Below are 71,855 nucleotides of genomic sequence, written 5' to 3'. Positions count from 1 at the left end.
CCAGCAAGGCCCAACCTTGGTTTTACCATTTGCCACCTAAGCCTTTTTCCCCCGGGTTTTCGCGAGCCCGAGGGTCATCTTTATTTAAACCCCCGGGCCAGTGTTCCTCTGAGTGCTGGTCCAAACTAGAGCCACTTGCAGCGCCACCTTGGGGAAACTCGAGGATTGGTTTTAGTTGTACGTAGTGTTCATCCGGTGTGCCCTGAGAACGAGATATGTGCAACTCCTATTGGGATTTGTCGGCACATTCGGGCGGCTTTGCTGGTCTTGTTTTACCATTGTCGAAATGTCTTGTAAACCGGGATTCCGAGACTGATCGGGTCTTCCTGGGAGAAGGTTTATCCTTCGTTGACCGTGAGAGCTTATAATGGGCTAAGTTGGGACACCCCTGCAGGGTGTTATCTTTCGAAAGCCGTGCCCGCGGTTATGAGGCAGATGCGAATTTGTTAATGTCCGGTTGTAGAGAACTTGTCACTTGACTTAATTAAAATACATCAACCGTGTGTGTAGCGTGATGGTCTCTTCTCGGCGGAGTCCGGGAAGTGAACACGGTTTGGGTTATGCATGAACGTAAGTAGTTTCAGGATCACTTCTTGATCATTTCTAGCTTCGCGACAGTTGCGTTGCTTCTCTTCTCGCTCTCTTTTGCGTATGTTAGCCACCATATATGCTTAGTGCCTGCTGCAGCTCCACCTCATTACACCATCCTTTCCTATAAGCTTAAATAGTCTTGATCTCGCGGGTGTGATATTGCTGAGTCCTCGTGACTCACAGATTCTACCAAAACAGTTGCAGGTGCCGACGATGCCAGTGCAGATGACGCAACCGAGCTCAAGTGGGAGTCCGACGAGGAACGTGGTCGTTACTATGTGTCTTTTCCTGATGATCAGTAGTGGAGCCCAGTTGGGACGATCGGGGATCTAGCATTTGGGGTTATCTTATTTTTCATTTGGATTTGACCATTGTCGGTCTATGTGTGGATTCTGGATGATGTATGAATATTATTTATGTATTGTGTGAAGTGGCGATTGTAAGCCAACTCTCGTTATCCCATTCTTGTTCATTACATGGGATTGTGTGAAGATAACCCTTCTTGTGACAATACCACAATGCGGTTATGCCTCTAAGTCGTGCCTCGACACGTGGGAGATATAGCCGCATCGTGGGCGTGGCAAGTTGGTAATCAGAGCCATCCCCGACTTAGGAGCCCCCTGCTTGATCGAATCGCTGGCGTTGTTGAGTCTAGAAAAAAAATGTTTTGAGTCTTAGGATTATATATATCGGAGAGTAGGATTCTTTTTACTCCTCAGTCCCTTCGTCGCTCTGGTGAGGTCTCCTGACGTAGAAGTTTTGACTCTTCTCTCCTCAAATTTCACTAAAAAAAATTTATGATCACGCGGGTATCTTGGAATCGTTCCGATGGTTTTGTGACGAGAACATTGTTCTTGGTGCCTCCTGACATTTAGGGGTTGTGGCAGTGTCCCGGGGAGTTGAGCTCCGAGGTGTTGTCGTCACAATTTTATCGTTGCAGTTCTGGAATACCTGAGTTTCGCCGACATCGAAATCTCTTTTATGCAGTTGTTGGTGAGATCACCTCGACGCCACCCAGTACTGGGGCGGGAGTTCGGGAGTATTGCCATAACTCGTATAACGGATGCTTTTCGAAGGTTGAGGTACACGATTTCCGAAGGTTTCTTGGTTATGTGTTGACGGATGGATACAGCTGGATCTAGGGATTGCTAGTTTGGGTGATATATTTTGTGTCCCCTGTATCCCCAACACCAGATTGCATAACCAGAAAGTTTCGGGAGTTTATAAGTGGGAATTCAAGTAGCTCCTAGGATATCTTTCAGACAGACGCATGATATGAGATTGGGGTTCGACGTCTAGTGGTCCGCCTTTCCACGGTTGGTTTTACAGTCGTCTCGTAGTGTCTTAAAGAGTCCTTGGCTATGCCGACTCGAGGACGCTTCGTATGTCATGTGCACTGCCTTGTACATGATGGTGTTGTACGATCGAGCCCGTGTGGGCCCCACCATGAAAACTTCGGACGAAATCTCTATCATATGTTTGTTCCGGCTTATTCTGCAAGCCAATACTCCCTCCGTTCCTAAATATTTGTCTTTCTAGACATTTCAAATGACTACCACATACGGATGTATGTAGACATATTTTAGAGTGTAGATTCACTCAGTTTGCTCCGTATGTAGTCACTTGTTGAAATGCCTAGAAAGACAAGTATTTAGGAACAGAGGGAGTACTTTGTTTTGTTTTGAATTGTGGTATTCGAGTTGCTTCGAAGTCAAATGTTGATTCCATACCTTTTTCTAAGTGGCTTCTCAACTTAATGGAAGTGTGATGATTTACTATGGAATTCATTCGTTCACCTTCGTTCGAATGTTTATTATGAAGACTATATGTTGCAATTTCTATCCGTTGATTCAACTTGTCTATTTGTCTATCAAGATGCTAACGGATGTCACCCTCTTCAGGATGGCTCCGCCAACGCGTCAGAATCCGGAACGCAATGAAGGGAGTCAGGCGAACCCTCCGCCACCACCTCCGCCTCCGGAGGCATGGCAAGCTATCATGGCAGCTACCAACGCCAATGCTCGGATGATTCTGCAACTCTTGCAAGATCGCACCCAAGGGCAAGGCAATCAAGGGAATCAAGGTCAAGGCAACAATCAGCCTCACTTCGCTACCCTCAACCAGTTTCTCGCAAATCAGCCCAAGTCTTTCAGCTACTGTGCCGAGGCCACAGATGCCGATGATTGGCTCGTGGACATCAACAAGCATTTTGAATGTAGCAATGTCAGGCCTGAGGACTATGTCAAGTTCGCTTCTTTTCAGCTCAAGGACCAAGTTGCTGATTGGTATCAACAATACAAAGATTCCAGAGGAGGTCGTGTGATCACTTGGACTGACTTCTGTCGGGACTTCAAAGCGCACCACATTCCACAAAGTGTTGTTGAGAGCAAGCGTGAGGAGTTCCGCAATCTCAAGCAAGGCAACATGTCTGTGTATCAATACAACATCCAGTTTCAGAAACTTGCTCGCTTCGCTAAACAAGACGTTCCTGATGAAAAGAGCATGATCTATCACTTCAGAGGTGGCCTTAGAGAGGATCTGCAGTTAGCTCTCGTTCTTGTTGAGCCTACTCAGTTTGATCAATTCTACAATATGGCACTGACGCAAGAGGCTGCTCAGCTCAAGTGTGAGGCTTCTAAGAAGGGAGTCAGGGACGCAGTTCAGTCTTCTTCTTCCTCACTAGTGGCTGCTAAGCAACAGAAGTTCTGGTTGCCTCCTCCTCCTCCGTTTCGCCAGCCTTACCAGCAGAAGAACAAAGGTGGCCATGGATCTTCCCACTCTTCCAACTCTGGCTATCAGAACAAGTCTCAGAATCAAGCTCCAAAGTCGAATGCTCCTTATCATCGTCAACTCTCAGAGGTGACCTGCAACAAATGTCAGCAGAAAGGTCACTATGCTAACAAATGTTTCAACCAAAGGCGCCTTCCGCCTCCTCCTCCTGTGAGATCTTCCAGCAATGCAGTGGTCAAGCATAATCCCAAGTCTGCAAAGGTGAACATGATGAATGCAGCTCAAGCGGAGGAATCTACTGATGTGATAATGGGTAATCTCTCAGTTAATGATATTCCTGCAAAAGTCTTATTTGATACTGGTGCATCTCTTTCTTTCATTTCAAGACCTTTTGTTGCCAAGCATGAGTTTGTGACGGAAAATATTCCTATTTCGTTGAAGATTGTGTCCCCGGGTAAGCAAATGACATCTAATAATTGTGTCCCGGATGTTTCCATCAAGATGGGAAACTATAAATTTCTGTCTAAACCAATTGTTCTTGGTGACTCGGATATTGATCTTATTCTCGGGATGGACTGGCTTTCTAAGCACAAGGCTCAACTTGATTGTGCTGCCAGGGAAATTCAATTGACACACTCTTCTGATGATGTTATCATTTATGCCGCTCATGATGAAACCATTCGGTTGTTTTCTCTCAATGAGAAGGGCGAATTGAATGCCATCTCTCAAATTCCAGTCATTTGTGAGTACCAAGATGTCTTTCCAGAAGAGCTTCCGGGTATGCCTCCTCACCGGCCAGTTGAGTTCGTTATCGATCTTGAGCCGGGCACTGAACCCGTTTGCAAGCGTCCATACAAGCTTGGACCCAAGGAGCTGAAGGAATTGAAGAAACAGCTCGATGAACAAGAGCGTCTGGGTTTGATCAGACCGAGTTCATCTCCATGGGGTTGTGGAGTTCTTTTTGTCCAGAAGAAGGATGGCACGGAACGACTTGTGTCGACTACCGTCCATTGAACAAGAAGACAATCAAGAACAAGTATCCACTTCCCAACATCAATGAGCTATTCGAGCAACTCAAAGGTGCTAAAGTATTTTCCAAGCTTGACCTTCGTATGGGTTATCATCAGATTCGCATTCGTGAAGAAGATATTCCCAAGACAGCATTCAGAACAAGTTTTGGTTCTTATGAATATACTGTCATGTCTTTCGGCCTTGTCAATGCTCCTCCAACATTCTCTCGGATGATGAATTTCATCTTCAACCCCTATACCAATGAATTCGTCCTGGTGTATCTCGATGATATATTGGTCTTCTCCAAGAATAAGAAGGATCATGCCAAACATTTGCGATTGGTGCTCGACAAACTCAAAGAGTATCAATTTTATGCGAAGTTTTCCAAATGTGAGTTTTGGCTCGATGAAGTTCTTTACCTTGGTCACATCATCTCTGCCAAGGGCATCGCTGTTAATCCTGAGAAGGTGTCTGCAATTGTGAATTGGGAACCTCCTCAGAATGTCAAGCAGCTCCGCAGTTTTCTTGGTCTTGCAAGCTATTGCCGAAGATTCGTTGAGAATTTCTCTAAGATTGCAAAGCCTCTTTCCAACCTCCTCCAGAAGCATGTGAAGTATGTATGGTCTCCTGAGTGTGACGTTGCTTTCAACACTCTCAAAGAGAAACTAGTCACAGCTCCTGTCTTAACTCCTCCTGACGAATCCAAACCATTCGAAGTTTTCTGTGATGCTTCTCTTCAAGGTCTCGGTGCTGTGTTAATGCAAGAGAAGAAAGTTGTGGCCTATACCTCTCGTCAGTTGAAGCCCAATGAAAAGAACTACCCCACTCACGATCTTGAGTTGGCGGCAGTTGTCCATGCATTAATAACTTGGAGACATCTCTTGTTGGGAAGACAAGTGGACATTTTCACCGATCACAAGAGTCTCAAGTACATCTTCACTCAGCCCAACCTCAACCTCGGGCAAACTCGATGGGTCAAAATGATTCAAGAGTACAATCCGAGTATTGAATATACTCCAGGCAAAGCCAATGTCATTGCAGATGCTTTGAGCAGGAAGGCTTATTGCAACAGCTTAATTCTCAAGCCTTTCCAACCGGATCTTTATGAAGCTTTCCGCAAGCTGAACCTCCAAGTTGTTCCTCAAGGCTTTCTTGCCAACCTCATAGTCTCTCCTACTTTGGAAGATCAAATTCGTGAGGCGCAACTCCTGGATACCATGGTGAAGAAGGTGAAACGTGGTATCGACAAGGGTCTTTCCAAATACAAGTGCTGTCGCATTGATGACAGAGACACTTTATTCTTCGAGGACCGGATTGTGGTTCCTAAAGGTGATCTAAGGAAGGTCATAATGAACGAGGTGCACAATTCTCTTCTTTCCATTCATCCTGGAAGTACGAAGATGTACCATGACCTCAAGCAGTCGTATTGGTGGACTCGAATGAAGCGGGAAATCGCTCAATTCGTGAATGAATGTGATGTCTGTCGAAGGGTGAAAGCAGAACACCAACGACCAGCTGGTCTCCTCCAACCTCTTGCCATCCCAGAATGGAAGTTTGATCATATCGAAATGGACTTCGTGACTGGTTTTCCCAAGTCCAAGCGTGGAAATGATGCTATCTTCGTTGTCATCGACAAGCTTTCTAAAGTGGCTCATTTCCTTCCAATCAAAGAATCTATCACAGCAGCTCAGTTGGCAGAGCTATACACCTCTAGAATTGTCTCCTTGCACGGCATTCCACAATTGATTTCTTCAGATCGTGGAAGTATCTTCACTTCTAAGTTCTGGGACTCCTTCCAGAAGGCCATGGGCACCAATATTCGCTTCAGCACAGCTTTCCATCCTCAAACTAGTGGCCAAGTCGAGCGAGTAAATCAAATTCTTGAAGATATGCTCAGGGCTTGTGTTATTTCCTTTGGCATGAAATGGGAAGATTGTCTTCCATATGCCGAATTCTCCTACAACAACAGCTTCCAAGCGAGTTCGGGCAAGGCCCCATTCGAGATTCTCTATGGCAGAAAGTGTCGTACTCCTCTCAATTGGTCAGAGACTGGTGAACGCCAACTTCTTGGCAATGACTTAATCACAGAGGCTGAAGAAATGTGTGAAGTCATCCGTGAAAATCTCAAAGCCGCGCAATCGCGCCAGAAGAGTTACTATGATAGTAAGCACCGTGATGTGGCTTTCGAGATCGCAGACCATGTCTACCTCCGCATCTCTCCAATGAAAGGCACTCGTCGCTTCGGTATCAAAGTGAAGCTTGCCCCTAGATACGTGGGTCCTTTCAAGATCATTGGCAAAAGAGGCGACCTCGCCTATCAACTTGAGCTTCCTTCCAACTTCGCGAACGTGCACGACGTATTCCACGTGTCACAGCTTCGCAAGTGCTTCAAGACTCCTGAGTGCACCATCAACTTCGAAGAGATTGACCTCCAAGAAGATCTGTCTTATCATGAGCATCCCGTTGCTATTCTTGAAGAAACTGAGCGCAAGACTCGCAACAAGTCAATCAAATTCCTGAAAGTGAAGTGGTCGCACCATTCCGACCGAGAAGCCACCTGGGAACGCGAGGACCATCTCCGTTCCGAATATCCGGAGTTCTTTCAGTCCTAGATCTCGGGACGAGATCCTCTCGTAGTGGTGGAGTGTTGTAACACCCCGGATGTAACTTGCCATATTTGTAACTCCGACTCTTGCCATTTTCGGCTATGTGTTATGATATTCCCTCCGTGGTTGGGTTTCGTCTTCGTTTTTGCATTTTTTTCATGTCATGCATTTCATATCATGTCATCAAGTGCATCGCATTTGCATATGTGTTCGTCTCATGCATCCGAACATTTTCCCCGTTGTCCGTTTTGCAATCCGACACTCCCACCTCCTCCGGCGCACCCCTCTTGTTTCGTTTCGTGATCGGGTGTTGAACGTTCTTGGAATGGACCAAGGCTTGTCAAGTGGCCTTGGTATACCACCGGTAGACCACCTGTCAAGTTTCGTTCCATTTGGAGGTCGTTTGGTGCTCCAACGGTTAACCGGGTAACCGCAAACTCCGTTTGTGTGTTGCAGAAAACCCCCCTCCAAACAGCCCAAAACCCCTCTTAGTCACCTCCATGCTCTCGGTCGTTCGATCACGATCGTGTGGGCAAAAACCGCACTCCATTTGGAGCCTCCTAGCTCCCTCTACTATAAATATGTGTCTCTCCCGATTTATTTGCGCAGTCCAAACCCTAACCCTCTCCCTCCGCGCGCCGGACGAAACCCGCCGCCGCCCGCAGCCAGCCACTGCGCGCCACGTGGCCGCACCCGCCGCCCGTACGCCGCAGCCCCCCGAGGCCCGCAGCCGACGCCCGCGGGCCCGTGCGCCCCGTGCTCCGCCGCCCGTCTCCCCCGCCCGGCCTCCAGCGCCTCACCGCCGCCGCCGCGTGCCTCGCCGCCACCCGTCGAATCGAGGCTTTTGTCATATGCATTTAGTAGATTACTGCCATGCCTTGTTTTACTATGTTAAGTTCCTGTAGCATGTTGATTTCGTGCTCTGAACATTGCTACCTGATGCTGTTTCAGCCATGTCCAGTAATTTCACCAAGTCTGTGAACCTGATATCTTTTGCACTTTTGTCATGCTTGTTTGAACCTGTTGTGTTGTGATCTAGCCGTAGCTCAGTGTTCATCTTTTGTCAAGCATCACCTGTAGATTACTGCCATATGCTTTGTTGCTATGTTGGAGTGCTGTAGCATAGTTTCTTGATGTATTCTAAGTGCTATCATGCTGTTAATCACAGATTCGTGTCATTCTTGTTTTGCTTGCCATTTGCAAACCGTGCATCCGTTTCCGGTGATCTTTATATCGATTGCAACCGAAATCATCTCGTCTTTCGAGTGGCATGCTTGGTTTGCCAAGTTACTGCCTTGTTCTTTATTTTTTTTCTTCCGGAGCACGCATATGCATCGCATATCATATCTTGCATATCATTCATGTATTGCATCATGTTGCTTGTGCATTTCCCGTGATTGATTGTGGTTCCATTGCTTGTGTTCTTGTTTTGGGTAGAGCCGGGAGACGAGTTCGCGAACGAGGAACTTGTTGAGTACGCTTACGAGGATCAAGCTTTCGACAACTCTGAGAACCTTGCAGGCAAGATGACCATACCCTCGAAATCACTTCTATCTTTGCTTTGCTAGTTGCTCGTTCTATTGCCATGCCGCGCTACCTACCACTTGTTATATTATGCCTCCCATATTGCCATGTCAAGCCTCTAACCATCATTTTCCTAGCAAACCGTTGTTTGGCTAAGTTACCGCTTTTGCTCAGCCCTTCTTATAGCTTTGCTAGTTGCAGGTGAAGTTGAAGTTGGTTCCATGTTGGAACATGGATATTTTTGGGATACCACAATATCTCTTATTATATTAATGCATCTATATATTTGGTAAAGGGTGGAAGGCTCGGCCTTATGCCTGGTGTTTTGTTCCACTCTTGCCGCCCTAGTTTCCGTCATACCGGTATTATGTTCCTTGAGTTTGCGTTCCTTACACGGTTGGGTGATTTATGGGACCCCCTTGACAGTTCGCCTTGAATAAAACTCCTCCAGCAAGGCCCAACCTTGGTTTTACCATTTGCCACCTAAGCCTTTTTCCCCCGGGTTTTCGCGAGCCCGAGGGTCATCTTTATTTAAACCCCCGGGCCAGTGTTCCTCTGAGTGCTGGTCCAAACTAGAGCCACTTGCAGCGCCACCTTGGGGAAACTCGAGGATTGGTTTTAGTTGTACGTAGTGTTCATCCGGTGTGCCCTGAGAACGAGATATGTGCAACTCCTATCGGGATTTGTCGGCACATTCGGGCGGCTTTGCTGGTCTTGTTTTACCATTGTCGAAATGTCTTGTAAACCGGGATTCCGAGACTGATCGGGTCTTCCTGGGAGAAGGTTTATCCTTCGTTGACCGTGAGAGCTTATAATGGGCTAAGTTGGGACACCCCTGCAGGGTGTTATCTTTCGAAAGCCGTGCCCGCGGTTATGAGGCAGATGCGAATTTGTTAATGTCCGGTTGTAGAGAACTTGTCACTTGACTTAATTAAAATACATCAACCGTGTGTGTAGCCGTGATGGTCTCTTCTCGGCGGAGTCCGGGAAGTGAACACGGTTTGGGTTATGCATGAACGTAAGTAGTTTCAGGATCACTTCTTGATCATTTCTAGCTTCGCGACCGTTGCGTTGCTTCTCTTCTCGCTCTCTTTTGCGTATGTTAGCCACCATATATGCTTAGTGCCTGCTGCAGCTCCACCTCATTACACCATCCTTTCCTATAAGCTTAAATAGTCTTGATCTCGCGGGTGTGATATTGCTGAGTCCTTGTGACTCACAGATTCTACCAAAACAGTTGCAGGTGCCGACGATGCCAGTGCAGATGACGCAACCGAGCTCAAGTGGGAGTTCGACGAGGAACGTGGTCGTTACTATGTGTCTTTTCCTGATGATCAGTAGTGGAGCCCAGTTGGGACGATCGGGGATCTAGCATTTGGGGTTATCTTATTTTCATTTGGATTTGACCGTAGTCGGTCTATGTGTGGATTCTGGATGATGTATGAATATTATTTATGTATTGTGTGAAGTGGCGATTGTAAGCCAACTCTCGTTATCCCATTCTTGTTCATTACATGGGATTGTGTGAAGATAACCCTTCTTGCGACAATACCACGATGCGGTTATGCCTCTAAGTCGTGCCTCGACACGTGGGAGATATAGCCGCATCGTGGGCGTGACAGCCCCTCACATGGAGGCAGTCGACGGCCCGCTGCCCACTAGGATCCTTCCTGGCTGGGCCTCCTCGATGCCGCCACCTCCACGGCTAAGTTCGTGCCGCCGCCACGAGCAGTGCTAGCGCACCACCCTCTCCACTGTCCTGTCGCGCTCCCCGCCGTGCTCCGGCGGCCATCACCTTGAAATGCGCCGCCAGCCACCTCACCACCATGGCTACCTTGGAGACGCCCCGCTCCGTGTGAAGGGAGGTCGTCGAGGGGGATCAGCCAGCACCCGCCGCCTTCGTTGGCCGGGCGCGGCCGCCACCGCCAACGCCGGCAACTGCAGCGGCCTGAGAGGAGGGTATCTGAGGGCCTGCTCGACCTAGGGTTTGGGAGGCCCCCGGAGCTGCACGCGCTGCGACCCGGGAGGCGTGGGTGGCCAGAACCCGGTGCGGAATTTTTAACCAGAACTGAAATACTCGTGTATGTAATGTTGCACTCATGAGAGTGAGACCTTTTTTTGCGCAATTTCATTACTCTCCCATGTTCATCATGTCATTTACCCACAAATTGCCAGTTGTTTTATGTTAGTATCCGTGGCTCTTTCTCTTGTGATGTTTTTATAGTAGATGGAGTTGTATGATTTGGGAGAATACTTCTTTAACAAATTGAACTCATGCAAATTCACTCAAGTCTCCATGTGTAGTGGAGTTTGCAACTGAACCGATCTCCGGTACTAGCTTCTTTCATGTGCACTAAAGTATCCAGCTCAACTGATTGCAGAAACCATCGACATTGAAGGCTAGGGTTGCAAAAACCACACTTCTACAGATTTGTGCCAAAAAGGACTAATTCTGAAGCTATTTTTTTGCAAAAACACTAGTCGCCCGTTTAGGCCGTTTTGAGCATGATTCTGATAGGTGGGTCCCGCTGGACAGGGATGACGTGGCAAAAAAAGTCAATTACAACCCGATACAATTTTATTTTGCAAAAAGACCTCGTCTCCCACCGGTCCGGTGGTGGACGTCGGCGGCCACGCCCTCCCCGTGCGTGGCCGGTGCAGCTGTTGCTTGCTCCAGCAGCGGGGCACAGGGGAGGTCTGACATGGTGGAGGACATGCAAAGACAGCGAGGATCCAGCAGCGGTGTCAGTCAGGACAGCGGGCAACTTAGCGCGGGCAGGGGTTCTTCTAGTGCTTGCGGGCAACCTGTTGCTACTCGCGTAGCCTCGCGGTGGACGAATGACCACACGTGCAGGATTCGGAGGGGGGGTGGAGGCCACGGCGGTGCCCTAATGTCCGTCTGGCGACGGTGGCGGCCCGATACGGCCGAATCCGGGTGGGCGGTGGACCGGGGAAGGAGGGTGGTGGCGTTAGCGCATACAGGCTTGTCGGTGGCGGGGTTTGCCAGGGCGGTGTGGCAAGTGAAGAGTCAGGCCAGGCGGGGCAGTGAGCACGAGGGGGGGTTGTCTGTTCTCTCTTCTTTCTTTTATAGTTAAGTCCCTGCGATTATGTCTATTTGCTATCCATTATGTCGTGCCATGTCACCCTGCCCGGTTGGACCCACCTGTCATAATCGTGCTCAAAAGGCCTAAGTGGACTATTAGTGTTTTTTTGCAAAAAAAATAGCCTCGGAATTAAAGGCTTTTGTCCCAAAACTGTAGAAGTGTGGTTTCTGCAACCCTAGCCTTCAATGTCGATGGTTTCTGCGATTCATCCAATTCAAGTTCATTCGCAGTTGACCACTATAACAAATTAACTAGTCATCTATTTCTTCTTTTCTTTCATTCCAGACATTACGTGATCGCTCATAATTTTTTTACAATAGCTAAACGCCAGTTGCCTGAAAATCCAATTTGGGCCGGTCGATTTTCGCTAGAAGGAAGCAAGCGCCAGAGGGAGGGAAGAAGCCGCCGGAGTGGAGGAAGAAGCTCTTGGCAGGCTACCCCATCATCTATCTTAGGGTGGGGATGGGGGCGATGTTAGGTGGTGCATGTTCACCGGAGAAAAACCGGTCATCGCTGGGGCTAGAGGGATGTCCGGCGGTAGCGGAAGCATGGCGGGCAGGCAGCGGTTGAGGGCAGGGCAGGGCGGGGCGGCCGGGCTGGCGCGGGAGCGCCGCCGGCCGCGGGTGGCGGAGGACGGCGGCTAGGCCGGCGGTACCCGTGGCGGTTTCAGGAAAGAAAAATCCGGAGATGTGGCTGGAGGTTGAAGAGAACAATCTGACTGCTCATTTTGCATCTGACGGCTTAAAACGGATCGACTGACCCAAACTGTTTTTCCAGTCAACGTACCCCTAGCTAGTCCCTAATTTTTCAGGCATAACCATGCAGCGTCTCCACTTTACGCAGCATGCTCCATGATTAGGCACACACACACGCCAAAATCATTCTTCAAATTTCACACACGCCAAAATCATTCTTCAAATTCCACATTCATTCATCAGTCTGAATGTTGACACTTGAGGGCCGCAAACCACACAATTGCACCTTCATTCATCACTCCGAGTGTTGACGCTGGGATTCCATTTATTTATATAATAATTTGCTATACTGGTATAAATATCTATTGAATCCGACACAACTCAGGCGGTGGTAACATCTCTGAATGTAACGAGTATTAACAACCTATACTACACACACACAGAGACTGTGTGAAGGCCTCGAATAGCCTCCATGCATATAATTGTAGGACTAGTAGGCTTGGCTGGCTCTCGGCCAGGGGACTGTTGCGGTGGCGTGCCCTTTGCTGCCGCCTCCGCGGGGGACGGTGAGCAGGTCGTGGTGGTGGGGAATCCAGCGGTGTGCCCGACGGTGGCCGCTTCGGCGAGCGACGGGAGGAGGTCGCAGGTCACCATTTCCAGCGCGGGGGGAGGTTGTCACGGTGACAATCTCTACGTCCTCTCGCTGTTGAACAGCCTAATGACAGTCGACGTCCTCTCGATTAGGATTTAGAAGGTGGTTTGAGATGTGAGTTAGGGATGACGTATCAACACCAGGATCCGTAGCGTCATGATGAAAACCTTGGCGGCGAATCTGGTACACGATTGTTGGATCCAAGTGAATCCACTGGATTCCATTCACTAATTTAGTCTTTGTCGCTTCTCACAAACAAGGTAGCTGACGCCAATGGCGTCATCGTTTAGCTCTAGCTTCGCTAGCTCCCTGTGCTGGCCGATCCAATCTGTCTCCCAGGCAAGCACACCGAGGCAGGCTGGCCGTCGAGTCCAAAAACTTTGATTGATTTCCCGAGGAAGACAACGCACACGTAGAGAAAACCAAGAGGAAATGCTGGACATGGCCATGGCCATGGCCACGGCAGAGAAGCGAGAAGGCTATAAGTTGTAACCCTCCACAAGGATTTGGGAAGGCGAGAGAGAGAAGATAGAGAAAACTGAAGAGCGGTCACGTCCTCTTGTGTGGTAGCCCAGGGTGGAAGAAGCAGTCAAGCAGGATGAAAGAGGCGAGTCGGTCGGAGGAGGCCGTATCAAGTTTGGAGACAAAGAAGCAATGTATGTGCATAAGCTGTTCATCCTGTTCGTTGCCTCTTTGCCTCTGTGTTTTTGAGAACATTCATTTTTTGTTTCGACCTCATATCTCCCGTGTTGAGTCTTGACTGGTTTCTCCGGCTGGTCACATGCATGCATGCATGCAGCATTTTCCGGTATATAGTATTGGTCCACGTGTAACAGATTAAGAACCATCAGGCGAGGCAACGTTCAAAATTTTTACAGTAGAGCACAGCTACATTTGTCATGGAGATCGTACGAACGCAGAAAATTCTCACTAGACTCAACTGAACACATCAGACCGAGCTAATCCAAATTTCGTTTCTTGTTCATCAGACGAGAAGAGCGAGGCTGCTGCGGCCGTTGCTGCGCCGCCATTGTTGAAGGGAATGAAGCTTTGCAAGAAGGGGTGCCCCGGGTGCAGGCTGGATGAGATCAACAAGACCAAGACCGGCATCCCCTACCTCAACTTCTGCTACATCTGGATCGTCTGCCTCTGCTCTAGTAAGTGTAAACCACTCCATTTCGTTTGTGTTTCTTGGCTCTGCATGGGACGAACGTTTCTTACGTACTTGCACTTTCATTTAAAATGAGCTACTGAACTAGTAGTACTCTATATTCTATATTTCCATTGCATGTTTTTTTTAGGTGATTCCATTGCATGGTTGTGGTCATATTTTATTAGCTATAAAAAATAAATCCGTCCGTTCCAAAATATAAGCCCCTATGGATCGTGTAGCGACCGGGAAAAATCATTTTTGGGGACAACCACACAACAATATGATTAAGTAAGGGACAACTTTGCAGACCCCCCCCCCCCCCCCCCCCCCCCCCCCCAATCAGCCAAGGCTATCTCGCCTAGACCAGAAACCCTCCACCTCGATGAGCCCCTTGGGAGGACCGGAGGAGGCTTGAACACCGATGAACTCCAAACAAGCCATAAACACGCCCAGGCCGGAGAGCCAGTGACAAACCTTGCTAACAGGACGAGAGACCATGCGTCCATGGCACCACATGCACCAGAACACCAAGGATGCTAGCCACACCAGAGGCTACCTACATCGCCATAATCAAAATGTGCTTGCAGAGACGCCGGCAGAAAGTGCTCTTCGACAATCAAGGCACCCACCATCGAGCCCCACCTCATGACCCCAAAACTCGCGCATTCCCCCTCTAGAGCATGTCGTTGCCAGATCTAGAGGACACCTAGATCTGCGACGTACAATTAATCCTCTGTCTAGCCGCCACAAGTGGCCGTCACACTGCCGAACGAAGAGTATCATTGCCGTCGACTCGGCAAGGGAACGTCGTCCCAGCCGCCGTGCGCGTGTCCCCTGGCCAAACGCTGCTGCCGCCTTTGGCTCGCACAACCGCACAGGCACGCGGCAAATTTGACAAATTTGACCTATAGACGAAATCAAATCACAGAATGAACTATCCGTGAAACTATTTCACGCGGCTGACCCGTGGCGCCTAGCTCTGAGGCGCTGCACCAGTGCAACGCCTGGGAGCTAGGCGCTGCACTAGTGCAATAGTGTAGCGCCTAACTCTCAGGCGCTGCACACTGACTTAGTAATTTTCTGATCACACGGGTGCGACGCTGGCCGTGTAGCGCCTATCTGTGAGGCGTTGCACAGTGTAGTGTGGCGCCTTCGTGTCGGGCGTCACACAAAAAGGTCAGCCGCGTGAAATAGTTTCACGAAAAGTTCATTCTGTGATTTGATTTCGTCTATAGGTCAAATTTGTCAAATTTGCCCAGGCACGCAGTGTCGAGCCCACTCGCCCTGTCCAGGCGAGATTCTGCAGCAGCACCCGCGCTAGCTCAGGGCCAAATGTGTCCGGACCTGGCCTACCCTCGTCACTGCCGCACACTGGTCGCTGCTGGCCATCGAGTCGGACACTGCTGACCAGGATTTGGCCCCTACTCAACACCATCACATCGAAGCAAGAATGCCTTGTCGTCCCGTCATCGTGAGCCCACTGGCTCATTTTGGCGGCAAGGAAGGGAAAAGAAGCGGGGAAAGGGAAGGTGGAAGCTAGGGTTCCCAATCGCCCCGGAGGAAGCGACGCACGGACAGAGCAGCTAGCCCGTTGGCGGCCTATATGCCTTACTCTTTTTTAAGTACTGACTGATGATCAATGCACTAGCATATCTCTCCTACTTAAAAATTATTTATAGTCAAGTATTATGTTATTTCTTCCATCCGGCCTCCCACTCCACGTCCTCGCTTTTGGTTTTGCTTTTTATTTTCGACCGGCTTCCCTTCAAAACTGCCCTAACCGCCCCAATTCCGATTCACATAGCAAATGAAATGATGGTTCCTTTGATTGGCACCTAAAATCCAATTTTGATATGTAATCACATTAATAATAGTAAATCATGATGATTGTCAAAGTATTTTTGCTCCGTTGCAATGCACAGACAATTATCGTGCGTGTGTGTCTTGGAATTTATAAATTTACTGGGTACTCGGCAAATCAAATCTCTAAACTCGTTTTCTTAACGAGCTAAAAATGTCAGCTTTGTTGGTGTAATCCAGCCGAGCTCTCTCCCTCAAAAAAGAAATGAGACCTCAGATCAAAGATGGAGGGCATCATTGTGTTGGTATGCTACTGGCCATCCCAAAAACATTTCTTCTCGTCGTTGGCAAATACGACGATAATGTCAGCAATAGAGGTGAGAGGGACATGTTGACACTGAACAGATCGATGTGAACGAGGCAAGGAAGAAAATCAACTGATGTTCTCGCGTACTGAAGGCGATGCTAAGAAGTATTGACATATCTAAAGTTCGTCACTATAGTTATCAGGAGTATTTGCAGGTGTATCAGCACTATGCCCAATAGTGTCAATTTGTGCGGAACTGAGGTTGCTCTTATGATGAAGCGGTTAAGAGTCATGTCTTTGTGTCTTTTTTCTTTATGGACGACGCTGAACATTGTGTGGAAGACGACGCTGAACAGTGCCCAATAAGGTCTGAACTAAGTGTATGTTCTCATGTTTAGTGGTGTCATAGTCGTTTGTGTGTATCGATGAGAAAACAAATACCAACGTAAAGATACACACACAACAATTAAGTTAAGAGTGTGTGTGTTTAGTCTATATGCCCAAAACTAATAGTTCCGGCCATGAGTCTGGTCCGGTCAGCGAGCACAGTAGTGTCTTAGGCCATATAAAATGCAAAGAGCACTGGTGCTTATTTGTAAGCACATACACTTATTTAGGCACCTCTGCCATAGAAACAAGCATCGGAGAAAAATAATAATTTATTTTTACAAATGCTTTTCTAAACACTTTGAATTGTACATGGTCTTAGTTTTGTATACCGTGTGTCGGCCTGCATGCCGCGAGTTGTCTTTATCCTATTATGTATGTAGTAGTACATGTCATTACTGTCTTATGATCTGCCCGGATGGGACTTTAGGAGGTAGTCCCAAACATGTGTCCTTACCATTTAATGCATAATTTCTGCCTATACTCTTATAATTTATTTATATAATTCATATTTTGTCATCTTCTTAAACAAAACTGAACATGTCCCTCTTGTTTGTTTTCGTTCAACTACATCAAACTAGGTCGGCGCTCCCAAACTAATACCTTGTTTACCTTTTGTCTTTCCAGCACTACCAATTCACTCATTGATCCCCAAACTAATACCTTGTTTTCTTTTTGTCTTTCCAGCTCTACCAATTCATTCATTGTTCCCCTATCTATACTTTATGGTACGCGGAGATGTTGTTATAGTTCGCAACATTTATCTCTATGATATTCATTGAAGTTATTGTTTAAATTCGTACACCTAACGCCGACTAATTATATGCTGAATTTCGCTATGATGCAATAGATTAGAGACTTGAAAGTCGCAAAGCAAGAACAAGACATCGGGTTCTATGCTGGTTTTGTCGGTGAGCATTGCCACTTCTAATGGTTTGACAACAATGGAAGAAAACGAGAAGGAAATTAAATACAAGTACACTAAGTAGAGTAGTAGACTTTGATAGCCTTATGTGACAACGGTTATTTTCGCTTAATAATGACTGACAATATACTCTGTGTGTTAAGGGGCTACTTACTTCCTTGCAAGAACTATTAGTGCTGTGCCATGGGGCATGTTTGCTGACAAATATGGGAGGAAACCTTGCATTGTGATCAGTATCCTCTCAGTGTACGACGGATTAATGCATAGTATGGAAATATATTTCTCTCCAGTCAATTAAATCAATGTAAATCTTATTCTACTTCTATTTCAGGATCATATTTAACACCCTCTTCGGCCTTAGCACGACTTACTGGATGGCAATTGTAACTAGGGGGCTACTTGGGTTACTTTGTGGTATACTAGGACCAATCAAGGTAATTTATTAATTGTGTAGCTACTATGATTAATTAAGCAAATGATACTTAGTTGTTGAACTCTCATGGTTGCGTATGCATTCCCTAGGCCTATGCTTCAGAAGTCTGCAGGATAGAGCACCAAGCTCTCGGAATTTCTCTGGTAAGAATAGTTCATCTTTTTTTAAGCAACCACCAAGAGCTCTAGCTATTCATTAAGAAGAAATCCGGGAGTGTCCGGGCCCCAAAACCACACAACCCTCGCTAAGTTAAAACTTGATGGAACTACACAAACCCTATCTAAAACTAGGTATGTAGCAACGCCAACCAACCACAACTACCGCTTCTTCACCGATGGGGAGAGAAGTCAAAACCAAAAGGAAGCGGACATGAACCCTTCCACCATCATAGAAGATGGCAAGCCCCGACACCCCTACTAATATATCTCACACACCCTGCTAAACCCAAAGGTGGCGATCTTCAGCTCATATTGCCTTGCCTGCCACAAAGGTTTGCCACTCCAAAACAATGTCTCCAAGAAGTAAGCCACATTGATCATGACGTTGCTACCCAAATAGGCAAAGTCGGGGTTGAGATTTCACCAGAAGAGACCCCAATGAGTGGATGAGCATCAGGTCCATGACAACCACCTCATATGCCACAACCACCACCACTAGGTTGTCGTGGGGGTAGTCTGCCACACCACTCACTAAAGGCACTACCTCGCTCTTCTCAGCAAAAGGTGTCGCCAGTGAAGAGTTGACTCCTACCCCTATACCATCACACCAGATATATATATATATATATATATATATATATATATATATATATATATATCTCCGAAGTGGCCTAGCAAACCGCCGAGGATGTTTCCACCTTGAGTTCCTTCACTCATACTCAAAATGCAACATTGCACACTCTACACGTCCTACAACCCAAACTGCGTATGAAGACTACCCGTGGACCTTGGTTGTCAATTAGGACCTAGGTTTGACTCCTTATCCATGTGTGTCGACCTGTTCCATGAGCCGAGTGGATGACCCTAATGCCCATATAGCTGAGAGCCACCACCCTATAGTGACAAGCCATGACACTACTTCCTAGATCCACTGTCATGCCGAGTGGGCCTTCTCGTAGCGCAACTGTGTTGCCCCTGGAATCTTTTGCTCCTACCAGCGAGGTCTTAGCCAACAACACCTTCATGTATCCCATCCGTTACAAATCTAGATGGGTGGGGGCAAGCTCGCTCGCTCCAGATCCAAAAGTGTTGGAGCATCCCCATGCTAGGGCCATAGTGTAACACCAATAAGGGAGGTATCCAAATCCATAGAGGAAAGCACGCTGCCAGGGGCCCAGAAATGCCACACCACCGACATCCACACCACTCGCCATGCAACTTTTGCTCCTATATAACCGTCGGTGCTTAGCTACACATTGATGGCCTCACCTCCCATGCCGCCCTCCATGACTACGAGAAGACACCATCTGGTGATTCAGGGCCACCACCATCCTAGCTCGCCGGCTCTGCCATGCGAAAAGTGTTGGGTAGAGCCCCACCCCTTCGGAAGACTAAGACTGTCACCAATGCCATTGAGGGCAGCAACAATGGTAGTGAGGGTCTGCAATGGGGAGGCCGGTGGTGTTGGGGGTGCCACCCATGTTTGCCCCAAGAGAACCTAATAGGTTTGGGGTGCAAATATGTTGTCATTCCGAACAGTTTGCCTTCTCGTTTTGTGTTTCTGGTTATCTGTTGTTTTACTTAAAGGCTTGGATTATAATGCTTATATCATTGTAACAACTGTGTACTTATGTGTGACTGTATATGTAGGTTACATCTTCGCGAGCAATAGCTTTTGTTATTGGACCAGCCATCGGAGGATTTCTTTCCCAGGTGAGGATCAATCTGCTTTCAGTAGAAATATGGAAATAAAAAATCCTTGTGTAGTTAATGTTGCATTTTAATGAGTTTATCAAACTAGGGGCAAGTTAGATCCAGGAGCATAGAGAAGATGTTGAATCTAGCAGTCCTATAAGGTCATTGCTACATAACTCATTAATAAGCAACTACAAATGTATGTAGCCATAATGTATAACTTAAATAATAAATAATATACTAGTTGGTGCAAAAATTGTCAACACCCACAAATAAGAAACACTGCTCTCCTAGTCGTCCACGCGAGACCCATGAGAAACTATGGCTTACCCTAGCAAGCCACCATTGTATCCTCTCACCTTTGCTCATGAGCCCAGCAGGCACATGGACTCTCCTTCCTTGTCCTTCATCCTCATTGGCCGTGTGAGGGAGATGCATGGAGATAAGGATGTGAGGCTACCGATAAGTACAACACTTACGGATCGTAAAGGCGGCCATGACATGAACATCCATTAATGGGTAGTGGAGAACTCAACTGTTCCACGATTTTGGTAGATGGTGGCAACAACGCAATGTTTTTGTAGGTTGCAGCGTAGAGTGTGTCTTGTGTTGGTTGGCTCCTTCTAGTTTGCTTGAATTTTTGCACTTCTCATATCAAGGCCCTTGAACAAGACATTTGGCAATCTCACATGTGTCCCCTTTCGTTAGCATCAACTGGCGTTTGGGTAGCTTCCCCCATCCACTACACTAATCGTGGAGTGATGATGGCAGTTATCAAATGAGAGAGTGCTAGTTAAGACATGGTGTGGTGGTATAGTCTTTGATTGGATCCAATCCAACAATGGTGGCATTGAGGTCTCAGTTGGCAATTCATGTACTCCCTCCGATCCATATTACTTGTCGTTTAATCGGATGTATCTAGCACTAAAGTACATCTAGATACATCTGTGTGAGCGACAAATAATATGGATATTAGGGAGTACTGGCTATATAGGTGAAAATCTAGGCTTGGCTATTTAGACCGACTAGATGACATTCTTCGACATTTTCTTCCTAAAGGTGCGACTATGGGGTACCGATACATGATTCTTGGATGAAAATCTAGACTACGTCAGTCGTATCCCTTGACAGAGTTATCTCTATGAAAACTGTGCTCCTATACTCATTGATTTTTATAATTTGTTCTGTGCGAAGAATCTCTTGGTAGCTCCCGATGTAAGGGTAACATGGAACTTGCTTTGACATGTATCTGTGTTAACCAATATGCCATGATGTGTTTTTCTTCTTTGTTTTTAGTTTACAAGGTTTCTAATTGTGGCTATATGTCTCCTTGGTTGATCTCAAACTTTCATATCATGGTTGTATAATGAAAATTGCAAGGTTCAGAAATGCTTTATTCTAAGTGGGTTTTAGCTGAATTCATATTTAATGATTTAAAGTAATAAATGTTTGGAAGGATGAACGTATCCTCTCCCTTTTGAGACTTTACCCGTGTACACTGCTTGGCATTGAGAATTCTCTATCTTGTATCAGCCTGCAAAGAAGTACCCCAATATTTTTTCGGATAAATCCATATTTGGAAGGTAAATTATTACTCATACTATTAAAACAATATAAATCTTTGCGTCATTTAGATGATAAAATAACCTTTCAGTTACTTGTACCTTTAGGTTTCCATACTTCCTCCCTTGCTTCGTCATATCGGTTTTAGCGGCAGGTGCATGTGTTGCGTGCATTTGGCTTCCGGTATGCCCCTTGCCTGTACATCTCTCTATGATACATTCTCTCCCTTGAATTCCTACTTATTTTTTTTCTTAGGAGACTTTGCACATGCACCATGATGACAATGTAGAAGCCATTGATACAATGGAGGCACAAGTTGTTGATCCAAACTTAGTAAATGTGAAAGGTATACAATCTAGACCAGGGAGATTCGCATCTACAAAGAGCCTGCTAAAGAATTGGCAATTGATGTCAGCAATTACCCTCTACTGTGTGTTTTCTCTCTATGATACCGCTTATATGGAGGTAAATCTACATTTATGTATCTTCAACATATTCAACAACATTTCAATATGAAAAGATGCACGTGTTAATATTATATATAATATAGAGAACCATTCAATTGGGCAACTCAAGAAATTTCACGTGTTCATGCCGTATGTAAATTCCATGTTCAGATATTTTCACTCTGGGCTGTGAGCAGCAGAAAATACCGGGGACTAAATTTTGCATCTGAGGATGTTGGTACTGTGCTAGCTATCTCAGGTATCTGAAGTTTCTTACATTGTATAGTATGTTGATTGTGGAAGAGATACATAGTCAGCAAAAAATGAATGAAACAAATACATAAGTAGAATGACTAATTTACCCATTACATGTAGCAGTTATTTTGAATTCTTTACCTTATGATCATCTTCCCTTGATCTTGTAGGTATCGGTATATTTGTATATCAACTTGTGATTTATCCCTTCCTTGCCAAGTACGCTGGGTTAATCAAGCCATTCCGTTCTGCAGCGGTACGTGAGAAGAACACTTTATGTTGAGATACTTCTTTAATATCACAAAACTATTGTACAATAATAATGCATGTATGTTTTTCAGGTATTATCTATACTACTTGTTGCAACATATCCATTCATAGCCAACCTATATGGTGTGGAGCTCAAAGTACTCATCAATATAGCTTCGCTTCTAAAAAATATCTTCGCTGTAAGTTCACTTTTATGATCGAAGAAAAACTATTAATATATTAATATTTTTGATTCTTCGCTCAAAGTGAAAGTACAAATTAGGGGTGTTCATCATTGGCTTAAAAAATACATACAAACCCATCCTATAAAAATATTTTAGTTACCCTACTATACAAATAGTTTCGGTTCTATACGTGTATACTATAAAAAAGTAAGACATGCGGTGGGGGTGTAAGCTTTGATCTTTTATAACCCAAAATCTTGTTAAAACATGTTGATCATATTGTTACAGATGCGAGAACATCAACCATATTTGCCTTTTTCAAAAAGAAAAATAATAATTTGTTGATTACAATTTTTGGGAGGTTTAGAGAATCCATATTTCAGCACCCTCGTACAAATGAAATAAAATTACCCTTACAGAGGTCGGTGGAAAGTACCTTAATAGATAATCTATCATGAACATATTTTCATGTGTATCTTAAATGAAACAGGCAACGATTACGACTGCGTGCAATATTCTGCAAAACACAGTGGTGGTATGTATAACTATCATATACCTGCAATTGTATTAGTCTTATGGCATTTTCTTCGAGCCATTTTCGCTATGTTCTAAATTCTTTGATGGAAAACTGTATAGAGGCAAGAACAAAGGGGTGTTGCAAATGGTATCAGTGTTACTTTGATGTCAATCTTCAAAGCAGTAGGTCCAGCAGCAGCAGGAGTTTTGTAAGTACAATGTTTCTTTTCTCTTGTGAGTGGGAATCCCTCTAGTTCCTGCATTGGTTAGTGTGTTTCCTAGACAATTAACTTATTTATTTTCTTTTTGTAGGTTTTCATGGGCTCAGAAGAACACAACGGGGTTGTTCTTACCAGGTAAACACACTATTTTCCAATCCGTGCTAATTGCATTTACCTTTGCTTTAACCTGAATGGAATCAGACATATTATCAGGAAATACACTTGTTTTATTTATCATGTGATATACAGGTGACCAGATCCTTTTCATGTTCTTGAATATGGTGGCAATAATCGGACTCTTGATGACGTTCAAGCCATTTTTCTCACTGCCGAGTGCGACTAAATAATGACCCCACAATTATGTATGTACATTCATAAGGTGTTTGGTTTGCCATTGTTAACGTGAAAATAACAAGAATCTCATTATAGGAGGGTACTGGTCACTGAATGTTCTTAATGTTAAAGCAAAGCTTTATTATGCAATCACAATGGGCAAATTGCCAGAACATGGACATCAACGCTAGCTAGTACATCATCCACCCAGGTACAATAGTCACCAGGATTCATACGACACAAAGGTGGTCCATCTCAGAGGCCACAACATTGGGATCTCTGCGACAAGAAATAAGAAAATATCAGGCAAACCAAAGTTTCAACTAGACCTTAAGGTATTAATTTGAGTAGCCAATAGGTACAAGTCCACTATCTTGCTATTAAGAGTATATATCCCACCACGTTGCGAACTACGCTAATGGGTGTCACCATGTTGATTTCTTCCTCCATCATGCATAACTCGACTATGAATGGGTCATGGAGAAACTCCCGGCTGTCTTTTCTCATTTCAATCACCACACCAGAGTGATCCTTCGCCACAACACTCTATCCACTGTTCTTTTGTGCCATCAACTTTGAGCTTCGATGTTTGAGCATCAGGTGCCTCCAATTTATCATGATGCTCATTATTTTCTTGCACACGGGTATGAAAAAATCTCCAAGGCTTTTGCACATGAACATCTCACCTGGTATGCAATCTCAGTAACTATTGCTCCGTTCATGCCGCCAGGTCCACCACATATGCGCAATTTCCAATGTTGCACATGACTAACTTAAAAACCCTATAGAAACTATATGGAATAACAGCTCGAATTGGAGCTGTTGAGACCATCACGTTGACCCATGATATGTCCATAGACACTAGGGAACGATCACCATGTGTCCATCCTTACAATGATACCGAGAGAGAGTGAGAAAGGGAGGGAGAGAGGGAGATAGAGAGAGAGAGAGAGAGAGAGGGAGGGAGGTAGGTAGGGAGGGAGAGAGATCAAAGTTGATGCGACGAACATGTTCGGACAGTCTCATTTCTTCCCCACATATTGGGGTATGTCTAGGGAAGTCCGAACACATGGGGTAGGTTTGGGAGACTTGTTGCACGGACGTCTTTGTGTCAGACATGTCTGGACTGTTCGTCTAAATATACGGTGAATGTTTTGAGGAGCGGCCTTAGAGATGCTATGAAAAAAGAGGATCCAACATGGAGGCTAATAGGTTCTCTATAAGCTCACTCAAGAGGAGATTTTATGCCGTTTTGATGACCCACGAGTATAGGGGATCAATCGTAGTCCTTTCGATAAGTAAGAGTGTCGAACCCAACGAGAAGCAGAAGGAAATAACAAGCGGTTTTCAGCAAGGTATTCTCTACAAGCACTGAAATTATCGGTAACAGATAGTTTGGTAGCAAGGTAATTCATAACGGGTAACAAGTAACAAGTGTAACAAAGGTGCAACAAGGTGACCCAATCCTTTTTATAGCAAAGTACAAACCTGGACAAACTCTTATATAAAGCAAGCGCTCCCGAGGACACATGGGAATTATCGTCAAGTTAGTTTTCATCATGCTCATATGATTCGTGCTCGCTGCTTTGATAATTTGATATGTGGGTGGACTGGTGCTTGGGTGTTGTCCTTACTTGGACAAATCTCCCACTTATGATTAAGGAATTTTTACATATGTGCCCCTGGTTCCTTAGCCATACTCATTTATCCCCACGCTCTTAACTTTTGCTCACTTATCCCCACTCCCTTGCCCGAAACCCTCAGAACTGGTCACAAACGGTGGGGGCCATCGGGTCAGTGCTTTGACCGTTAACTCTGACGAGTGGGGCCGCGCTGACTTTGTCGCCCGTTGGACCTGATGAGTGGGGTCGCGGCGGACGGTGCCGCGGTTAGCCCGTTGGGCTGTGGTTAGACTTGGGCCGTGCGCGTGCCGCAACGACAGAAGCCTGTTATGCATGCACGACATGTCCAGCTAGCCTGCATGCATGCACGTAGCTAGCCTACCTGCATGCGCCGCCGCCCGCCACCACGATGCGCTGACCGGCCTCTTTTTCACGCGAGCCGCCACGGACGCTGACCGGCCTCATTTTCACGCGAGCCACCACGGACGTAGGGACGATTGCTGCCGCTGGTTCGTATCATCTCCCACACGTGTCTCCTCGATCTAGAGCATTGTTTCACACTTTTTGATCCACTCGCATCTATTCAACGTAGCAATTAAAGTGTCATATCGATCGACGTGGCTCGTTTGAACGTAGCAAATCCAAAGCGCGGCCGGTGCCACTCCCCTTCCCTTCCCCTTTCCCTATTTAAACCACCACCCCTCCACCTATTCTCCACACATCCATTTGCGCCGCCCCCTTCTCTTCTTCACCCAAACCCAGAGCACTCTCAAAGCGAGGCAAGGATGCCGTACAACGGCCCCACCTTCGAGCTCCCACCGACCGTGCCGGAGAGACGGTATTCGACCGGCGTCGTCGTGGAGAGGACGCTCCGCGTGTGGGCGTTCTCACGCTAGAGGGGTGCAAGGGGGTTTGTCAAGTGGTTCCTCCGTGCGGGCTTCGCCCACCTCCTGGCGGGCTCGCCGGTGATGTTCCGACTAGAGGAAGTGCGTCCAAACTCCAGGACTCCACCGATAGGGCTCAACGTCACCTTCACCAACAGTTTTGATGCGTACTACCTCCTCGGCAAGGTGTTTTGGTGTGTATGCGAATTCATCGCATTAACAACCCACAACATCTTCACAAACTTCGACTTCATCTTCCCCACCCGCGATGGTATGCACAGCCTCCCCTACTACATCGGCCAGGACGGCATGGAGACGGAGCAGTGAAGATGGTGGTGATGTCTACTACGCAACCTTCTTCTTGTAGACGTTGTTGGGCCTCCAAGTGCAGAGGTTTGTAGGACAGTAGCAAATTTCCCTCAAGTGGATGACCTAAGGTTTATCAATCCGTGGGAGGCGTAGAATGAAGATGGTCTCTCTCAAGCAACCCTGCAACCAAATAACAAAGAGTCTCTTGTGTCCCCAACACACCCAATACAATGGTAAATTGTATAGGTGCACTAGTTCGGCGAAGAGATGGTGATACAAGTGCAATATGGATGGTAGATATAGGTTTTTGTAATCTGAAAATATAAAAACAGCAAGGTAACTAATGATAAAAGTGAGCGAAAACGGTATTGCAATGCGTTGAAACAAGGCCTAGGGTTGATACTTTCACTAGTGCAAGTTCTCTCAACAATAATAACATAATTGGATCATATAACTATCCCTCAACATGCAACAAAGAGTCACTCCAAAGTCACTAATAGCAGAGAACAAACAAAGAGATTATGGTAGGGTACGAAACCACCTCAAAGTTATTCTTTCCGATCAATCCATTAGGCTATTCCTATAAGTGTCACAAACAGCCCTAGAGTTCGTAGTAAAATAACATCTTAAGACACACATCAACCAAAACCCTAATGTCACCTAGATACTCCAATGTCACCTCAAGTGTCCGTGGGTATGATTATACGATATGCATCACACAATCTCAGATTCATCTATTCAACCAACACATAGAACCTCAAAGAGTGCCCCAAAGTTTCTACCGGAGAGTCAAGACGAAAACGTGTGCCAACCCCTATGCATAGGTTCATGGGTGGAACCCGCAAGTTGATCACCAAAACATACATCAAGTGAATCAATAGAATAACCCATTGTCACCACGGTTATCCCACGCAAGACATACATCAAGTGTTCTCAAATCCTTAAAGACTCAATCCGATAAGATAACTTCAAAGGGAAAACTCAATCCATTACAAGAGAGTAGAGGGGGAGAAACATCATAAGATCCAACTATAATAGCAAAGCTCGCGATACATCAAAATCGTACCACCTCAAGAACACGAGCGAGAGAGAAAGAGATCAAACACATAGCTATTGGTACATACCCTCAGCCCCGAGGGTGAACTACTCCCTCCTCGTCATGGAGAGCGCCGGGATGATGAAGATGGCCACTGGTGAGGGTTCCCCCCTCCAGCAGGGTGCCGGAACAGGGTCCCGATTGGTTTTTGGTGGCTACAGAGGCTTGCGGCGGCGGAACTCCCGATCTATTCTGTTCTTCTATGGTTTTAGGGTATATTGGTATATATAGGAGGAAGAAATACGTCAGGGGAGACACGAGGGGCCCACGAGGGTGGAGGGCGCGCCCCCCTGCCTCGTGCTCTCCTCGTTGATCCCCTGATGTGCACTCCAAGTCTCCCGTATTGCTTTCTTTCCAAAAACAACTTTTCCGAAGGTTTCATTCCGTTTGGACTGTGTTTGATATTCCTTTTCTGCGAAACACTGAAACAAGGGAAAAAATAGAAACTGGCACTGGGCTCTGGGTCAATAGGTTAGTCCCAAAAATAATATAAAAGTGCATAGTAAAGCCCATTAAACATCCGAGCTGGATAATATAATAGCATGAATACTTCATAAATTATAGATACGTTGGAGACGTATCAGGTGGTGAAGTCCCGGTCTCGATCGTGAGCTTGTCTTGCCCTAGGGTGTTAGGGCTTTTTATCTTCTATATATTTCTATCTTAATTATGTCGTTGGTTGTACCATGAACTTTTAATCTCTGTCGTGTTATCCCCTAAGAACTTTGTTATGCTTGCTACCCTTATTTGATATGTCGTTGGTTATCAGTGTTTTTGCTTGCTATTTCTATCTTATTTGACGTGAGATAAATTGCTAGATGGATGTGGTGCCGTACACGAGCCCTTCTGCTAAATCAATCAATGATTGAGTATTCCTCAGTGAAAACCAGCAAGTTTTCGCCCATTTAGAGTAGAGTCAAGTTTTCGCCCATTTAGAGTAGGGTCAAGTTTTCGCACGCACGGATAATGGAGTAGTTGAAGTGTCAAAAAGGAAACTAAAGCTAGAAAAATGAGCCATGTTGATGTTGAAAAGAAGAAGAAAAGCTAATTTTTTTTTGAATTGTTGGTGGCCCTATTCCGTATATTGTATGAACAAAAACAAGCTAATTTTTGAATAGTTTGTGGACTATGCTATGGTTTAGGGTACCCTATGTTTTATGTAAGAAGTATGCTATGGTTGCTACTTTTTATGTTATGGATGTATGCTTGCTACGTGAGATATCGGTCGATGGATATGGTGCCGTAGCCGAGCCGTAGACAAGCTCTCTAGATGGATATGGTGCCATAGCCGAGCCTAGACATGCTCTCTAGATGGATATGCTGGCTAATGGTGCCGCCGGACTTTATTTTAGACGTGGTTTCAGATGGATATCATGATCTACATAATTAAGTCTGACATGTTCTTAATAAAAAACAAAAAATCATGTATACAATATTTTTCTTGCAACAAAAACTTGTTTATAATACCCGCATGTCAAAAAATGAAAGTGTTGTGCTGTAGGCTATATACAAAAGGAAATTGCCATGATATGTACAAATAAATTTGACATGTGCAAGTCCAACAATAAATCGATTTACCATCATGCACTATTTTTGTTCGGCATGGCAATAAATGGATTTACCATGGTAATAATCAAGTGAAAAACAGAGCCAGTGTTGGAAATATGCCCTAGAGGCAATAATAAAATGGTTAGTATTATATTTCCTTGTTCATGATAATTGTCTATTGTTCATGCTTTAATTGTGTTATCCGGAAATCGTAATACATGTGTGAATACATAGACCATAACATGTCCCTAGTGAGCCTCTAGTTGACTAGCTCGTTGATCAATAGATGGTTACGGTTTCCTGACCATGGACATTGGATGTCATTGATAACGGGATCACATCATTAGGAGAATGATGTGATGGACAAGACCCAATCCTAAGCATAGCACTAGATCGTGTAGTTCGTTTGCTAAAGCTTTTCTAATGTCAAGTATCATTTCCTTAGACCATGAGCGTGCAACTCCCGGATACCGTAGGAATGCTTTGGGTGTACCAAACGTCACAAGTAACTGGGTGGCTATAAAGGTGCACTACAGGTATCTCCGAAAGTGTCTGTTGGGTTGGCTCGGATCGAGACTGGGATTTATCACTCCGTATGACGGAGAGGTATCTCTAGGCCCACTCGGTATTGCATCATCATAATGAGCTCAATGTGACTAAGTAGTTAGCCACGGGATCATGCATTACGGAACGAGTAAAGTGACTTGCCGGTAACGAGATTGAATGAGGTATTGGGATACCGACGATCGAATCTCGGTCAAGTAAAGTACCGATTGACAAAGGGAATTGTATACGGGATTGCTTGAATCCTCGACATCGTGGTTCATCCGATGAGATCATCGTGGAACATGTGGGAGCCAACATGGGTATCCAGATCCCGCTGTTGGTTATTGGCTAGAGAGGTGTCTCGGTCATGTCTACATGATTCCCGAACCCGTAGGGTCTACACACTTAAGGTTCGATGGCGCTAGGGTTATAAGGAAGGTTTGTATGTGATTACCGAATGTTGTTCGGAGTCCCGAATGAGATCCCGGACGTCACGAGGAGTTCCGGAATGGTACGGAGGTAAAGATTTATATATGGGAGGTCACCATACGGTCACCGGAAAGATTCGGGGGTATACCGGTATTGTACCGGGACCACCGGAGGGGTTCCGGGGGTCCACTGGGAGGGTCCACCTGCCCCGGAGGGCCTTATGGGCTGTAGGTGGAAGGGAACCAGCCCTAAGTGGGCTGGGCGCCAACCCCCCCTAGGGCCCATGCGCCTAGGGTTTGGGGGAACCCTAAAGGGGGGCGCCCCCCTTGCTTGAGGGGCAAGCCACCTCCCCCTGGCCGCCGCCCCTCCCACCAGATGGGATCTAAGGGAGCTGGCCCCCCTCTCCCTTGCCCCTATATATAGTGGAGGGGTGGGAGGGCTGCAGCACCACATCCAAGGCGCAGCCCCTCCCCTCCCCAACACCTCTCCTCCTCCGCGTGTGCTTGGCGAAGCCCTGCCGGAGAACTGTCACTCCACCACCACCACGTCGTCGTGCTGCTGTTGGAGCCTTCTTCCTCAACCTCTCCCTCCTCCTTGCTGGATCAAGGCGTGGGAGACATCACCGCTCCGTACGTGTGTTGAACGCGGAGGTGCCGTCCGTTCGGCGCTTGGATCATCGGTGATTTGGATCACGACGAGTACGACTCCATCAACCCCGTTCTCTTGAACGCTTCCGCTCGCGATCTACAAGGGTATGTAGATGCACTCCTCCCCTCTCATTGCTAGTAAACTCCATAGATTGATCTTGGTGATGCGTAGAAAATTTGTAATTTCTGCAACGATCCCCAACAGTGGCATCATGAGCTAGGTCTATGCGTAGTTTCTATGCACGAGTAGAACATAAGTTGTTGTGGGCGTCGATTTTGTCAATTTACTTGCCGTTACTAGTCTTATCTTGATTCGGCAGCATCGTGGGATGAAGCGGCCCGGACCGACCTTACACGTACGCTTACGTGAGACAAGTTCCACCGACTGACATGCACTAGTTGCATAAGGTGGCTAGCATGTGTCTGTCTCTCCCACTTTAGTCGGATCGGATTCGATGAAAAGGGTCCTTATGAAGGGTAAATAGAAATTGGCATATCACGTTGTGGTTTTGGCGTAGGTAAGAATCGTTCTTGCTAGAAACCTATAGCAGCCACGTAAAAGTTTGCAACAACAATTAGAGGACGTCTAACTTGTTTTTGCAGCAAGTGTCATGTGATGTGATATGGCCAGAAGGATGTGATGAATGATATATGTGATGTATGAGATTGATCATGTTCTTGTAATAGGAATCACGACTTGTATGTCGATGAGTATGACAACCGGCAGGAGCCATAGGAGTTGTCTTAATTAATTTATGACCTGCGTGTCAACTGGAACGTCATGTAATTACTTTACTTTATTGCTAACCGTTAGCCATAGTAGTAGAAGTAATAGTTGGCGAGACAACTTCATGAAGACACGATGATGGAGATCATGATGATGGAGATCATGGTGTCATGCCGGTGACGATGATGAACATGGCACCCCGAAGATGGAGATCAAAGGAGCAAAATGATATTGGCCATATCATGTCACTATTTGATTGCATGTGATGTTTATCATGTTTTATATCTTATTTGCTTAGAACGACGGTAGCATAAATAAGATGATCCCTCGCTAAAATTTCAAGAAAGTGTTCCCCCTAACTGTGCACCGTTGCGAAGGTTCGTTGTTCCGAAGCACCACGTGATGATCGGGTGTGATAGGTTCTAACGTTCGCATACAACGGGTGTAAGCCAGATTTACACACGCAATACACTTAGGTTGACTTGACGAGCCTAGCATGTACAGACATGGCCTCGGAACACAAGAGCTTTGTGATGAACTTCAATATGCAGGGGATGGAAAAGACCATTCCTGAGGTATATTCAATGCTGAAATCAACGGAGGTGGAGATCAAAAAGGAACATCAAGTGTTGATGGTGAATAAGACCACTAAGTTCAAGAAAGGCAAGGGTAAGAAGAACTTCAAGAAAGACAGCAAGGGAGTTGCCGCGCCCGGTAAGCAAGCTGCCGGGAAGAAGACAAAGAATGGACCCAAGCTTGAGACTGAGTGTTTTTATTGCAAGGGAAACGGTCACTGGAAGCGGAACTGCCCCAAGTACTTAGCAGATAAGAAGGCCGGCAATACCAAAGGTATATGTGATATACATGTTATTGATGTGTACCTAACCAGCGCTCGTAGTAGCTCCTGGGTATTTGATACTGGTGCGGTTGCTCATATTTGTAACTCAAAGCAGGAGCTGCGGAATAAGCGGAGACTGGCAAAGGACGAGGTGACGATGCGCGTCGGGAATGGTTCCAAGGTCGATGTGATCGCCGTCGGCACGCTACCTCTACATTTACCTACGGGATTAGTTTTAAACCTCAATAATTGTTATTTAGTGCCAGCTTTGAGCATGAACATTGTATCTGGATCTCGTTTAATGCGAGATGGCTACTCATTTAAATCCGAGAATAACGGTTGTTCTATTTATATGAGAGATATGTTTTATGGTCATGCCCCGCTGGTCAATGGTTTATTCTTAATGAATCACGAATGTGATGTTACACATATTCATAGTGTGAATGCCAAGAAATGTAAGGTTGATAATGATAGTCCCACATACTTGTGGCACTGCCGCCTTGGTCACATTGGTGCCAAACGCATGAAGAAACTCCACGCAGATGGACTTTTGGAGTCTCTTGATTATGAATCATTTGACACGTGCGAACCATGCCTCATGGGCAAAATGACCAAGACTCCGTTCTCCGGAACAATGGAGTGAGCAACCAACTTATTGGAAATCATACATACTGATGTGTGCGGTCCAATAAGCGTTGAGGCTCGCGGTGGCTATCGTTATGTTCTCACCCTCACTGATGACTTGAGTAGATATGGGTATGTCTACTTAATGAAACACAAGTCTGAGACCTTTGAAAAGCTCAAGGAATTTCAGAGTGAGGTTGAGAATCAACGTGATAGGACAATAAAGTTCTTACGATCAGATCGTGGAGGGGAATATTTGAGTCACGAATTTGGCACACACTTTAGGAAATGTGGAATTGTTTCACAACTCACGCCGCCTGGAACACCTCAGCGTAATGGTGTGTCCGAACATTGTAATCGCACTCTATTGGATATGGTGCGATCTATGATGTCTCTTACCGATCTACCGCTATCATTCTGGGGTTATGCTTTAGAGACTGCCGCATTCACTTTAAATAGGGCTCCGTCGAAATCCGTTGAGACGACACTGTATGAATTATGGTTTGGAAAGAAACCTAAGCTGTCGTTTCTTAAAGTTTGGGGATGCGATGCTTATGTCAAGAAACTTCAACCTGAAAAGCTCAAACCCAAGTCGGAAAAATGCGTCTTCATAGGATACCCTAAGGAAACCATTGGGTATACCTTCTACCTCAGATCCGAAGGCAAGATCTTTGTTGCCAAGAACGGGTCCTTTCTGGAGAAAGAGTTTCTCTCGAAAGAAGTAAGTGGGAGGAAAGTGGAACTTGATGAGATGACCCCTCTCGAACCAGAAAGTAGCGCAGCACAAGAAAATGTTTCTGTGGTGCCTGCACCGACTAGAGAGGAAATTAATGATGACAATCATGATCAAGTTACCACTGAACTTCGTAGATCCACAATGACACGTTCCGCACCAGAGTGGTACGGCAACCCTGTCCTAGAAATCATGTTGTTGGACAACGGTGTACCTTCGAACTATGAAGAAGCAATGGCGGGTCCAGATTCCAACAAATGGCTTGAAGCCATGCAATCCGAGATAGGATCCATGTATGAAAACAAAGTATGGACTTTGACAAACTTGCCCGATGATCGGCGAGCGATAGAAAATAAATGGATCTTTAAGAAGAAGACGGACGCGGATGGAAATGTTACCATCTATAAAGCTCGACTTGTCGCTAAGGGTTATCGACAAGTTCAAGGAGTTGACTACGATGAGACCTTCTCACCCGTAGCAAAGCTGAAGTCCGTCCAAATCATGTTAGCAATTGCCGCATTCTACGATTATGAAATATGGCAAATGGACGTCAAAACGGCATTCCTTAACGGCTTCCTTAAGGAAGAATTGTATATGATGCAGCCGGAAGGTTTTGTCGATCCTAAGAATGCTGACAAAGTATGCAAGCTCCAGCGCTCAATCTATGGGCTGGTGCAGGCATCTCGGAGTTGGAACATTCGCTTTGATGAGATGATCAAAGCGTTTGGGTTTACACAGACTTATGGAGAAGCATGTGTTTACAAGAAAGTGAGTGGGAGCTCTATAGCATTTCTCATATTATATGTGGATGACATACTATTGATGGGAAATGATATAGAATTCTTGGAAAGTATAAAGGCCTACTTGAATGAGTGTTTTTCAATGAAGGACCTTGGAGAAGCTGCTTACATATTAGGCATCAAGATCTATAGAGATAGATCGAGACGCCTCATAGGTCTTTCACAAAGCACATACCTTGACAAGATACTGAAGAAGTTCAATACGGATCAGTCCAAGAAGGGGTTCTTGCCTATATTGCAAGGTGTGAGATTGAGCACGGCTCAATGCCCGACCACGGCAGAAGATAGAGAAAAGATGAGTGTCGTCCCCTATGCCTCGGCCATAGGGTCTATTATGTATGCCATGCTGTGTACCAGACCTGATGTAAACCTTGCCGTAAGTTTGGTAGGAAGGTACCAAAGTAATCCCGGCATGGAACACTGGACAGTGGTAAAGAACATCCTGAAGTACCTGAAAAGGACTAAGGATATGTTTCTCGTTTATGGAGGTGACGAAGAGCTCGTCGTAAAGGGTTACGTCGATGCTACCTTCGACACAGATCTGGATGACTCTAAGTCACAAACCGGATACGTGTACATTTTGAATGGTGGGGCAGTCAACTGGTGCAGTTGCAAGCAAAGCGTCGTGGCGGGATCTACATGTGAAGCAGAGTACATGGCAGCCTCGGAGGCAGCACATGAAGCAATCTGGATGAAGGAGTTCATTGCCGACCTAGGAGTTATTCCCAATGCATCGGAGCCGATGACTCTCTTCTGTGACAACACTGGAGCTATTGCCCTTGCCAAGGAGCCCAGGTTTCACAAGAAGACCAGGCACATCAAGCGTCGCTTCAACTCCATTCGTGAAAATGTTCAAAATGGAGACATAGATATTTGTAAAGTGGATACGGATTTGAATGTCGCAGATTCGTTGACTAAACCTCTTCCACGAGCGAAACATGATCAACACCAGAACTCTATGGGTGTACGATTCATCACAATGTAACTAGATTATTGACTCTAGTGCAAGTGGGAGACTGTTGGAAATATGCCCTAGAGGCAATAATAAAATGGTTATTATTATATTTCCTTGTTCATGATAATTGTCTATTGTTCATGCTTTAATTGTGTTATCCGGAAATCGTAATACATGTGTGAATACATAGACCATAACATGTCCCTAGTGAGCCTCTAGTTGACTAGCTCGTTGATCAACAGATGGTTACGGTTTCCTGACCATGGACATTGGATGTCATTGATAACGGGATCACATCATTAGGAGAATGATGTGATGGACAAGACCCAATCCTAAGCATAGCACTAGATCGTGTAGTTCGTTTGCTAAAGCTTTTCTAATGTCAAGTATCATTTCCTTAGACCATGAGATCGTGCAACTCCCGGATACCGTAGGAATGCTTTGGGTGTACCAAACGTCACAACGTAACTGGGTGGCTATAAAGGTGCACTACAGGTATCTCCAAAAGCGTCTGTTGGGTTGGCTCGGATCGAGACTGGGATTTGTCACTCCGTACGACGGAGAGGTATCTCTGGGCCCACTCGGTATTGCATCATCATAATGAGCTCAATGTGACTAAGTAGTTAGTCACGGGATCATGCATTACGGAACGAGTAAAGTGACTTGCCGGTAACGAGATTGAACGAGGTATTGGGATACCGACGATCGAATCTCGGGCAAGTAAAGTACCGATTGACAAAGGGAATTGTATACGGGATTGCTTGAATCCTCGACATCGTGGTTCATCCGATGAGATCATCGTGGAACATGTGGGAGCCAACATGGGTATCCAGATCCCGCTGTTGGTTATTGGCTAGAGAGGTGTCTCGGTCATGTCTGCATGATTCCCGAACCCGTAGGGTCTACACACTTAAGGTTCGATGACGCTAGGGTTATAAGGAAGGTTTGTATGTGATTACCGAATGTTGTTCGAAGTCCCGGATGAGACCCCGGACGTCACGAGGAGTTCCGGAATGGTCCGGAGGTAAAGATTTATATATGGGAAGTCACCATACGGTCATCAGAAATATTCGGGGGTATACCGGTATTGTACCGGGACCACCGGAGGGGTTCCGGGGGTCCACCAGGAGGGTCTACATGCCCCGGAGGGCCTTATGGGCTGTAGGTGGAAGGGAACCAGCCCTAAGTGGGCTGGGCACCAACCCCCCTAGGGCCCATGCGCCTAGGGTTTGGGGGAACCCTAAAGGGGGGCGCCCCCCTTGCTTGGGGGGCAAGCCACCTCCCCCTGGCCGCCACCCCTCCCACGAGATGGGATCTAAGGGAGACGGCCCCCCTCTCCCTTGCCCCTATATATAGTGGAGGGGTGGGAGGGCTGCAGCACCACATCCAAGGCGCAGCCCCTCCCCTCCCCAACACCTCTCCTCCTCCGCGTGTGCTTGGCGAAGCCCTGCCGGAGAACTGTCACTCCACCACCACCACGCCGTCGTGCTGCTGTTGGAGCCTTCTTCCTCAACCTCTCCCTCCTCCTTGCTGGATCAAGGCGTGGGAGACGTCACCGCTCCGTACGTGTGTTCAACGCGGAGGTGCCGTACGTTCGGTGCTTGGATCATCGGTGATTTGGATCACGACGAGTACGACTCCATCAACCCCGTTCTCTTGAACGCTTCCGCTCGCGATCTACAAGGGTATGTAGATGCACTCCTCACCTCTCGTTGCTAGTAAACTCCATAGATTGATCTTGGTGATGCGTAGAAATTTTTTAATTTCTGCAACGATCCCCAACAGCCAGCACGTGGGCCTTCGACACTCAACGCAATGAGACGGCCCAACCAGAGCTTAGTTTCAATTTGGGCCATAGAACTACGCTTTTTTCTTTTGCGGTCGGTGTTGTCTGACGAAACTGAAGAAATTGAAAGTGTACAAAACTGACGAAACTGACGGGTACCCGAAACTGACATGATCCACAAATTAAGCAACACAGAGCGTAGAGCACATGATCCACGAATTAAGCAACACAAAGCATAGAGCACATGATCCACAAATTTAAGCAAATCGTAGAGCACATGATCCACAAATTTAACCAAATCCTAGAGCACATGACACCACACTAATAACATCTCTAACGAGTGATGACCAGCAAGTAAGCAAATCCTGGAGCAACTACACAAAAATAAAAGGGATAAAATCCTAAAGCTATCAGATTCGCCTGCTTGTTCAATTGAATCATCTGCTTCAAGTTCTTGTTCATCTTCTTTATTTCCCCCTTCAGATCTGCATCCCCAACTGTCAGAGCAGCACTTTCAGAGACCAAATTCGTTGTTGCTGACGGCAGATTGAGCTCCCGGGTTGGGGCCCCATTGAATTGAATCCGCTTAACGTAGTCATCCAGCCATTCAAAATGTGTGCATTTCTTCATGATCTGAAATGAAAACATGAACCCTAAATCCCAGATCGAAAAAGAATTAAAAGCAAATAGAAAAAGAAATCAGAGAAAAATCATGAGATCTAACCTGCCCCTCTGGCTTGCTCTCGCATTTCACGAACTCGTGCCCATAGTTGCCATTCTTGACCTCCTTCGAAGTCAACCGTATCAGTGGCGCGCTGCGTGGGCAGTCAGGACATCGCTCCATGGGAAGTGGACCATACTGGGTCCACGAGGGGCGGGAGGTTGAAGTGGAGCTCGACATATCGCCCAAAGTCGCTGGAGAAGAAGAAGCAGAGGAGTGGCTCCTCTCGTTGCCGGAGAAGAAGAAGCAGAGGAGGAGTGGCTCCTCTCGTCGCTGCAGAATAAGCACCAGAATAAAGGGGGTACCCGAAGAAAGGGGAGGCACAACCAACATGTCTCGCGGATCGCCCCACGATCCAACGATGCGGAGCTGTCCATGTGATCCAACGGCGCGGAGCCTGCTCGCAGCCTGCCCTCGGAATTACTTCTAGAAGACCACATCTGAGGGCTATCGCTTGGCGCTAGGGTATGATCGGACGGCTGACGTTCGGAGCTAGGGTTAGGCGAAACCCCACGGGGTTTAGAGGGGTTTTGAGCTGGTCAACGGGGTTTCAAAGGCTTTGACTGAGCATAAATAATTTAGAAAAATCAAAAAAATATGAAACCTTCACCGTTCATCATTTTATAGGACACACTAACAAGGAAAAATACTAAACTTGGTATACGTACATTTAGAGAAAAAAAACATAGCTAGCACGATCGAGGTAAAATGAGCACCATTAATTAAAAAAATTAAAAAATAATAAAACCTGCACACAATGTTGCCTTGTGTGACATGTTACCAACCAAAAATCATAAACTTTGTCTATGGACATTTTCATGAAAAACCCTTCACGCATATGAGCTATCATGTACAACGTTTCATAGAGATTAAGGAGAGGAGGTAGGGTTTCCCTTCGGTTTTTGAAAATCAAAAAAATCAAAAAAATCACCAAAGCTTGATTTCAAAGTGAATAAGAAGGATCTGAACTTAGTTTTCCATTTTCATATGGTGAACATTCTTCTATTAAAGTATTTCTTTGAAAAAATGTAAAAATAGAAAGATTAATTCAATAAATAGTGATTCTTCTTATCTACACTATATAGATTGATTTGGTGTTAATAAAAAATATTTGGCTCATTTGGAGTAGGTCCAAAAAAAAACTTGATTACAAATGGGGCTGTTTACCCTAGCTTGGGAGCTCATTTGGAGCACATTTCTCATGACTACAAGTTTTGTAGACGCAAAAGAGATCGGATTGATCACCTAACGTTTATAATAGTTCAGCAAACCGTGCAACTCACACCACAGGGGAATGGACTGAAGTGTTGGTTCAAATCCAAAGTTTGCCTAAAATTCAAAGTTTGCCTCAGTAGTTCAAATTCAAAGTTTACATATAGAATTATTACACCTTACAAGTTTTCACAATACTTCAAATTGATGACAGAATCCTTATTACAAATCTTTAAAGTTCAAAGTTTATGACTTGCATTCAAGTTCAAATTCAAATCTTTGCCTTGCTCCTTGTGTTCCAGGATGGGTTAACCGTCTTGCTTCTGGTTTCCCTGGCTGGGATATTTTGTGCTTTTGAAAGCTTTGTCTTGTTGCTTCTGATCTTCACTTCTGGTGGTGGCGGTTTTGTTGAGCTTTGACTGATCGAGCAAGTGATGAATAGTTGACGGTCATCTGTGGGCTCACTAATCTTTAAAGGAACTTCAGACAAAATAACTTCCTCCTCTCTTATACTTCAAAACCTTTGTAAGCCATGGTTTCAAATTCCGCATCAGATGATGGTTCAACCAAAGTTTCTTCCTCTCTAGGTCTTTTCTGTCTTGTGCCTCTAATTATCCTAGAGCTGGGTCAAACAGAAATAAGCTTAGCCATCGATAAAAAAGAGAACAAATGCAAAAAATGGAAAGATTGCACACATACCAAGCTGCTACTTCAGTTGCTTCATTCTCTAAACTTGCTGCATTCTCCTCTGTTGCTGCATTATCCTCTAACTTGCTGCATTCTCCTCTGCATTTGCTGCTGCCCATTGTTCCTCTTCTCCAAATGATGCATCAACTGGATTGGTACAACGCCTAGCAATATGCCCTAAGATACCACATCTTTTGCACTTACGCTGTTTTTTTACACGACCCTCTTCACCAGCTCTTATCATGTTTTTCCTTGGTCTTCCTGGTGGTCTAGTCAGTACAGGAGAATGGAGTTTGAACCCTGGGTCTACTATGTTCCATTGGTCTTTTCCCAAGAGTGCAGGCACATTTTCAGCATAAGCAGCCCTAAATTTGGCAACAGAGAAATATCAAAGCAATACTGATCAACTTCACCATCTTCACCTCCAATAATAGTCATGAGATGTAGGGCATGTATGCACGGCTTCCCGTGGATCTGCCATTGCCTACAGCTGCATTCATTGGTTGCAAGGTTCACTGGATATCTCCATTCCCTATTTTTACTGTCAGTGTATGTCACCTCAGCCTCGTATGTCGTCGGTCGAATGCATTTCATTCTTAGTCCTCTTGCCTTGGCATGCAATGCCTTAATCATAGATGGGAGCATAAGATGGCCAACATATTGTGTTTCTGCAATTCGTTTACAAAGAGCCATCTTTACCATGATCATCTGCCTGATCTTATCAAATGCTTGCCACAACAAAAGCCCTTTCACTGACTAGAACTTTGCATTGAAATACTCAGCGAGGTTATTGGTCACATAGTCTACTTTGCAGATTTCATTGAATTTGCTTCTTGACCACAACTTTCCATGATGTTCATCCATGTACTCCTTCACCAAAGTATTATGAGCATAGAACACTCTCAAATGGTGCTCATGCTTCCTCAAGCTGCATGTGTATGATGCTGGCCATAGATTCACATCATAAACTTTGCCTTTGAATTTCTTTTTAAAATTTTGCGCTAGGTGTCGCATACATTCCCTATGTTCCACTCCAGGGAATACAATTTCAACTGCAGTTTCTAAACCCTTGCAAGCATCTATGTGTATAACTAAACTTGAGGGTGTACCTATAATGTTGCGCAACTGCTGCAGAAACCAGACCCAACTCTACTCACTCTCTACCTCCAACACACCAAATGCAACTGGGAATAGCCAGTTGTGTCTATCAACTGTAGAAGCTGCTGCTAGCCGGCCTCTCCATCTTCCATTCAAAGCAGTCGCATCGACAGCCAATTAGGGCCTACAACCATTCAAAAAACCCTGCCAGCAAGCCTTGAAACAAACAAAAGCCCTCCTGAAGCACTCCTTCTCCATTGCCTTCCCTTTTAATTTGTACTTAACTATATGCTTGTCAATCTCTACAACACTCCCTGGACTAGCCGTCTCCACTTCAGCTTTGAAGGTGTAAAGCAACTGAAAACTCTCAGTCCATGGACCATTAATCCTATCAAGAGCCCTTTCCTTAGCATAGAAAATCTTCATGTATTGTACATTAATCTTGTACTTCTCAAATAGCTTCCCATGGAGTGCTGTTGGACCAATTGTTGGTGTTTCCCTCACCCAATCTAAGATTGCATCTGCCACCCACCTAGTCTTTGCAAGCTTAGATTTGTCCTTTCCCCCTCCCCCTCCAGGTGGGCAAGTGTGCCCGTGTGGGTTGCTTTTTATCTGAAACAAAATGAAAAATGATGTCAAATACAATTAAGAAACAGTACACATGATCTGAACATAGAATGGATAAATAATCCGATAACAATATTCAGTTGTAATACCTGAATCAATTTGCTCTTTCGCATACTGGATGCATGCAACCTCCACCTGCACCTATCATAAGGGCAATGAACAGTGAATCTTCCTGGCTCACTCCTATCAACCTCATAAGAGTTTTCAGTGATAATGCAATATGTAGTCACTGCATTACGACAGTCCACCATCGATTCGAATATGGTTCCTGGAGTAAGGTCAGGATTCTCCCTGTTCCACTCAATTGTTGGCATGTCCTCACCATCATATTCTTGTAAAACTAAGGAGTCGATGTTCACCTCCCTCTCTTCATCATCAGTGTCATCAAATCTAGCACGGCTGCTAGGCTCCTCTGCATATTCATCTTCCACTGTCTGTTGACTGACTCTATCTACCAGTTCAGGGAATAGAATCTCATCCTCATCATCATGTCGAGGCACTTCCTCGTCAGGCTCTGCATCTACTTCTACATCAGGTGCAGAAAGGGAGAGGAGAAGTGGCAGAATTAGCAGCAGCCAACATGTTGTGGCTTTCAGAACCACTAGGTTTACTTGGTCTCGACCTACAAGGAGTGCGAGGACGCTCGCTATTAGCAGAGACAGATGATGTCTGAACACCCTTCGAGATACGCTGTTTGCGTGCCTGAAGCACACTGATATGGATTTTACCAAAACGGCTGTCAGCATTCCAACTAAATAGCAATCCCAGATGCTCATCACAAGTTAATGGGACAAATCTTTGCTCGGTACTGTTGAAATATCTCAGTTCAACAGCATCGGCAGGGCTCCACGGATACTCACAATAGAGTGCCTCGCGGAAATCTCTGAACGAAACGCCGGTTTCTACCACTTTAGGATAGAAAAATCCAGAAATCACACACGGTTTAGTTCCACGCAGCTCGCTAGTTTCCATTCTAACCGCCAGCCGAAAAGCAAGTGCAGGATCAACCCTATTCGATTGAAATAAGATAAAGGGCGCAGTTAGGCCGAATTTTTTTAGATAAATTGCGCTGATTCACGCCAACGGTGGTCAAATACATCCTAATTTATGGATCTCCTAATCAATTTGAGAGGAAAACGATGCTTACCCAGGTGGAATCCATGAATTATCAGCCTCTGATTCGACCCAATCATCTCCACGGTCGATGGGCCGGACGGGGTGCCCCCCCGACATCGCTTCCTAATCCTAGATGGGGAGAGAGGGTAGATGCGGCGGAGGCGGCACGACTGTGGCGGAGGCGGCACAACTGCAGCGGAGGCGGCAAGAGTGCGGTGGAGGCAGCACGACGGCGGCAGAGGCGACACGATGGCGGCGGAGGGGGCGGCGGAAGCGACTGGATCTAATTCAGGTTACAATGAGTGTCAGTTTCGCGGCCCCACTGGTTACCACGTAACGGTCAAAATGTGGACTCCGCCCTACGTGGCCCCACTAGTCAGAGTTAACGGTCAAGCCATTGACCCGACTGCAACGTCCGCGGTGACCAGTTCTGAGGGTTCGGGCAAGGGAGTGGAGAAAAGTGAGCAAAAGTTAAGAGCATGGGGATGAATGAGTAGAACTAACAAACCAGGGGCACAGAAATAAAAATCCCTATGATTAACCCCTCTCGCAAGCAGCCGCACCTACGAAAGAAGAATTAAGATAAATCTAGCCATAGCATTAAACATGTGGATCCAAAACAACCCCTTACGAAGCAACACATAAACTAGGGTTTAAGCTTCTGTCACTCTAGCAACCGATCATCTACTTGCTACTTCCCAATGCCTTCCCCTAGTCCCAAATCATGGTGAAATGTCATGTAGTCGACATTCACATAATACCACTAGAGAAAAGACAACATACATCTCATCAAAATATCGAATGAATACCAAATTCACATGATTACTTGTAACAAGACGTCTCCCATGTCCTCGGGAACAAAAGTAACTACTCACAAAGCATGTTCATGTTCATGATCAGAGGGGTATTGAATATCATTCAGGATCTGAACATATAATCTTCCACCAAATAAACCAACTAACATCAACTACAAGGAGTAATCAACACTACTAGCAATCCACACGTACCAATCTGAGGTTTTGAGACAAAGATTGAATACAAGAGATAAACTAGGGTTTGAGATGAGATGGTGATGGTGAAGGTGTTGATGAAGATTGGTCCTCCCATGATGAGAGCTTTGTTCGTGATGATGATGGCTTCAATTTCCCCCTCCCGGAGGGAAGTTTCCCCGGCGGAATCGCTCCACCGAAGCCCTAGATTGCTTCTGCCCAGGTTCCGCCTCGAGATGGCGGCGCTTCGTCTTGAAAGCCTTCTCTCGATTTTTTTAGGTCAAAACACTTTATATAGCAGAAGATGGGCACCAGAGGATGGCCAGGGGGCCCACAAGCTTAGGGGGCGTGCCCTGGGGGGTGGGGTGCGCCCCTAGGCTTGTGGCCACCTGGTGGGTCCCTTTCTGGTATTTCTTCGGCTAATATTTTTATATATTCCAAAATAATTCTCCGTAAAATTTCAGGACATTTGGAGTTGTGCAGAATAGGGGTCTCAAATTTGCTCCTTTCCGGTCCGGAATTCCAACTGTAGGCATTCTCCCTCTTCATGTGAATCTTGCAAAATAATAGAGGAAAAGCATAAGAATTATATCATAAAGTCTAATAACAGTCCATAATGCAATAAATATCAACATAAAAACATGATGCAAAATGGACGTATCACCCTTGTGGCTGTCAACACAACCTTCGGGCTTATGTATCCCTATAAACACTAAAGTTTGAATTGAAATTCAGTCCAAAAAACTATATGGTATGCGTGTTTCTTTGCGAGTCATCACTGTTTTGTGTGTCAAATCTTTTCGTCTTTTTATCTTAGTTTATATTGTTTCCTGTTTTCCTTCATAATTTTTAGATAAAACATGCCTTGTGGGTGTCTTATAGAAAAAGCAGTGATGACTCGATCATAGAATTCTGCATTGAGATGGTTGGTTTTATCGGAGAAGATGACCCATAGGATCATGGTTGTAGCATCGTTGTCCTGCAGGGTTCAGTTGTAATATGTGAGGGGCAGGGGTCTCTTTCTTGCAAAAAAGGCCAAAGCTCATGTATTAATTAGCACAAACCCTTACAAAAACGCCTTTACAAAAAATGGAAAATACATCCAAATACTTGGGGGTGATGCAACCTTCTTCCTCCTGCATCTACTGGCGGCGCACGGTGAGCAAGCCCATTGTCGGCTCTCGGCCTTCATCTCAGCGGAGCAAACTTGTTTAAACCCAGAAGATTGTGGAAGCGGCAGCCGGGAAATTGTCGTTGTAGACTAGACGTCGACGCCTACGATATGTGTACCAGATAGCTACCCCGTAGAGGAAAATGATGAAGAGGGCCAGTAGAACGCCCCAATTTTGGCAAGACAGAGTCGAGGAAGACAAACCTCACATAATCTCTGACGACGACCGAGACTGACTAACCTTCGTCAATCAGAACTGGAGTCAGAGGACCAACACGTACAACCACCTTGTCCGCTCCACAGGACAGTGCGACCACGACAAACATGTAGAAAAAATGTAAGACCTGAAGAATTAAATCTGAAGACACACCATCTTCCACACGCCTCCCGGTGATACGATGAAGTATCGTCGGAATGAGGATGAGGTGGGAAGACCTTATTCCATATCGGATGTGTTGGTCATTTGGTTGGATATGCTCTACATGTTGGTCATTTGACCAGATATGCCACATGTTCCCCCATGCGTGCAACTTGTTCTTGAAGGTGGAGAAGAAGAGATTCATCCTCATGCATTGTTGGTTAAAATTCAATGGGCAACCCAAGTGCAACTATCAATTGCCAATTCCATCAAGACTGCCGACATCGGCAATGAGGAAAAAGCGGGTGATCCAACTGACCAGTGATAGAGCCACCCAAGAAGGTTAGAAGGGCGTTCCGGGAAAGAAGGGAGGGAGGAGGAAGGAGAAGCGAGAAGGGGTGGCGACCAAGATGACGGAGTGGTTCGAGGGCATCTTGGCGAAGAAGGAGGAGGCATGACTCAAGCGCTCCGACATGAAGGACAAAAAGAAGGCAGAGGTTTGACATCTTGATGGCAGGGACCAAGAAGAAAATCAATCTCGAATAGAAGAATACCAAGCTCAAGGAGAGGAGGGTTGAGCTCGTGACCGCTTTGGAGGATACCAAAATGTTAGCCATGAGGACAAAAAAGTTGAATGTCGATGCAGCGACCATCATGCGCACCATCCATGTTAGGATGTTGAAGTGCTTGATGGCCGAACTAGAGGCTGCTGAGAAGGAGGCGATAGTGAGGTGAAGGCGACGGCAGAGTGAAGGAGGAGGCTCAGACAACCGGTCTAGGAGAGTAAAAGGGTCTTTATTGCACGGACCGCCGAACTTGGATTTTTGTGATCAAACCCATGTAAAAACTCTCTTTTTGACTATGATCGGGGGCTATGGACACCGAACTTTAATTTTCCTGTATTGCTATGCATTTGAGATAAATTTGTTGAACCTAAATGAACATTTAGGACATGCAGTTGGATGATCGGTCTTTTGTATGTGTATCCGCGGTGTCGATGGAAACGACACCTATGGGATCACTGGAATCCCTACTATGGTTGGCGGGGCACGGGGTCGTGAGAAGAGCAGGTCCAACAGGAAGCACACAGATCGTTTACCCAGGTTCGGGCCGCGAGGATGCGTAATACCCTAGTCCTGCTTTGGTGGATGTATTGAGTGTTCTTGTGTTCTTGAGCTAGCTACGGGGTGTAACTTGCCCAAAAGAGCCGAATCCCCCTCCAGTATGCCATGGGCCTCCTTTTATAGTCGAAAGGGGCTACCACAGTGGCACACAGCAGGTGGAAAGGTCTACAGCGGTGCGAGCTTATCGCCCGTATTACAGGACAAGACGCATTTAATGCATCGCTTAGGTGTCCCTTAGCTTTATCGGGGACGGGAACGAGGCCCGTCCCGTCCATCGCCGCTACGCATTGCTTCGACACGCGCCCAGGCCAACGATGCATGCAGCGCCATGTAGGCAGGCAGGCAGCTGAGGTGGCGCGGTGGTAGGGTCTTCACGAAGATCTGCATGCCGCCACGCAGGTGCTTGCTGATTTGGCCTGGAAGCTGCATGTTGCCACGCAGGTGCCTGCCCAACTTGTTGGGCTGGCAGCTGCATGCGAAGCACGGCGGTGCCTTGGTTGGTGCGGGCCTGGCAGTGGCCCCGCTGATGCCCTCGGCAAGGGCCCTGCTGGGGGCCGGCAAGGGTCTTGCCATGGTGTCACGGTCGACCTCGGCAAGACGCTTGCCGGGGGTCTTGTGGATTTCCTTGGCGAGGATCTCGCCGAGGGTTGTCGTCTTCAGATCCTCATCTGATCTCACATGTTTATGATCTTGATGAAGATCTGCATGCCACCACGGAGGTGCCTTCCGAGCCCTGGTTCCAACGTAGTTGGTTGGGTCGGAACCCGTGGGCTCAAGGGTGGCTCGCTTTGTTGGTGTTGGGCGAGCTGCCCCGGCAAGAGCCTTGCCGGGGCTGCTGAGGCTGTCCCGGCAAGGATCTTGCCGGGGGAACCTGCTTCTCCCCTCTGCTCTTTGGGTTCTTGGTCTTGGCGTTGCCTTGTTTGTCTTGGGCTTCGGCTTTTCTCCGGCTTCCCTCCTCTGCCCTGCCAAGTGTGGCCGTGGCGCGTGGCTTCGACTGCCCGTGCATAAGTAAAGGGGTACAAAGGAGTGCCCCTACTTTTGTACACCGACAGGAGCCCCCGGGCCTGGGCCACACATAAGCGCGACGCGTTGTTGGGTCAGGCCCAGAACGGTGCGCGGGCAGGTGGGGCGGATTTTACCGCAGTAACTTTTCGTCCGCCGCGCTTCCCCATGACCCGCGTTGAACGCGAGACATGGAGGGGCGTGCATGACATGGGGGTCATGCGTGGGGCAGTACCCGCACGCATGCGTCACATCACAGTTAATGGGAAAAGAGGCGGCCCGCGCCTTCCCCGTAAAAAGGAATAACCGCGGGCGCGCTGCTCATTTACCCCCTGCATCTTCTTCAATCTCGGAACCGCCGTCCCCTTCTCCTTCCTTCCCAAGCTTTCGCCTTTGCTCACCGCTGCTGCGCCTTCGCTGTCCTTCGCCCCTTGCTTCTCGCAGCCGCCATGGCTCCCAAATCCACAAAGGGCAAGGGAGTGGCCAAAGCTGTCGGGGCGACGGAGCCGCCGGAGAGTGAGCAGGCGGCGCGACGGACGCAGCTCGCCTACTTCCCCTCGACGGTCGACGTGTTTGAACTCCGGGACTGCTTCAAGCCCCTGTGGGGGTGCAAGACGGGGGGGAGACGACGGGGCATCCAGCCACGCGTGTCATCCCCGCCAATTGCACCGAGGCAGACCCAAATCGGTATCCATTCTTCGTCGATTACTTCTCTTGCGGCCTCTGCCCCCCTTCTCTGATTTCTTCAACGACGTCATGCACATCTACGGCTTCCACCTTCTGGATTTTACTCCAAATGCCGTGGCGTGCATGGCTCTCTTTGCGCACCTCTGCGAGGGTTTCGCCGGGGTGTATCCCAACACGGCACTCTTCCGCCACTACTTCTTCCCTCGGATCCAACCGGGGGGCGCCATTTCCGGTTGCGTCGCCTGGATCCCACGATCCAAGGGGGCATACCCGGAGGGCGCTCAGAAGGAGAGGTGGGAAGAATGGCGGGGCCGGTGGTGCTGGATTGAGGAGGATGATCCACAAGATTTCTGCCGGGTTCGCCAGGCGCCGCCGGTTCGGCGGAGCGACTGGAGCGATCGGTCGCCGCCACCAGGATTCTTCGCCTCACCGAGGCTGGGCTCACCCTTGAGATGATCGGGGCGGATTTCATCCGCCGCCGAATCGCTCTGCTGCACAACAAGGGGAGGCCGGCCTGGCTTTTCACGAACGCCGCCGACATCATGAGGCTCCGCCCCGGCCTTGACCACAACCTCACGGCGATGAGGTACGCCCATCTCTGCCAACGGCTCTTCCAGCTCGACGTGAACCGCGATGGCGAGGTCGAGCGGTCCGGCAAGGCCGCGAGGGCCGCCGTGAAGGCCGGCAAGGTCGCCAAGGGGCCCTTGTTTAAGTTGCTGGCGGGAGTGGCCCCGCTGAGCAACAACTCTCGCCGGACCGACATCATCGCCATGATGCCGGACTTCAACGCGCATGGTCTTGACCCGAGCTGGGTCGAGCCGGAGGAAATTCAAGTGCAGGAGTTCTTCGACACCTTGCATGAGGGGTACGTCACCGCCGAGCCGTGGCTCGTCCAGGACACCACCCAGGCGGAGCTGGACTACATCGCCGCCAGGGCGGCAGAGGCGGAGCTCGCCAAGGAGGCCGGCAGCGCCGGCGGCGTGGAGGACAAGGCCGCGGCAGAAGCTGAGGAGAAGGAGCTCGCCCAGTGGGCGGAGGCCGCTGGGGAGGCCAGCAGCGCCGGCACCGAGGCTCTTCTCATCGGAGATGTGGTCGACGAGTCGTCGGAGGAGGAGGCCGAGGCTGTCGACCCTCCGGCCACGGGGAGAGGGCGAGTCTTGCGGTGGGCCACCTCTGGCGAGCCGGTCCGGTCCCGGCAGGGCCGTACAACTGCAGCAAGCCCAGGAGGGGTCCGGGCGCCAGACAAGGGCCGCGGCGGCGAAGAAGTCAGTGAAGGTCGCGGTGGCGAAGAAGAGAGCGACCGCCTCTTCTTCGTCCAAACGCCCTCGGACTCCATCAGCTTCCCCTCCTCCGGCAGATGACGACGCAGAGGTCACCTTCGACTTCAGGTCCCTCAGCCCAAGGAGGAAGAGGAAGGCAGCAGAGGAGGAGGAGGAGGAGGAGTAAGCTTTGCTTCCCCCTTTTTGTCATCTCCGTTTCCTCAAACAGTGCCGCTTATCTTGAATTATTTTCATTTTTGCAGGGACATGGAGACGCTGGCCCAAAGGGTGAAGAGGGCCAGGACCTCGACGAGCGGCCAGCCCCCGGCAGGCGCTTCCGGCACACCACTGGTGGTATTGAGCAGTCCGGACAGCAGCCCCCGGCCCAGCCCCCAGCGTGAGTCCATCACTTGCCCTCCGCCAACATGTGTTGGGGGTACGATCAGTTGGCGCTGACCTTGCCGCGGTTGCAGGAGGAGAACGGCAGCAGGAGGAGCCACAGAGGGCTACCCCCAACATGCTGCCCCCATCGACCACGCCGCCCCGAGGGGCGTTCCCGGCAAGGGCGCCAAGCACCGAGCCCATGCACACGGAGGAGGAGGAGGCGAACTCGGGCGCTGGTGGCTTTGCCTCGGCGCCAAATGATGGCGGGGAGGGGACCTCTGCTTCCCAGCCCGGCACAGGTAAGCCACTCGCCTTCCGTTCCTGTTTGCTTTTTCTTCTTTCTGACCCCTGGTCTTGGCCTCGCCTCATCCCCTTCTCGGTATCTAGATCCCCCTTTGGCGGACCCAGAGGACATCAACACCGTCATCGAGGATGTCGCCAAGGATGCCACGGCGGAGGCCGAGAAGATCGCCGCCGAGGAGGCCGCCAAGGGGTCCGCCGGGGAGCCCGGCAAAGGGCCTGCCGGGGAGGCCGGCAGGTACGCCGCTGAGGAGGAGGTGGTTGATGACCAACCTTCTTCCTCCGCTGCCTCTGGCTCCAGCAGGTATCTGAAGGTGAGCGACGACCTTTTCGTCCACCTACCAGGAACGTTGAGCTCCATGGCGTCCGTTGAGGGCGAGGTGTTCGACGAGGAGGTGCTTGCCGCCGCCGGGCTCGAGGTTGTTGACGAGCCGAGCACTAGTGGCGATGGTTCTCAGGAGGAGGGGCTTCTCCAGGCCATGGGCGCCAACTTCCGGAAGCTCCAGGCGCTCCACCGCGCCCGCCTGGACAAGGCCAAGTCCAGGATGGCAACGGTGGACAAGGCGGAGGCGGACCTCAAGGTGCGCATCGTCGAGACGCAGACTTGGTTCCACCAGGCTTGCAGGAGCTGAAGGTCGCCCAGGGCGAGCTGGCGAAGCGTGATGTGGAGCTAACCATGAAGCAGGCCGACATCGAGAAGGCCTAGGAGACGGCGGAGAACTTGGTCGCCGTAGCCGAGGCCACTCGAGCCCAACACCAGGCCGTGTTGAACTGCCAGGAGGAGGACCTTGCCGCGCATGAGGAGAAGCTTGCCGCAACGCTCCGCGGCAAGGATGAGGAAGTGGAGAAGCTCGTCGTGCAGCGGACCCAAGAGCTGGAGCAGAGGCACAGGGAGGCGCTCGATGCCCAGGCTCTAGTTCACGTTGGCAGGGTGAAGGAGCTGGAGGTGGAGCGGGACGAGCTGAAGGAGTAGGCCCTGAAGCTGTCCAAGGAGAAGGACACGCTCAACGGCGCCCTGACGGAGGCGCAGGGTGCGGTCGTCAGCAGGGCCGGGGAGCTCTCCGAGGCCAACAACTCCATCAAAGACCTGAAGCTGAAGCTGGAGGGCCTTGAGGAGATGCTCTCAGAGGCCAAGGCTCGGGAGGAGACCCTGGCCAAGGATCTGGAGGCCGAGAAGCTGCAGCGGAAGAACGAAGCCGCCAGCCACAAGGATTTTGTGGAGGGCGAGAATCGCTGGATCAGCCGCCTCGAGGACGTCGCCGGCAGGATCACCACATAGCTGGCTACCATGGGGATGCCAAAATGTGAGGTATGCCCCAGAGCGCAGCGGGACTCCCAACGCCAAGCTGACCCTATTCTTCGAGGGTGTCCACGGGGCCCTGGAACATCTTCACTCCAACCGGGCGGCCTCCCTAGCCGATGAGTCCCGGAGGCTTTACCGGGGTGCCATGACCAAGGTCCTCGACAAGGTGGCGCACTGGAATCCTGACCTCGACTTCGAAGCCGCGTTGGAGAGCTTGCCGGAGGATGCAGACATCGCGGCGCTCAAGGAGCGTATCAAGCCCATCATCAGACGCATCGATGGAATCCAGAGGGTGGAGGGCCAGCGCCGGGACTAGGCACCTCGTTTCTCATTGCTGCTGCAGGTTCATGACCAAGACAATTTCTATCTTTAGTTAGAACCGCGGCGGCAATTTGTCTAATATAACTCTGCAGTACTTTTGATACAATGCATGTTATTTCCCTGTTCGATTTTCCTTTGTGTGTCCACCCTACGTCACCCGGGTAGGCTCGCCGGCGCAAAAACCCAGGGCGGCGTCTTGAGGACGGATCCCCAATGGCCTACCGGGTGTGCTTGCAGCCGGGCGAACCACCTTGCCGCCCCCAACGCGGCCGCTTGAACTGTCGAGCTTGACTCGAGTCAGAATCGAGAGCGTTGCCGGTTGTGGAAGGCTACCCTGCCACTCTCGACGCGGCCACTTGAGCTGTTGAGCGGACTCGAAACAGAACAAGGGCATTGCCAATCGCGGGAGGGCCCCTTCGCGTGCAGGCTTTCCACACAAAGAACGAAATCTCTTAGGGGAATAACCTTTATATAAAAAAGGAAAAAAATAAAGTTCGGTATGACTTAGCTTTCCTGTCGCCGCGGGCGTCCTTCGCGCTTGCAGGAGGCGTCGTTCTCTTGGCCGTCTTCTTCTTTGGAAGCCGTGGCCACGAAGAACTGCTAGGCTAACTGCTAGACCAGATTCTCACAACTGCGCCCACACCTGGCGCGCCAAAGATGTCGGTGGAAACGACACCTATGGGATCACTGGAATCCCTACTACGGTTGGCGGGGCGCGGGGTCGTGAGAAGAGCAGGTCTAACAGGAAGCACACAGGTCGTTTACCCAGGTTCGGGCCGCGAGGATGCGTAATACCCTAGTCCTGCTTTGGTGGATGTATTGAGTGTTCTTGTGTTCTTGAGCTAGCTACGGGGTGTAACTTGCCCAAAAGAGCCGAATCCCCCTCCAGTATGCCATGGGCCTCCTTTTATAGTCGAAAGGGGCTGCCACAGTGGCACACAGGAGGTGGAAAGGTCTACAGTGCTGCGAGCTTATCGCCCGTATTACAGGACAAGACGCATTTAATGCATCGCTTAGGTGTCCCTTAGTTTTATCGGGGACGGGAACGAGGCCCGTCCCGTCCATCGCCGCTCCGCCTTGCTTCGACACGCGCCCAGGCTAGCGATGCATGCAGCGCCATGTAGGCAGGCAGGCAGCTGAGGTGGTGCGGTCGTAGGGTCTTCACGAAGATCTGCATGCCGCCACACAGGTGCTTGCTGATTTGGCCTGGAAGCTGCATGTTGCCACGCACGTGCCTGCCCAACTGGTTGGGCTGGCAGCTGCATGCAAACGGCGGCGGTGCCTTGATTGGTGCGGGCCTGGCAGTGGCCCCGCTGATGCCCTCGGCAAGGGTCTTGCCGTGGTGTCACGGTCGTCCCCGGCAAGATGCTTGCCGGGGGTCTTGTGGATTTCCTTGGCGAGGATCTCGCCGAGGGTCGTCGTCTTCAGATCCTCATCTGATCTCACATGTTTATGATCTTGACGAAGATCTGCATGCCACCACGGAGGTGCCTTCCGAGCCCTGGTTCCAACGTAGTTGGTTGGGTCGGAACCCGTGGGCTCAAGGATGGCTCACTCTGTTGGTGTTGGGCGAGCTGCCCCGGCAAGAGCCTTGCCGGGGCTGCTGAGGCTGTCCCGGCAAGGATCTTGCCGGGGGAACCTGCTTCGCCCCTCTGCTCTTCGGGTTCTTGGTCTTGGCGTTGCCTTGTTTGTCTTGGGCTTCGGCTTTTCTCCAGCTTCCCTCCTCTGCCCTGCCAAGTGTGGCCGTGGCGCGTGGCTCCGACTGCCCGTGCACAAGTAAAGGGGTACAAAGGAGTGCCCCTACTTTTATACACCGACACGCGGACTCATGTGGACCAGTTGCGCATAAATAGTGTATATCTGTTACTAGGGACTGTTTTTTCGACCAAGGCGGATGTAACACCCGCGCTGACCGGCACCCCTTATATCCAGCCCAAATGTGGGGCAGATATGAGGGCGCCCGGGCACATCCGCGACATCGGACTCGACCCATGCTGGCCCACCCGATCCCACATATATTTGTCTCCATCCGCTCGCCGGAGCAAACCCTAGTCACTTCACTCCACTCCCCTTCACTCCCATCCGCCACCCGAGCTCACCTCCGCGAGTTCCGGCCTTCTCCGGCATGGTAGTCAGATGATCGGACTCCGACCACTCCGGATTCGTCGACTGGGGTGTCATCTCATGTGGGTTGGAGGAGGCAATGACAGTCCACATTGCACTCTGCTGCTCCAGGGAAGACAGCACCCGGCTGGTGGACGGATCGTCCGCCGCGACGCCATAGGGTCGGCGCACCGGGCGCTTGGGTCCTCTGGTACTGGATCCTCGCGGTTCCGGCAGCCGGAACACCTCTCCTTCCCCATCACCGGTCGGGCAGACTATGAGTCCCACCGGGAACGGGCGGCCCACCGTGGAAGGAGAGGATAAGGGCCGCCGAGGCCCGTATCACGGCGGAAATGCCGGCAGCGGAGGCGGCTGATGCGGCGGCACGATCGACAATAGAGGAGGAAGCCATCCGCGCCCGTATTGTAAAGAAACGACAGCGGAGGAACACGCGCGCCCTCGCCCGAGAGCAGAATCGGGTGATCCGTGCCATGGTCGGACTGCCACCGAAGGAGAAGGAGGACAACAACGGCGAGGACAGCTCCGGCAACGAGCGGATCTGACTAGATCCGTGCTACGTCTTTGACCGGTACTTCCACGAGAAGAACGGCAAGGGCGGCGGGAAGGGCAAGGGCAGCCGTGGATGAACTTCACCATAGCTAAATATGCCAAATTTTGGTAGTCCGATGACATGTTTAGTTAGTAGTGATGGAGTAGCCGGACGATGTGTGTGCATCGACGTAGTTGCATGCATTTATATGAATTTAAGATATGATAATTGAGATGTCCCGATGTGGATTATATTATTTGAGGGATGAGGCCGGATTTGCCATCTAATCCGCCCGTATCAAAGCTGCAGTGCCGAGAGAGAAAGCAGCAGGCCAACAGCTAGGTACTACGTTTTGAAGTTGGTAACCAAACAAACGACGACATCAGTTGCTGCCGTTGACCTCCCTTGGCGACGCAACGGACGACCTCCCATCGCTGCAATCGCCGGGCAGCAAACAGAAGCGCGGCGACTTCCCCGCTGCGAACGAGAAACGAAAGGGCGCGGCGACTTCCCCGTCCGGCACGCACGCGAGATGCAGGCAACGCAACGCAGCGGGACCGCGAAGCCGCACATGCGCGCGCGGCAGTCGGCACGCCATCAACTTGCCAACACTCGCGGCAGATGCGGGCGCGAGGGAGAGAGGGGAGGACAGCGCGCAACCTCGTTGGATTGCGCGCGCGGGGGGCTGTGTACTTGTCTAGTACTCTGCGCTGCTGTGCAGATCTGGCAACGCTCGGAGTCCTAGATTAACTATGCGGCTGGCTTCCCATGTCCATGTGCACATGCCAAATTGGCGTACAAAATACAGTAGCTTCGTTAGCCGCCACTGCCACTGCCGATTGATGCTCTTGCTTCTCTGTTATGCGAGCTGCATCTGCATGCCACTTGTGATGGAGCCTGAACTCTGATAAAGAATGATTTAATGGCAAGTTTTGCCCTGGCTAGGTTACCTTGCCACGAGCAGATAGATGCCGGGACAGGCGTTATCGGCGCACTATCCTCATCTGGTCACATGGGACGGGAGGGAGGGAGACAAAACCGGCATGGTTTCGTGCGTCCGTGCGCGCGCAGGATGGGAGGGAAGGCTGGTTTGCGGCGAGCTGAAAGAAACCACGCTACGGGTCGCCGCGGGAAACAACCAAGGGTCCCCGTACGGGTAGCAAAGCAATGGCACCAGATCCGGATGAAATGCTGCTGCTGCTGCATGTTGAGCTGCTTTTGCTGTACTACTGTTTTCCCCCCTGCGAGCCAGAGGAGTTTATCCACAGAGCTATAAGTATGGAACTAAAAATTGAAGTGCAACCTGTGGAAGGTGAAAAACAGGGCGACCTGCAGAGTTGGCATTTGAGTATTTTGGGTGCGTTGTTCACGCGAAGTAAAAAAAACTGGTTTGCATTCTCTATATATTTTTTGAAAATGTTTTCTTTTAAGAAATACAGTACCAACCAAGACGCAACATATAAGCATATCATCGTCCTATGAATGTGCACAGCTTCAAGGGACCGAGCCAACGGTTCTTGTGGATGACAAAATTGCCACAGATGCCTCGTAGTTGACAGACATGTCATACTGCTCAAAGAATAGTACCGGTGAAATGACCAAGATGTCATCTAGAGGAGGGATGAATATTTGTTTTTTTTTATTTGACTTTATCGTAATAAACTAAGCAGATATTTTTCAAGCACAAATCCTAAATATACTAGGCTCAACTAAGTGCATCAACATTTAACTTTTTAAACAACATTAGCACAAACTTAGAGTCATAAAGCAAGCAATTTCACAAGATATGGAAATAAATGATGCAAGCTAGCAATCCATACTAGGCACAAGATATACCAATAGTAGCAAGTATGAATTGCGGAAATAAAATGTGAACCTAAGCAATTTATATGGTGAGATATACAACCTATATAATACTTGCAAGTCAAGTGATGAAAATAAACCACAAATAATGAGCTACGGTTACAGATAAGCGAAGGCATAGGAGACAAGGATGTATCCCGATGTTGACTTTCTTGGAAGGAAGCTAATCACCGTCCGAGGGATGGGTGTTACGAAGGCATACCAATACCACGAACGCTCACTCTATTCTCCTTGAGATATATCACCACGAAGGGGATTCCCAACCACTAGTGATAGACCTTGAGGTAGCCTCCAAACCTTCTCAAACTTTCTCGGGGTAGATCACACGTTGATTATGGGACTCCAAGCTCTAAGATTAACAAGAATTAAAGGAGATATGTTCGGAACTATCTCAAATCACGAATTGCTTTGCCCAAAAGAGAGAGGGTAGGTGGATCTATTCGTGGGTGGAATCTCTCTTAAAACTCTCAACAATCTCTCAAGTAATCACTGATTTGGGTGGTGGAATAAGAGGGAGCCACTTCTCAGATTACTCTCGTAGTTGATGATTAGAAAGTTTATATTGGTGAAATATTCCTATGTTCATATTATCATCTCCACTAATCATGATACATATGATGTCTTGTGAGTAGTCCATTACATTCTTGAGGACATGGTATAAACCTTGTTGCTACTAATTAATGTGAAGTTGAATAAAGTTTAATGGTTTGATATTATGTTGCGGTAATTATGTAGTGGTGATGTACAACCGTTGACTCCATATCACTTGGGCATAGATGAGATCTTTGTCATTAAATTATCTATGATGGGTGGTTGGAGTGACATATATTACCAAACCCTAAGTTTATGAACCGTTGCATGAAGAGTTGTTGGAACCCCAAATTTTAATGTTATGGTCAGATTACTCGTTTGTATTTGTGGATGCTTGTATAGAGGCTATAATTTATAAATATGTTGTTCATTCAAGTAAAAACAACACATTATTATAGATACCACACAAGTATTATCAAGGCAATGAATACTAACTCAACGGAACTACGTGAAAGTAACTTGGTGAAAGTAAATTTAAGGGGAACACACTTGTAAACCATTGGCCAAGATATCCACCACTCTCTTGAAAATGGTGCGGGCGATGCCGAGGTAGGCGTCCACTGAGCTAAGAGCGTTGAATTCTTGATTTGTAAACGCAGAGCTCCTTAGGGCGTCTTTCCAGCGCCCATGGTTCATTAAGCTTCCGACCTCAGAATTAGTGGCCAAACAGGTTCCCAAGGTAGCTGGTTGGGGTGCTTCGGGACAATCTCCTGAGGTAAAGATCGATTTTCCGCCTATTCCTAGGCCCGAAGTGTTCACCTCGTCTGCAAGCGGCACCTTGGTGGATCACCTGCGCAGGAAGCCAAACAATCAGGTACAATGATATCTAGTCTCTGGGAAACATTCAACGCTAAAAGCATTACCCGTGCGCGGCTGGAGCGTCATGCTCCGTCTCCATGGTAGCTCCTTGTTGAGGGACACCCTGTGTAGCAATTTAAGGGCCCATTTGAGGGGTCGTACTGTTGCGAGAGCGCTTTGAGCGTCGACCCATAGGAAGAGGGGTCAGGGTGCTCGGGGTAGAAGTTCTCTTGTGAGATGTAACAGGAGTAGGCTTTACTGACGAGGATGGCCACGTTCCTAGCATGTGCGGGGTGATGGCTACTTTGGAACCATCCAGACTCTCCTAAAAGAATGTCCCATCCTCATATATAGTGGACAGCTCCTCATCTTCATGAAAGATGGGATCGGCGTCACGGCGATAGGTCCCTGGCTCGGGCCCAGGACATTTCTACCCCTCGACCTAGAGTCTCCATTGCTGGTCAAGCACATCAAATGTTTAAAAGGTAGCAAAGCGGACGGCTCGATAAACAAAGGGTTTGGAAGAAACTTACTTTGTCGTAGGGATTATAGTAAGACAAGCCGTATATGAACTTCTTTGCAAAATCTACAACTTTGCCTTCGTAGATGCCGACCATGACCGCGCCGAAGGCTGCATCATCTTTGAAGTCTCTCTGGATCGACCGGGTGGCATCATCAGTCTCGTTGTACATGCACAACGGATGTTGTCGCTGCCGAAGAGGCTAGACCCTTCGGTTGATGGTTGTGGCCATCACATCTATAATAGTGATGCATGTATTTGTCAGGCATCTCACCTTGGCTGCAGGATGAGCCATGTCGACGTCATCCTTTTGGGCATTGCTCTGTGGCCTCCAACTATAAAGCTTTTTCAGGGGGTCCGAGGAGAAGGGAGGAAGCCCAGGCCGAGTTGGGTCATGCAGTGGTACGTCGGCTATATAGAACCATTCAGACATCCATGTGCTATTTTCTCGAGGGGTGCCGGTGGGGTAGCCGGTCCCGGCAATTCTGCATACGTCGGCAGCCCCTACCTCGTGTAACTTCCTGTCTCGGGAACATGGCATTACACAGAAATATCGCCTCCACAGCCCGAAGTGGGCCTCACATCAGAGGTACATTTCCCAAAGGGCGACATCGCCCGCGATGTGCAAGATCGAATTGGGCATCAGGTGGTGTAGTTGGATCCCATAGAACTCGAGCAGCCCCCGAAGGAAAGGGTGGATTGGAAATCCCAGGCCTCGAAGGAGGAAAGGGACGAAGCATACTCGTTCATCTCCATGAGGGATAAAATGGCTATCGGCGTGTGTCTGCTCGTCAACAGATACTAATCCTGGACGTGTTGAGGCCAGATCAGGATCCGGAAGATACCCCTGGATCAAAAGACGACTCAATTGGAGATGCGTGACGGAGCAACTCCCCCAGTCGCCTTCAACGGGGGCATGTGGGCGCTTGGAAGAGCCAACGTCGTTCGCCATTACGGGAACTCCTCAAACTTGACTTTGGAGGAGGAGGATGACGATGAGTGGTGAGAAGGGGATAACTAGGGATGTGCTTGGACATGGATTTAGCCCAGGTACTGGTTAAATAAAGCTAAGGAAAGCGACGTTTCGACGTCTGACAATAAAGGCGACACGATTCCTCAGATGCACAACCCTCAAAACAACGCGTGGTGGGCCCTGGGCCGAAAGGAGCTCGGTATCTGAGCTAGGAGGCTTCAAAAATAGGAACTTGCCTGCCAAGCCGAAGATCACCCAGCCGAGGACACCATTTGACGAAGATTATCCGCCTCGGCTTCGAAGACAAGTTCGGGGCTATTGACGGTGTCCTGGGCTAGGAGTCCTAGCCCAGCCGGACTAAGGTATGGGCCGGACCACCAGCCCGTTAAGGAGGAAGGACTCCGGAGGTCTTCAAAGTGTGACGACCGAAGACTTGGCGTGTACTTCAAGCATATCTGATTAGATTCGGCATGTAGATTCTTAGATGTCATCCGACCATGTGTAACCCTAGATATCCCCGGTGCCTATATAAACTAGAGGATTTAGTCCGTAGAGGGGATCCATCCATACACCCAATCATCGTACCCCTAGGGTTTAGACCGCAACTCACGATCTCGAGCTATATCAACTCTGTACTTCGACACTTCCATAATATCAGCAAGAACAGGACATAGGGTTTTACCTCCATAGAGAGGGCCCAAACCTGGGTAAACTTTGTGCGTGTTCTCTCTTGTTACCCATCGATCCGATCTAACAGCTCGGGCCCCCTACCCGGGATCTGCCGGTTTTGACACCGACAATCATATAACCTCATGATTCCCAAAAGATTCAATCCAACATAAAGAAATTCAAAGCATGAGAAAGATTCAATTCACCACAAAGAGAATAGGAGAGGATACACCACATAGTTCAACTCCATTAACAAAGCCCGTGATCACAATCAAGATCGAAAATTTACATGATCTCGGGAGAACGAGATAGAATGCATTACTATTGTTACAAACCCTAAGCCCCGAGAGATGGCTACTCTCACATCATCATAGGAGCAGCAAGGGGCCGATGAAGAGATCTAGCACCTCGGTACCCGAACCCTGTTGGACGCGTGCACTGTTGACGGTCATCGTTGCGCTGACCGGGTACCTCCCCAAGCGAGAGGTTGAGCCTGCCGCCATTGTCCGCCGAGGCACCATCCTGAAGTGGTGAGGCAGGCGAGGGGAAGGGTAGGGTTCCTCCCGCCGAGAGAAGTGAGACGTCGTTTTCTCTACCAGGAGAGGAAGGAAACATCGTAAAGGAACATTTAGGCTGACCTGAATGAAACACGTCTGATTAGACAGTGTAGGCTGTCAACAGCCAGCCATGATTTTTTTTCCCTCTACCTGAATAGAAGGGAACATTGCAAAAGAAACATTTTGGTGGACCTGAATTGAGCACAGCGACTTAGATGGTGTTGGTGTAGGGTGTCAACAGCCATCCACGGACGCGCATGGAAGAGAATATACCATACCACGGGGAGGCGTACGTGATGAATGAATGAACAGACCAACGAATCGACCGATTCGTCCGTCCATCCCAAGAGTGGACCGAGAATACGCACACGCCTTCCTGGAGCGTCAAGTTTTCCTATCCACCAAAACCCGATGCCGTCGAGACAAGCAGATGCAGACGGATGACCCGTCCGGCTGACAGCCCCGCCCACTGCCGTGACGCAGCGGGCGCCGAGGCGAATATACAGCTGCCGACCTAAAACTCTGAAAGGTACGGCCAGCGGCGACGCCGCCGATCCGGTCCGGTCCACGCGCGTCGCTTCGCCCGCGCATGTCACCGCCGCAAACTGCTCGCGTGGTGTGCCGTGCCGGGAGACGAGAGAGGAAAAGTCTCTGCGTGCGCGCCTCCGAATATCTGGTCTGGTCCGGGGCGGGAGGACGAGGACTGGAGCCGGAGCCCGGCCGAAACCGACGACCCCGTGCGGCGCGTCGTGTCGCCCTCGCGGGCGCGCACATGGCCACACATGACTTGGCGTCCGCCTATATGAATGCGCGGGCGCCGCGGGGCCCGGCCACGCATCCACCCACGACCACGATCCATCCCCCCTCGCATCCGAGGATCGGAGCGCCGCGCCCGCGCTAAAAGGGAGCTGGAGGAGCAGGGGCAGGGGGGACGCACGCACGCACGCACACAGCCGCCACCACCCCACCGGCCCACCTCGCGCCCGCTTTGCCCTGCTCTGCGCGCACGCGCACTAGCCCATCGCTCCTCACAGCCGCGCCTACTGCCGTGCTGACCATGAACCGCCCGACGCCGGCGCACCACAGGGGCATGCCGCCGCCGCCGCAGCTGGCGCGGTACGGCTCCGCGCCGGGCTCGTTCCTCGCCGCGCTCGCCGACTCCGTCGCGCGCGGCGGGGGCGGAAGCGACGCGCCGGCCTCCCAGCAGCACCAGCCGGTGGCCGCCGTGGTGAGCCGGTTCTTCTCGGGGGAGTCGTCCGGGCTGACCTCCTGCGAGTCCAGCTGCCGGACGGCGGACGCCCCGCCGGCGCTCCAGCGGGCCTACGGCGGCTCCGGCGAGATCCACGTGCCCCTCCCGCAGCAGCAGCAGCAGCAGCAGCCGGGGCTCCTCCGCCACAGCAGCTCCCCCGCCGGGCTGCTCTCCCGCCTCATGGCCGACCCGCACGGTACGTGCGCACGCACCCGTCCTACCTCCTCGTACCTTCGCGCGCGGCCCTGCCCACCATCGATCGATCGCTAGCTTCCAGCAAGCACTTTACACCGTGTCGTGCCCCCATAGGTTAGGCGGCCGGCCCACCGCGGTGGCCGACCTCGTTCGCTCCTGTCTCCTCCTCCTCCATGATCGAGCTCTCCAGCTCGTCCTTGGTTCGCGCTGAACCCTGATCTGTGATCTGCCAGCCTAGTTAGCGGGCGCTTAACTAATTCAGTTTCTGGCTTAGTTACGCCTCTACTGTCTCACCGTGCTTAGATAATACGAACTGCTCACGTCGATCAAGGTCAATGGTGGTTTCGATCGTATTAGTAATCTGTTCTTTATCGAAAAATCTCCTAATCTGTAGGGTGGCTGGCAAATGCCAGGAAGGAAGGAGAGGGAGGGGTGGAATAAATCTTTCTCATATTCTAATAACGGATAAAAAGCACCCCTCATCATCCTGTCCTCCATTGTTAGTTAAGTTAAGAGCACCTTATCTATCCATCTCATCTCATCTCATCTCAGATGCAGCACTATCATTGACTCATTATTCTACGCAAAGCATGTAAAAACCTCATTCATTGGCACATACAAGCAGTGCACTGAACCTGCCTACAGAACACAAGGGGTAGGGGTACACATTGTATCTCGCTGACGTGGCATCATCCTGCCCTCCTTGCTGGCAGTGGCATCAGAGAACCTGGACACATGCCACCTCTCTTCTGTCCGACGAGGCATACCGCTCGATATTACCGGCACATGTCGCGCAGGCGATTCGTAGCACTTGGTCATCCATGATTAATTAGCGAACAAAATTCAGAGGAAGCGACACAGAGATAAGGCAGGTTAATACCATGCGTGTGCGTCCACGTCGATCTGATGTGACTGTCACGCGGCAAAATGTTAATGAGTCGAACGCTAATTAGAAATTGCACCATGTGTCTTTCTATGTATTTTTCTATGGCTGTTAACTGTCGACTAAATAAACTAGAGGGTAGCAGAGCAATTTCCTTGGCTCGACGACTTTGAAGGGTCAGGCCACTTACAGCCGTTAACCGGCGCTGCCTTCTGTTTCTTTAGCGTAAAGTGAGTGGTGGTGATAAAAAAGGTGAAAACGATGTGCGAGTTGCAAAGCAAATCATCTGTTTATACGTACCTAACTTTACGTAGAGGTGATTATTCTCCCAGTGACCCAGTACGTACCGGGATACCCGACCACTGTTCATTTCTGCTGGATGATGACAAATCCGGCTTGTCTTTAGCTCTGTGTCAGTGGAGTACGAAGTGTAGGGTAGCATGGCAGTTGTTCGTGACTTCGTGACTTCGTGTAGTGTCCTGGGTCGACGTAGCCGGCTGGTGGGGCGGGCCGGGCGTGTGGCGTCAGTGTCACTCACTCTCACAACTGCTGACCTGCTCTGGCTCTGCGACTGTTGATGCACAGGCAATGGCGGCATGGGCGGCACGAGAGGAGGAGGGATGGGGAGCGGCTATGCGCACTCGCACTCCCAGGGCGGAGGTAACGTCGACGCGATGGCGGCGCAGCAGAGGAGGCTGAGCTCGCAGTGGAGCTTCTCGAGGCAGCAGGACATGATGCCGCACATCGCGGAGATGGGGATGGCCATGCCGACGCCGATGCCGCCCGCGGCCGACGCCGGCGAGAGCATCGGCACCGGCCACGGCGGCGGCTCCAGCGACCTCTCCAGGAGCTTCTCCATGAGCTCCTGGGACGACACCAACTCCAACATCATCTTCTCCGCGCCCGGCGGCGGCGGCAAGAAGGCCAAGCTGATGGCCGACGGCGACGACGGCATGGTCACCAGCTTCAGCAACATCGACTCACAGGTACGTACGTTCTTGACATAGCTCATCCGGACTGTGTGCTGCCGCCATTGTTTACGCTTCTGACGCCTTGCTCCAAATTAAATTCAGTTTGGCTCGTCTCTGGACATGCCCGGCATGGACGACTACCTGCAGCTGCAGCAGGACTCCGTCGCCTGCAGGGTCCGCGCCAAGCGCGGCTGCGCCACTCACCCGCGGAGCATCGCCGAGAGGGTCTGTTAGCTCTCTCTGCGACATTATGGACTCCCAACTTGACTCAACATTACCATCATACTCCTTGCATGCTCGGTGTCGATCGGATGTTTTAACTGAATAATTTTCCTGTATGTGATGCTTATAGGAAAGAAGAACAAGGATCAGCAAGAGGCTTAGGAGGTTGCAAGACCTCGTGCCCAACATGGACAAGGTAACTAAACCAGTTGAATTATTCTGTTGTTGTCAGTAATGGGCACTGTCAATTCTGCCTCTTTTTCTTTTTTCTTTTGCCGATTCCTATCAATTCTGTCAGCAGACAAGGTAACCTACACTGTCTGATGAAAATTCAGAACCTCGGTAGTTGTCGATGACTCGGACCCAGTTACTTCAGATTTCACATTACATCCGTGCGCCTGTTCTCTGGGAGAAGTCATGTAGTACAGACATGTTACTAAGTTTCTTCTTGAATATGCAGCAAACAAATACTTCAGACATGCTGGACATTGCAGTAGACTACATCAAAGTGCTGCAGGACCAAATTGAGGTATGCTCCACAGAGACACAGCTGTCTTAAATAGCACACACTTCCAGCAGGCCTTGTTAAAAATATCATTTTGCACTGCATGTTAACATGTTTCCTTAATTTTGTACACAAGTATAAACTGACTAGGTAATGACATATTTATTACCAGAGTGAAAGGGAGATGATAGAAGGTAATACTAATTCATCTTAAAATGGAATCATGCAGAAACTAAAACAGGACCAAGGAAACTGCTCCTGCTCAGCCGATCAGAAGTGCTGACGCCGCAGAACCAGATGTGCGAGGTTATGTTTGTACCAATGTGATTAGCAAGCCCAAGTTTTGCTCGGGAGATTAAGTTGTAAATGTCCTTCGCATCGCGTTTCAAGTAGTCTCCATGCCCATCTTCCCCTTTCGTATTTGTACTATGGATTAGTAGCTTCAATGGCTTCAAGACTAGGAGGTGACAAGTAGAATGTTGTAATTTAAGTATTAAGGCCTTGCCAATCTTTCATTTCAACGCAAGTTGGATTGCTTCTGCTTATCACCATTTCGCCTGGTAAAATTATTGGAGGGGTCCTCTGCCTTGAGTCCATTTCTTGCTATCAAAGTTCATTTTTCCTGCAACAAATTGGACCCAACGAGTTCTTCTAAATTTTCAACCGTAAAACCTTTCATGTTAGCATGAAACTCCTTGGCGCAAAAAAAAAACTTGAAACTCCACATCATGCTCTGCAACTTGACGCTCGCTGCCATCGTCGGATCCGGCTCCTCTGGCTTGCAGGAGCAAAGGCAGGGAAGCTACAGTGCTCCCATGTGTAAAAGCACCAAGGCAAGTCAGAGAGCAAAGTATGCATTGTAGCTAAAATAATGCGGCAATTGCTGTAGATAAACTCAGGTTTGGATAACTGTATAAGCGTATGTCGTGAAGCAAAGTCAGAGGACTGTAGCTCCCTCTGCCTTTCATTCGTATGCCAGAGGATCCGGTTCCGCCATCGTCAAGCATCACGACAAATCAAAGAACTCCAACGGTAAGTTTGTAATTTACAACATGCAACACTGCACCCTTTTTCCTATGAGATTAGACTGAATTTTCAAACAAAATATATGGTTCCACCTAACTATTCATCAATGTTAGGCTTGCGCCCTCCAGCTCCATCACCACACTACACGTTGTACTCATCCTCGTCCACTTCTTGGAGGCCTCGGCACAAAATTGGTGATGTGACGACATTCACAATTGTTGTCCACGTGGAGATGACGGGTCAACGGTTAAGAGTCTGATGAAATGCTAGTAGAAGAAGAGAGAGGAGATAGATATGTGTAGTTTAGCTAAAAAACATTTTAGGACGAAACCTTTCAGAGTTTGGTGCTTATTTTCTGTTGGGAAACGTAGCATGCAATTTCAAAAAAATTCCTACGCTCAAGCAAGATCTATTTAGGAGATGCACATCAACGAGAGGGGGAGAGTGTGTCTACGTACCCTCGTAGACCGAAAGCGGAAGCGTTTGACAACGCGGTTGATGTAGTCGAACTTCTTCTCATTCCGACCGATCAGGTACGAGTTCTGCACACGTTCATCTCGATGACGTCCCTCGAACTCTTGATCTAGCAAAGTGTCGAGAGAGTGGATGAGTTCCGTCAGCACGACGGCGTGGTGACGGTGATGGTGAAGTGATCCACGCAGGGCTTCGCCTAAGCACCGCGAAAATATGACCGAGGGTGTAATCTGTGGAGGGGAGCGCCGCACACGGATAACATATGTTGTAGTTATGTGTTAGGCGCCCCTTCCCCATGTATATATAGGTGGGAGAGGGAGGGGAGCAGCAAGGGGGCGCCCCAAGTAGGAGGAATCCTACTTGGGCGCCTCCCCAATTCGGCCTCCCCCCTTCCATAAGTTCCGAAGGGGGAAGGAAGGAGGAGGGAGGATGGAAGGAAGGGGGAGGCCGAATCCCTCCCGTTCCTTCTCTCTTCCCCTCTTTCCTTCTCCTCTGGTTCGACCCATATGGGGGGTGCAGCAGCCCCTGCTGGCTGCTGCGTTTCCCCCCTTGGCCCATTAGGCCCATATCTTTTGTCGGGCGTGCCCGGAACCCCTTCCGATGACCCGATGTGTACCCGGTACCCTCCGGAACACTTCCGGTGTCCGAATACTAACGTCCTATATATTAATCTTTACCTCTCGACCATTTCGAGACTCCTCATCATGTCCGTGATCTCATCCGGGACTCCAAAAAACATTCGGTCACCAAATCACATAACTCATATAATACTAAATCATCATCGAACGTTAAGCGTGCGGACCCTACGGGTTCGAGAACTATGTAGACATGACTGAGACACATGTAACACCCCGGATGTAACTTTCCATATTTGTAACTCCAACTCTTGCCATTTTCGGCTATGTGTTATGATATTCCCTCTATGGTTGGGTTTTGTTTTTCGTTTTGCATTTTGTTCATGTCATGCATCCCATATCATGTCATCATGTGCATCTCATTTGCATACGTGTTCGTCTCATGCATCCGAGCATTTTCCCCGTTGTCTGTTTTGCAATCCGACACTCCCACGTGCACCGGCGCACCCCTTTTGTTTCTTTTCGTGAGCGGGTGTTAAACGTTTTCGAAATGGACCGAGGTTTGTCAAGTGGCCTTGGTACACCACCGGTAGACCACCTGTCAAGTTTCGTTCCATTTGGAGGTCGTTTGACGCTCCAACGGTTAACCGGGTAACCGCAAAGTCCTTTTGTGTGTTGCAGCAAAAACCCCCTCCAAACAGCCCAATAACCCATCTAAGTCACCTCCATGCTCTCGGTCGTTCGATCTAAGTCACCTCCATGCTCTCGGTCGTGTGGGCGAAAACCGCACTCCATTTGGAGTCTCCTAGCTCCCTCTACCTATAAATATGTGTTCCCCCTCCGAAATCCGGGTCCCGAAACCCTAGCCCCGCTCCCTCCGCGCGCCGGACACGTCCGTCCGCGCCGGACGAATCCCGCCGCCGCCCCGGGCCAATCACGTGCCGCCACGTGGCACCCCGGCCTCCACCGCGCCGCCGGCCCGCCGAAGCCCATCGCCGGCCCCCGCGGCCCGTACGTCGCCCCGGCGCCCGCGCCCTCCCGCGGCTTCCCCCGCCGCCCAGGCGCCGCGCGCCGCCGTCCGCCGCCGCCCGCCGCTCCGGCCCGCGCCGCCGTCCTCCGCTCGCCGTCCCACGCCCACGCCGGTCACCATCGTCCCCGCCGACGCCAAATCCGGCGAGGGGCCGGCCGGATCCGGCGTCCCCGCGCCTCCCCCGAGCTCCTCCGGCTGCCACCATCTCCCTCTCCCTCATGTTCCGGCGACGAACCCGGCGGTCCTCGGTTCGCGTGCACGAGGTTGACTTTCCCCTCCCCTGTTTTCTGCTAAGTCCCGAGATTATTGCATAATGTTGCTCACTTCATCATGCCATAACTCTCTGCGTATTGCTCCGTTTCGTGCGTGTAATTTATCGAAATGTTCATCACGAGATGCTCTTCATTTTATTCCATTGTGCCATGCTCGTTTGAGTCCATCTTGATGCCCAAATCTCTGGTGCAAGAATGCTATATGATGTTTTCTGCTGTTACTTATCAAAACTTGGTGTTTTGTTATTTTTGTTGCATTTGATGTGTGCATCTTATGGGCATGAACTCTACAAGTGTTTTGATCTATGCCATGCAATCTTTACAGAGGTGTATGCCATGTAATTTTGTGATCTATGTGGTGACTAGCACAAGCATGCAAACTAGGCTTGTGATGTTTCTGTTTTCAGGGACTTAGAATTTTGCTATCTGTGACTGCTGTTATTTTGTTGCCATGTATCCATGTGTCTACAGAGAGATCCATACTTCTTTTGGGCATGTTCATTAAGGATGTTTCGTAGATATAGTTGTGCTCTATCGATCCATGCCCCTGTTTGCAACTATGGAGTGCCATAGCATGTCTTAATCTTGCTCTACTTTTGCTATAAAATGTTCCTGGCAGATTGTTAACATGATATTCAATTTTGCCAAGGTTGTTGTAGTTGATCCTTTCATCCTATGAACTTGCTCTTGCCATGGTTAGCTTCATAAACATGCCATCTTGCTTTAGGTATGCTTGTTTTGTCATGCATTGCCTTGTGTTGAGTGAATAAAACTCACAAAGATGCCTTCATATTACTGTTACTGCCATGCTCTGTTTTCTGCCAAGTCTGAAACCTGTTAACGAAACTTGCTATGTTTACATGGGTGCCATCATATCTTCTGATCCTTTTTGGCCAGTAAGGGACTTTTGTTCTATGATTTTAGTAGATTCATGCCATGCCTTGTTTTGTTATGTTAAGTTCCTATAGCATGTTGATTGCTTGCTCTGAACATTGCTACCTGATGCTGTTTCAGCCATGTTCAGTATTTTCACTAAGTCTGTGAACCTGATATCTTTTGCACTTTTGCCATGCTTGTTTGAACCTGTTATGGTGTGATCTAGTCGTAGCTCAGTGTTCATCTTTTGTTAAGCATCTCCTGTAGATTACTGCCATATGCTTTGTTGCTATGTTGGGATGCTGTAGCTTAGTTACTTGATGTATTCTAAGTGCTATCATGCTGTTAATCGCAGAATCGTGTCATTCTTGTTTTGCTTGCCATTTGCAAACCGTGCATCCGTTTTCGGTGATCTTTATATCGTTTTCGATCGAAATCATCTCATCTTTCCAGTGGCATACTTGGTTTACCAAGTTACTGCCTTGTTCACCATTTTTCTTCCGGAGCACGCATACGCATCGCATATCATATCTCGCATATCATGCATGTATTGCATCATGTTGTTTGTGCTTTTCCCGTGATTGATTATGGTTCCATTGCTTGTGTTCTTGCTGTGGGTAGAGCCGGGAGATGAGTTCGTGAACAAGGAACCTGATGAGTACGCTTACGAGGATCAAGCTTTCGACAACTCTGAGAACCTTGCAGGCAAGATGACCATACCCTCGAAATCACTTCTATCTTTGCTTTGCTAGTTGTTCGTTCTATTGCTATGCTGCGCTACCTACCACTTGCTATATCATGCCTCCCATATTGCCATGTTAAGCCTCTAACCATCTTTTCCTAGCAAACCGTTGTTTGGCTAAGTTACCGCTTTTGCTCGGCCCTTCTTATAGCGTTGCTAGTTGCAGGTGAAGTTGAAGTTGGTTCCATGTTGGAACATGGATATTTTGGAATATCACAATATCTTTTATTTAATTAATGTATCTATATATTTGGTAAAGGGTGGAAGGCTCGGCCTTATGCCTGGTGTTTTGTTCCACTCTTGCCGCCCTAGTTTCCGTCATACCGGGATTATGTTCCTTGAGTTTGCGTTCCTTACGCGGTTGGGTGATTTATGGGACCCCTTGACAGTTCGCCTTGAATAAAACTCCTCCAGCAAGGTCCAACCTTGGTTTTACCATTTGCCTACCTAAGCCTTTTTCCCTTGGGTTTTCGCGAGCCCGAGGGTCATCTTTATTTTAACCCCCGGGCCAGTGCTCCTCCGAGTGTTGGTCCAAACTAGAGCACCATGCGGGACCGTCCCTTGGCAACTTGGGTTACGTTGGTACCTGTACGCTTAGCTTATCCGGTGTGCCCTGAGAACGAGATATGTGCAGCTCCTATCGGGATTTGTCGGCACAGCGGGTGGTCTTGCTGGTCTTGTTTTACCATTGTCGAAATGTCTTGTAAACCGGGATTCCGAGACTGACCGGGTCTTCCTGGGAGAAGGTTTATCCTTCGTTGACCGTGAGAGCTTATAATGGGCTAAGTTGGGACACCCCTGCAGGGTATTATCTTTTGAAAGCCGTGCCCGCGGTTATGTGGTAGATGGGAATTTGTTAATGTCCGGTTGTAGAGAACTTGACACTTGACTTAATTAAAATTCATCAACCGCGTGTGTAGCCGTGATGGTCTCTTCTCGGCGGAGTCCGGGAAGTGAACACGGTTTGAGTTATGCATGAACGTAAGTAGTTTCAGGATCACTTCTTGATCATTTCTAGCTTCGCGACCGTTGCGTTGCTTCTCTTCTCGCTCTCTTTTGCGTATGTTAGCCACCATATATGCTTAGTGCTTGCTGCAGCTCCACCTCATTACATCATCCTTTCCTATAAGCTTAAATAGTCTTGATCTCGCGGGTGTGAGATTGCTGAGTCCTCGTGACTCACAGAATCTACCAAAACAGTTGCAGGTGCCGACGATGCCAGTGCAGATGACGCAACCGAGCTCAAGTGGGAGTTCGACGAGGAACGTGGTCGTTACTATGTTTCTTTTCCTGATGATCAGTAGTGGAGCCCAGTTGGGACGATCGGGGATCTAGCATTTGGGGTTATCTTATTTTCATTTGGATTTGACCGTAGTCGGTCTATGTGTGGATTTTGGATGATGTATGAATTAATTTATGTATTGTGTGAAGTGGCGATTGTAAGCCAACTCTCGTTATCCCATTCTTGTTCATTACATGGGATTGTGTGAAGATGACCCTTCTTGCTACAATACCTACAATGCGGTTATGCCTCTAAGTCGTGCCTCGACACGTGGGAGATATAGCCGCATCGTGGGCGTTACAACACATCTCCGGTCAATAACCAACAACGGAACCTGGATGCTCATATTGGCTCCTACATATTCTACGAAGATCTTTATCGGTCGAACCGTAATGACAACATACGTTATTCCCTTTGTCATCGGTATGTTACTTGCCCGAGATTCGATCGTCGGTATCTTCATACCTAGTTCAATCTCGTTACCAGCAAGTCTCTTTACTCGTTCTGTAATGTATCATCCTGCAACTAACTCATTAGTCACATTGCTTGCAAGGCTTATTATGATGTGCATTACCGAGAGGTCCTAGAGATACCTCTCCGAACTCGGAGTGACAAATCCTAATCTCCATCTATGCGAACCCAACAAAACACCTTCGGAGATACCTGTAGAGCATCTTTATAATCACCCAGTTACGTTGTGATGTTTGATAGCACACAAGGTATTCCTCCGGTATCCGGGAGTTGCATAATCTCATAGTCAAAGGAATATGTATAAGTCATGAAGAAAGCAGTAGCAATAAAACTTAACTGTCATTATGCTAAGCTAACAAATGGGTCTTGTCCATCACATCATTATCCTAATGATGTGATCCCATTCGTCAAATGACAACACATGTCTATGGTTAGGAAACTTAACCATCTTTGGTTAACGAGCTAGTCTAGTAAAGGCTTACTAGGAACACTGTGTTTTGTCTATGTTTGTAACATCCCAAATTTTCAATTTGGAATGTTATACATAGGTCATTCATGCATATCATATTTTGTTGCATTTCGTTTCGCGATCCTCGAAATTCTAAGCAACTCAAGGACCCTCAGAGAGAGTTGGGGATTTCACGTTTTTCATATTTGACTTTTCTCTCCAGAATATTTCATATAAAGAAATATAAGAGAGGAGATAATATGACTTCTCCAAAACGAATGAAATATTGGAGGAAAAATATTAAAATCAGATTATATTTGTATTGGGTTTTTATTGGTATTTTATTTGAATTAGAAAAAGGTGCATTTTTCAAAATTGCATTTTAGGCCAAGAAAATGTTCACCCTGTTCTAAATATTTTATTTTGACGGTGAAAATTTGTTTTGGTACTTTAGATTTTTTATTTATTTTTCTAGGATTTTATTTCGGCAGAATATGTTTAAAAAAAAGAACTCCCGCCGGACCGCACAGGGCCAAGGCCCAGCCGCGCGCCTCCCCGCACCGGCTCG

At 48.4% G+C, this 71,855-nt stretch overlaps 2 protein-coding genes across 2 annotated transcripts; both read left to right on the top strand.

Annotated features, from left to right (window-relative positions):
• Positions 1-12,733: 12,733 nt before the first annotated feature.
• LOC109784114 (probable peptide/nitrate transporter At3g43790) lies at positions 12,734-23,803 on the top strand. Its single transcript, XM_040402735.1, has 18 exons — positions 12,734-12,932; positions 13,903-14,070; positions 17,248-17,288; positions 17,411-17,471; positions 17,629-17,731; positions 17,817-17,919; positions 18,008-18,061; positions 19,727-19,789; positions 21,305-21,354; positions 21,442-21,517; positions 21,590-21,799; positions 21,952-22,039; positions 22,206-22,291; positions 22,377-22,484; positions 22,960-23,004; positions 23,106-23,194; positions 23,298-23,341; positions 23,456-23,803. Exons 1-18 carry the CDS (start codon positions 12,734-12,736, stop codon positions 23,551-23,553), a joined length of 1,686 nt encoding a protein of 561 aa, XP_040258669.1. The 3' UTR covers positions 23,554-23,803.
• Positions 23,804-60,898: 37,095 nt separating this feature from the next.
• LOC109784117 (transcription factor bHLH128) lies at positions 60,899-64,687 on the top strand. The gene is made up of 6 exons (XM_020342715.4): positions 60,899-61,511; positions 62,979-63,379; positions 63,467-63,589; positions 63,717-63,782; positions 64,047-64,115; positions 64,321-64,687. The coding sequence occupies exons 1-6, from the start codon at positions 61,124-61,126 to the stop codon at positions 64,372-64,374; spliced, it is 1,101 nt and encodes a 366-aa protein (XP_020198304.1). The 5' UTR covers positions 60,899-61,123; the 3' UTR covers positions 64,375-64,687.
• Positions 64,688-71,855: the final 7,168 nt, after the last annotated feature.

This window comes from Aegilops tauschii, chromosome 3 (genome assembly GCF_002575655.3).
Source record: "Aegilops tauschii subsp. strangulata cultivar AL8/78 chromosome 3, Aet v6.0, whole genome shotgun sequence".
In the NCBI taxonomy this organism is placed as follows: domain Eukaryota; kingdom Viridiplantae; phylum Streptophyta; class Magnoliopsida; order Poales; family Poaceae; genus Aegilops; species Aegilops tauschii.
This window is presented reverse-complemented; position numbering and strand designations above follow the sequence as displayed.

What these genes read in the sequence shown, in the direction of transcription:
- LOC109784114 (XM_040402735.1), top strand. Translation starts at nt 12,734, where the DNA reads ATGCATATAATTGTAGGACTAGTAGGCTTGGCTGGCTCTCGGCCAGGG. An exon ending in GTTCTATGCTGGTTTTGTCG is followed by an intron (nt 17,472 to 17,628) that starts GTGAGCATTGCC and finishes CTGTGTGTTAAG; the next exon opens with GGGCTACTTACTTCCTTGCA. An exon ending in TTGCGTGCATTTGGCTTCCG is followed by an intron (nt 21,518 to 21,589) that starts GTATGCCCCTTG and finishes TTTTTTTCTTAG; the next exon opens with GAGACTTTGCACATGCACCA.
- LOC109784117 (XM_020342715.4), top strand. Translation starts at nt 61,124, where the DNA reads ATGAACCGCCCGACGCCGGCGCACCACAGGGGCATGCCGCCGCCGCCG. An exon ending in CCTCATGGCCGACCCGCACG is followed by an intron (nt 61,512 to 62,978) that starts GTACGTGCGCAC and finishes GTTGATGCACAG; the next exon opens with GCAATGGCGGCATGGGCGGC. An exon ending in CGCGGAGCATCGCCGAGAGG is followed by an intron (nt 63,590 to 63,716) that starts GTCTGTTAGCTC and finishes TGATGCTTATAG; the next exon opens with GAAAGAAGAACAAGGATCAG.